Below are 72,089 nucleotides of genomic sequence, written 5' to 3' on the forward strand. Positions count from 1 at the left end.
CTCCGTTAACAGTAACAGAGGAATCAAACTATGTTCAAAGACCTGGCAAATCCAGAGCTACTAAGGCATGTATGCATGCGAAGACCCAGAATGTGAATGTTTCCTTCAATAATGTTGTATAGTGCATTTGCCTAATAGTGTTTTTTGGTCTCATAAGTCTAAAGATAGCAGTGTTCGATGCTGTAATAACATTTAACGTAGGGAACTATAACAGACTGATTGTCTTGGAGAAGTTAGGGATGAGATTAGGGCAGAACATAGCTAGAGGACTGTGAGAACAGGCTGTGCTTCGTGCGCACCGAGCAGAGCTTGCTGCTCAGCAAATGACAAAAAAAGTAAATAATAAAGGAGTGGCAAGTATTGGGTGATAGCGACACTGAAGATAGGCCAGTACAATTCTAGTGCGTGAAAGAGTCAGAACTGTATGTCCGTGCAAAACTTTGTAAACAAAACCATTGAACCTCAATATCTCGGAACTGCCTTTTGTGCTGTTAAAGACACATTATCTCAAAACGTACTGAAGACAGAAACATGAAATTTTCACAGCATGCCAAGAATAAGATTCAACACATACGGGAGTGGAATAATATAAATATTCAGTTTTGTTTAGCTATGTTTATTTATTTAAAAAATTCTGCCATCGAAGTTAATTGTTTGAGAAAAATATCATAACACGCCCGGTACTGCAAGTTTTGCAATAACTCTAGTTCAGAAAGGAAAGTCAGCAGTTATTGAAAATTGGAAGTTGTCTTAAAAACGTTCCAAGAGAATAGGTCAAGAAGTCTGATAACTGGTAGCATAGTACGTACAATCTCTCCTTACCATTTATAATATGCATCGCACAGGCGCGTTTCTGTATGCGAGTAGGTCAACAACCATGGTCGTTAAGTCTTGTACCACTAAGCGGTGAAATCACGGAAGTCCATGCAGAGTAGAGTCAGTGTGAAAGTGGAACATATTTCTGCACAGCTTTGCTGCACGGTGTTTCCAAGAGAAGAAGAACGTGATGCAACTGGGTGGATCTACAGCTGGATCATACATCATAAATAGACATCTTGCATGTAACGTCTCAGTATACCGCTTTAAAACACCCACAACCGGCTGTCGGGATACCGTAATATGGAAAAGCTGCATAAACGCAATTATATTGAGCTGCTATATTATTTCAGTGAATATGACGAAAAGGTGCAGCACCGTTTATAACATTTTACTATCTTAATAGGATTTGACTTGACTGCTTCTGTCTGAAATACGCTCCTGAACCAAATGGAAAAGGAATGTTTAATATCCCGAATGAGGCAACTAATACGCGAGTAAGTCAATTATTATCCGCGAAGTAGTTATAAAATTTTATTGTAATCAAATAGGAAACTTACAGGAACATCAATTTTCGACATAGTCTCGTTGCGTATCAACGCACTTGGTCCATCGTTGTGCAAGCGTCCTGATGCCCTCATGAGAGAAGATTCTCGCTTGAGCTACGAGCAAGGAAGATACCGCTTCTTTCACTGCTTTGTCCGAGGCAAATCGACGGCCCCTTAATATCTGTTTGAGTGGACCAAACAAGTGACAGTCATAAGGGGCAAGATCGGGACTATATGGAGGATGATCCAGTACTTCAAATTTGAGTTTCTGGAGCGTTTCGGCTGTGTGTGCAGCAGTGTGCGGATGGGCATTGTCGTGCAATAACACAAAACCTTTTGACAGCAATTCTCGGCTTTTTCTTGAAATTTCAGGCTTTAGCCTGGCAGTAAGCATCTCACTGTAACGTACACTGTTTATTATCGTGCCCCTTTCCCCATAATGTTCCAGTACTGGACCTTGTGCGTCCCAAAAAACCGTAAGCATCAGTTTTCCTGCGGACGGTTTGGTCTCGAACTTTTTCTTGCACGGCGAATTTGGATGTTTCCATTCCATATTCTGCCGTTTACTCTCCAGCTCGTAATAATGGTTCAATGGTTCAAATGGCTCTAAGCACTATGGGACTTAACATCTGAGGTCTTCAGTTCCCTAGAACTTAAAACTGCTTAAACCTAACTAACCTAAGGACATCACACACATCCATACCCGAGGCAGGATTCGAACCTGTGACCGTATCGGTCACGCGGTTCCAGACTGAAGCGCCTAGAACCGCTCGGCCACACCGGCCGGCCTCGTAATGATGTATCCATGTTTCATCACCAGTAATGATCCTGTCTAAGAAGTTGTCCCGTTCGTTACCACAGCGATCCAAATGTTTTTTGCAGATGTCCATACAATTGTGTGAGTTGTTTTGGGACCCATCTTGCACAAAGTTAATGAAACTCAAGTCTGTTATGGATGATTTCGTAGGCAGAGGTGTGACTATTTTGCAGCCCATGTGCCACTCCCTCAATAGTTAATCGTCTGTCTAAAAGAACCATTTCACGTGAACGCTCAATGGTTTCTTCATTTGTAGCGGTAAACGGTCGTCCAGCTCCTTCATCGTGCGTAACACTTGTGCGACCATTTTGGAATTTTTCAAACCATTCGTAGACACTCTGTTGTGGCAAAACACTGTTCCCGCACTGTGCCGAATGTCTTCGATGAATTTCTGCCCCTGATACGCCTTCCCACTACAAAAAAGGGATCACTGAACGTTTCTCTTCTTTGGTGCAAATAGACAACGGAGAAGCCATGATTAACAGCACGGCAGCCATAACGAAACTAACCTAGCAGCTTGAAAACTGCAAACATATAACAACAAATAAACGAAGCATGCATCATGAACGTAAAAGAAAAATATATCTAAATTGCGGATAATAATTGACTTACCCTCGTACATGTAATTTTTGACAGGTATTCTCAGTACTTTACTATATCACAGCTGTTGGTCAAGACGATTAGAGATTTTTTAAACTCCCGATCATACGATGTAATTACTTTTTGACATTTTAGTGTATTGCAGTCAAGAGTTATAAACATGTTTTATATTGCAGTGTTCGTTCACTGTTGCATTCGACCGAATTCATTGCTTTCGCGAGCTGTGCCAAAGATAAAAAAAGATGCAGAGTTTTCTTCTTCACCTTCTGTGGTCCTGCTACTCTTTTATCAAAGTCAACTTAAACAATTCAGGCTCCAGATGAGAAAATAAGGAAACGACTGCCTAAAGTGCCTGCCATGCATTAAAGTTATTAATCTCGTTTGGTGAATCCCTTATATCGCAGTCATCTGGTATCACTTTTCAAGAAGATAATAGATCCAGGTAAGCAGGAGAAAGAAGACTATACTGCTGCACGTGGATTTGATATCACGATGCAAAATGTCGTCTAATATACGGCAAACTAGAGCTTACGACATTGGCTAATGTGTAATGTTAATGAATTCCAAGAAGTGTTGAAAACCAAACATCACGGATTTGAAGGAATGTAGGAAAGAGTCAATATGCCGTCACGTGGATGAAACAGTATCTTACATAATGGGCATGATTCTGCACTCGTGTTAGATAGGACTATTACAAGACAGATTCGGTAACTTGGATTCCCACTTGTTTTTGGAACGGTTGGATGTACTTAATTTTAATCAGTATGAACAGCGCTACTCTGAACTTATAGTAGCATCAGTATGGTTCAAATGGCTCTGACCACCATGGGACTTAACATCTATGGTCATCAGTCCCCCAGAACTTAGAACTACTTAAACCTAACTAACCTAAGCACATCACACAACACCCAGTCATCACGAGGCAGAGAAAATCCCTGACCCCGCCGGGAATTGAACCCGGGAGCCCGGGCGTGGGTAGCATCTGTAAAACAACACTATATCATTTTTGCTTTTTCCTGATGAACATCAAAGCTAATGGTTTCCTGAATTTCCGGAGAAATACGCCATTAGTGTTGGTGTTTTGCTGAAGTGGACTAGAGACTACGTACTATAAAACTGTAAAATTCTAGTAACGCATTCTGACTATTCCTCCATGCAGTGCTGCAGCCTGCAGACGTTTTTCAGTCATAAACAGGATGAAAAACTTTGTATGTAGTTTATAAATTCTAGAAAAGCTTACAAGTTCAGCTCAATTACAGTCGAAAAGGATCTCCCGTGGTAGCTGTCAGAGTATTACAATCCGGTGATGTACGAATTCGCTAAAGAAGTAACTTCATGTTTCAAAATGACACTTTACGTTTTTGTAACTGCTTACCTTAACGATAAGTTCAGTATGTGCCATTCGACGTTTATGATAAAACATTCATGATAAACATTGCAATCGATCCGCCATCGATCAGGCTCTGTAAAAAAATTTTCTGCTACATTTTGGCACCGACGTAGTTAAGAGGTCGATCAAAACGTGTTTACCGTTGTCAAGTACGACAAAACACGTATCAGCGATGCCCTAAAACCTAAAACCAATATTTAAATGGTTTATATGTGTTAGAGATTGAATATAACCTTGTTTTGGGCAACAAGCCCCGAGAAAAATCGTCTTTGGCGATAAGGAATCTTCTGATATTTATCAGTCAGTTTCACAATAGAAACTGATTCACAATAGAAACAAAAACCTGCGTTGGGGTTATCACAAGTTGGTAACAGAACGTGCTTCAATGTCTTCTCATTTTAAGCACCTCAGTCTGACTGCACCTCTTCGGAAGCACTTCCATTCACTCACACATAAGTATTGAACGTGATTAGTAACCTGGGAATATTTCTTTCCTAGACACGCCGCGGAACTCTTACTTGTTTCTCAAGTGAATTTTTTTTTAGTCGTTAGTCTTCTGACTGATTTGATGTGACCCGTCACGAAGTCCTCTTTTGTTGATTTATATAAACCACAAAAAAATTAATTCAGGATGTCTGGACGAAAATATCCTTACTACTAAGCTGCATCTACATACAGACTCAGCAACACAACACATGGTGCACAGCGGAGGGTACAATAAACCACAACTAGCCATTCTCATTCTTTTTCCTCATGCAAATACAGCAAGGGGAGAATGACTCTTTGCATGCTTACGAAAGAGCCAAATTATCTTGTTGTCACTGTTCTTACGTGAGAGGTACGTTAGTGGCAGTAGAACCGTTTTCAGTATTCACAAATGCCAATTTTCTAAACTTTCTCAATCTTGATTTGCGAAATGAGTGCGTTCCTCTTTCCGGGGACTCCAACATTAGTTCATGGAGCATAACCGTAATAACCGCGCGTTGGTGGAAGCTACCAATAATAAATCTGGCATGTCGCCTCTGAATTGCTTCGATGTCTTCCTTTAATCCGACTTGATGGGGATTTCAAAACCTGGATCAGTACTTAATAATATGTCACACTAGTATTCTACACTCAGTTTCCGTTGTAGATCCGTTACAATATACTAAAAATTTCCCAGTAAACCGTAGGTCATTATTTGCCTTCCATACTACCTTCCCTATGTGAACGTTTGACTTCATATCGCTTTACAAAGTTACGCCTACGTATTAAATCTACGTGACTGAGTCAGCAGCACACCATTAATACTGGATTCTAGCATTTCAGGGTTGTTTTTTTACTCATTTGCGTTAGCATACATTTTTCTACATTGAGAGAAAGCTGACATTCATCACACCAAGTAGAAATTTTCTCTAATTCATCTTGTTTAATTAGTTCTAAGTTCTAGGTGATTGATGACCTCAGAAGTTAAGTCGCATAGTGCTCAGAGCCGTTTGACTTTTCGTTGGGCGAGAGATTCGTGGTAAACAGAAGTGATGGGAAACTTCCATAGTAAAGTCTGTAAAGCCAAATTTCTCTTAGTTAACATATCTAACATCTATGCTGCTAAGTCATCTTACGGTGTGTGACGAAGGGTACTTCTACTGTCACTCCCCTCTTTCCCGTTCCTGTCGTGAACAGTTCGCGGGAAGAACTATTGTTGGTAAGCCTCCGTGTTGGCTCGAATATTTCTCATGTTCTCTTTATGCTCTTTTCGCGAGATATGCATAGGAGGACGACAATATACGATGCTCCACGAAGGAATTATTTGAATGGGTGAATGGTACGGAAATCAGTAGACATAATGTGCATATACAGACCAACAAAAGATTACAGTTTCAGAAAAATTGGATGGTTTATTCAAGATCTTCACAAATAATGCAAGTCAGTAAACAGCTGGCCCACCTCCAGCCCTTTTAAAAGCAGTTCTTCAGCTTGACAGTGACTGATAGAGTTGAATTTTCTCAAACGCTCTCAAGTGGGGAGGGGTCCGGCGACCTTTCTGGCCAAGGTAGGGATTGGCATGCGTGAATACAAGCAGTAGAAACTCTCACCGTGTACGGGATGTGTGGGTGGGGTACATCAACTTGCTGAAATGAAAGCCCAGGATGGCTTGCAATGAAGGGCAACAAAACGGGGCGCAGAATATCATCGACGCACCACTGTTCTGTACGGACGCCGCAGATGACAACCACAGGGAAAGAAATGGCACTCTAGGCTGTCACTCCTGGTTTTCTGGCCATATGGCGGGTGACGGTCAGTTTGGCGTCCCACCGCTATCCATGCACATCTCATTGACTACAGTAGTATTGTCTACAGTGATGAGTTCCGCTTCGAAATGAGCCCCTATCACCGGTGAACTATTCTGAAACTCTAATCATTTGTTTGTTTGTACATGTACCTCACGTCCAGAGATTTCCGTCCCGTTCGGATAATTCCTTCGTGGTGCGTCTTTTTTTTTATCTTGGAGTGTGTATGTTGACTCTTCTAGGAACGTACGCTCTCGAAACTTTGAGTAAACCACTCCGTGAAGCAGAATGCCTCTCTTCAACAGTTTGCCACTAGAGTTGGTTGAACTCCCTGTGACGCTTTCGCGGTTTTTAAATAAACCTGCAATGAAACGCGCTATGAACCTTCTACATTTCCTCTATCAGTCCTCTCTGGTACGGATCCCATGCTGACGAGCAATGTTAGAACTTTGGTCGAACGAATGTTTTGTAAGATAATTTCTTCGTTGATGTACAACATTTACCTACAATACTTCAAATGAATATGTGTGGCATCTGCGTTACTCGCGATTAATTTTATGTGGTGCTTCCACTTCATATCACTCCTCACACATATTCCTATATATTTTACGGTAGTAAGTGCGCCAAGTTGTGTAATCAGACAGCAAACGATATTCCTGTTTATGTATTCGCACTACATTACATTTATTTATGTTAAAGGCACTTGCCACTTCCTGCTCCAAGAGCCGAGCCTCTGCAGGTCTTCCTACATTCTGCTACAACATTCTAGCTGCGTGAGTTCTCTCTATACAACGTCATCTGCGAAAAGCCTCGTGGAACATCCGACGCTATTTGCTTGGTCATTTATGTATACTGCAAAAAGTAATGGTCTTATGACACTTCCCTAGGGCACACCCAAAGTTACTTTGGTGCCTGAAGACATCTTTCCGTTGAGAATGACATACTTGTTCTGTTTGATAGAAACTCTCTAGGCCATGCACACAGTTGATCTGACATTCCGTATAATCGTATTTTGTTCATTAAGTGGCAGTGGGCAAATATATGGAACGACTTCCGGAAGTGAAGGAACTCGACTCATCGCCCGGCTGCCGGTATCTACTGGGTTTCACGCGATCATTGTTACAAACTTATTATCCATCCTACGTCAAACATGTGACATTTTTAAAAAAAGTTTTAAGGCAAATCCCTACAGCAGACGGCAACTGTTTTATTTTCAATGTAGTTTAACTGGTGATTAAGTGGATGACGTGTACTAGACAGACTCAACGACTCCCCCATTGACTATAGAGAGTGTGACACGATTTTACGTGAGTACGCTTAAAAAAATCATTTCCTGTAATTTTGCTTATTGTAATGTTACTATCTTCGTTCCACACAGCATGTCGTGATCTTGTTGATAGGGCCTACGTCTTCTGAAGAAGTTGGTTTTAAAACCGTCCAAACCATGGTGAAGGTTTAGCAAACCCGTGTTTTGCAACTATTGCTTCTAATTCATTGAATCTAATGTACAGGAGTTTTTCGGTCTCCTGAAATACCGTAATACGCGAACATTTAACATGTTCCAAAATTATTCAGTCGATCAACGTCAAAGATAAATATCCTAAAGTTTTGTGCCTCTGTTCCATGACTCTTCTTCAAAACGGAAATGAATTGTGCTTTCGCTCCTGCAGACACCTACGGTTCCTTGCTCCTAGAAGGGGGGGGGGGCAAGTTCTTTCGCATACTCCGTGTAGAATCGTATAGATATCCTGCCAACCTGTTGATCTGTTGAGCAATTTCTGTTGCTTTCCTATCCCGTCGCCACTTACTTCGATATTGGCCATCTTGTTCGTACGACGATGTAAAGGAGCGATTATAATGCAATATTTCTATTTGAAACAGTTTCAGAAGAAGCAATTGGGTATTTTGGCCTTTCGTTGTCAGTTTAGTCTTCTGCTTCAATTCTGTTATGGTCACAGAGTGTATGGAGAGGTGGTTCCGTTTACTGATTTAACATCAGAACAAAACTTCTTAGGACTATCTATCATATCGATAGACAGTAGATTTCGCATATGTCTTTTCATTAGGCTAGAAATGACCATTACTTGGTGGGAGAAGAGTTCAAATCCCATCCGGTTTTCGCTGGTTTTCGCCCCGTCGGTTAAAGTGAATCTCAGTCACGTTGCTCTTAACAGGAGATGTTTAATTTCATTCTGCAACCTTCAACTATACAACATTACGCTCCATCTCTAATGGCCGTGTCGCTGACTAGACGTGAGACCTTGAGCTTCATTTATTATAGTACGCAAGGCAGAAGCAATCACCAGAGCAAACTTGAAATATTTCAAAGAGAAAATACAGCTTGGCGTCAGGAGTTTTGGATGTTTTTAATGAAATTCTTCCTACAGCACAGACGAAGAAATACTAGTTGAGAAACGTGCTAGGAAATTAGTTTCTCTCTTCATATGCGGAAAATTACACTGACAGCTAGTACCGACTATCAGAGAAGGGACGAATTCAAATTTTTTGTCTAGTTGGCAGACTAGCTGCTGGATTAGTACGGGAAAAGATTAATTGATGTTTTCCGTTTTGTGGTGTGTTAATAAATAGCAGGAGCAGCAATTAAAACCTGCGGATTTACTCGCATTTCGTGATTTATTTACAGGTTATCATGATTAATTAACCGGAATAATTGTATGTTCGGAAATCCGGGGATGAAGCCAGCATTAGTATTCAATGAAATTAAGGCGACGTAATGTGTGCATGTTTGTCATACAGATGAAGTTGTCTGGCACTGAGGGCTTGACATATTACGCATACTGCACCCGGCATATTTACGATGAGCAGAACGACTGCGTTTCGCTTTGAGAGAGTAGCTGCAGATATTATTGATATGTCGTTGCTGAGACATAAAACAGGATACACGTTTTCCCTTACGAGGCCACAGATTTCTCTTTGGTAAAAGCTATTTTACATTTGTCTTTTCATTAAGAGAGAACTATCGATCAAAATTACCACGTCGTTTTCGTTTGATACATGCCGTTTTGATGATATCGAATTGGACTGAAATTAGAACCTATATGACTGGTAGTAATGTAGCTGCCAAGATGCAACGAAACCACTTATAAAATAAAAAAGTGTAATAAATAGTAAATATAAAACGTAAAAGGCTTCTTTACGGTAAAACAATTACATTTAATTGCTTTCTTTTTCAAGTACACGTAAATACGCGTTATGGTTTTATTACCTAGCAAATTTTTGTGGAAGATAAAAAAATTGGAATTGTTCTGGTTCAGAAAATTTGAGCAAATACCCATTTGTTTAATAGTCACGTATTGGCCTCTATTTTGTGAATGAATTTTTCCTGTGTATGATTGTTAATTTTTGTTGTACAGAATAAGTGGAAAATCTATGGCTTGGTGTGATTGCTTGGTTCTTTCCTTTTCTTTTTTTTACATTTGTGTAACTTAGTGGCATAGACGTGGAGGAACGTAGATTCCCTAGGAATGGCATAGATTCAAGAACATTTTTCTCAGAGCAGGATTAGGAAACAAGTTGTGCAGAAGCTAAATATCATAAGAGATCCTCCACAATAGCATCTGTGCAGCTGTAGGAAGTTCTAACCATTTCATAAATCACATTTAAGATTATAATGACCAAACTAAAGGACAAAAAACAGTTTTTGGTGGTGATTTTAATGTAGATAATCATAATAACGCATCCAATAAGAATTTATTGTGGTCGGTAACATAATGTTTTAGTTTAACTGCGATTCTAAATTTTCAAATTAGACTAGATGACTGTTCGAAAATTATTTATAGTCCGATACAAGGAACAAAATCATATTACAGATCAGTGTATAGTGAGATAGGGATTAGTGCTTAGCAGTAAAGCGACCTTTATTATTGCTTCTTTCTATGCTAGTTCCTAACATGTCGTGTAATCTTCTTTCAAGTCTCACTTATGTTCGTTAGTCATCTACTTCGAAATGGTAGATATCGAAATAGATGACAGAGGGGCAGAAAACCGATTAAAATCGCTCAAAAGAGGAAAGGCTGCTGGACCTGATGGGATACCAGTTCGATTTTACACAAACTACTCGAATGAACTTGCTCCCCTTCTTGCAGCGGTGTACCGTAGATCTCTAGAATAGCGTAGCGTTCCAAAGGATTGGAAAGTGCACAGGTCATCCCAGGTTTCGAGAAGGGACGTCGAACAGATATGCAGAACTATAGACCTATATCTCTAACGTCGATCAGTTGTAGAATTTTGGAACACGTATTATGTTCGAATATAATGACTTCTCTGGAGACTAGAAATCTACTCTGTAGGAATCAGCATGGGTTTCGAAAAAAACTATTATGTGAAACCCAGCTCGCGCTATTCGTCAACGAGACTCAGAGGGCTATAGACATGGGTTCCCAGGTAGAAGCCGTGTTTCTTGACATCCGCAAGGCGTTCGATACAGTTCCTCACAGTCGTTTAATGAACAAAGAGCATATGGACTGTCAGACCAATTGTGTGATTGGATTGAAGAGTTCCTAGATAACAGAACGCAGCATGTTATTCTCAATGGAGAGAGGTCTTCCGAAGTATGAGTGATTTCAGGTCTGCCGCAGGGGAGTGTCGTAGAACCGTTGCTATTCACAATATACATAAATGACCTTGTGGATAACATCGGAAGTTCACTGAGGCTTTTTGCGGATGATGATGTAGTAGATAGAGGTTGTAACAATGGAAAATTGTACTGAAATGCAGGAGAATGTGCAACAAATTGACGCATGGTGCAGGGAATGGCAATTGAATCTCAATGTAGACAAGTGTAATGTGCTGCGAATACATAGAAAGAAAGATCCTTTATCGTTTAGCTACTATATAGCAAGTCAGCAACTGGAAGCAGTTCATTCCATAAATTATCTGGGAGTAGGCATTAGGAGTGATTTAAAATGGGATAATCGTATGAAGTTGATCGTCGGTAAAGCAGGTGCCAGACTCAGCTCCTTTGGAAGAATCTTAAGGAAATGCAATCCGAAAACAAAGGAAGTAGGTTACAGTACACTTCTTCGCCCACTGCTTGAGTATTGCTCACCAGTGTGGGATCCGTACCAGATAGGGTTGATGGAAGAGATAGAGAAGATCCAACGGAGAGCAGCGCGCTTCGTTAGAGGATCATTCAGTAATTGCGAAAACGTTACGGAGATGATAGATAAACTCCAGTGGAAGACTTTGCAGGAGAGACGCTCAGTAGCTCGATACGGGCTTTTGTTGAAGTTTCGAGAACATTACTAGGTATTACTAAAGGAGGCGCTTGTACGACACAATACATTGTCGCACTGGCGAGTTGCATCTCCTAAACAACTGTGATATTAACACCGTTTGTAGTAGTCGTATCAAATCTATTCCGACCATCTTCCTGGCAACCGGTCTGCCGTTTAGGCCTTTGCTAATAGCACCGTCGCAAATTGCGCTGCTGTGAAGATAGCTTCACGATCAGGCCTGCGACCTGATCTTCTAATGATTCCACTATTTCCTCCTGCGCTGGCACATCTGCACATGTTCGGTGCTTTGGAGGTGGTTACTTCTTCAAAGCTCGGTCCGTGACCGTGTCAACCACATCACAATTTTAGCACCTACTGGCACTTCAGATAAATTTTAACGATGAGCAGGTAGGCAATCGATCCTCATCTCAAATGGTGCGAGAGTTATGTGCTTTTGCTGTCCCTGATCTGCTATGTGAACAGTCACCGTACACGCCGTGGCTTCGTGAATTACCTGTTGATATTAGTGCAACCGTGGCAACACATTAGGATTTGTTGGTCCAGGCAGTTGGAGAGAAGACTGATGCACTAGCGAACGACCTCTCTGAAGTGCCAGTAGGTGCTAAAATTGTGATGTGGTTGACACGGTCACGGACCGAGCTTTGAAGAAGTAACCACTTCCAAAGCACCGAACACGTGCAGATGTGCCAGCGCAGGAGGAAATAGTGGAACCATTAGAAGATCAGGTCGCAGGCCTGATCGTGAAGCTATCTTCACAGCAGCGCAATTTGCGACGGTGCTATTAGCAAAGGCCTGAACGGCAGACCGGGTGCCAGGAAGATACGACTACTACAAACGGTGTTAATATCACAGTTGTTTAGGAGATGCAACTCGCCAGTGCGCCAGTCCCTTCTGTTACTCAAATGCTGCAGACGTACGTTAGAGGACGCCGACATTCGTCTTCAACAATGCGTGCATCCACAACTGGACGATGAAAGGCAGCACGAAAATGCAACACTAGCGGCATTACAGCAATCACATAGGTTATTCACGTTGTTCGCACTCCAGTAAAAATTTGCTTGTAGATTCGGGGTTTGCACTAAGTGTTTATCCCAAGCTGTATGCGCCACAGTCAGAGTAGCGAATAATTGGTGTATTGAAACTTATGGTGAACAGTTTGAGCCTATTTGGACAGTTATTATCGCCAATGTCACCGATCCTACACTCGGTGCGGATTTTTTTCTCGTTTTCGTCTGTTGGTTGATTTAGCCATCTGTCGTTTATTTACAGTGAGCCGCAGTCCCAATCTGTCAACCATGTTGTATTTGCTGGTAAGTGAGGAATCAACTGTGTCTACACAATAATGTGGAAACCACCTGTGAGTGTGACTCACATGATCCTGACAATATCAGATTGTCCCTGGCAGTCCGCACTTCACATGATACTCTAAAAAGACAACTCCTGGCTATTGTACTGGGATAACATGGCACTCAGTGCTTACACAACTCCATATCGTTACTCTGTGCCTCACGTGGCTGACTTTAATAGTGACATGGCTCATGATCAGGTGTTTAGTGCGATCAGCACATTTTTGTATATTCTGGTACTACTGAAGGATGTCCAAAAATACCGCTATAATAACGCGTTTTGGGCTTTTCCAGTATAAATTAATGCGTTTTAGATTGAGAAACGCAGTAGAGACTAATACACTCCTGGAAATGGAAAAAAGAACACATTGACACCGGTGTGTCAGACCCACCATACTTGCTCCGGACACTGCGAGAGGGCTGTACAAGCAATGATCACACGCACGGCACAGCGGACACACCAGGAACCGCGGTGTTGGCCGTCGAATGGCGCTAGCTGCGCAGCATTTGTGCACCGCCGCCGTCAGTGTCAGCCAGTTTTCCGTGGCATACGGAGCTCCATCGCAGTCTTTAACACTGGTAGCATGCCGCGACAGCGTGGACGTGAACCGTATGTGCAGTTGACGGACTTTGAGCGAGGGCGTATAGTGGGCATACGGGAGGCCGGGTGGACGTACCGCCGAATTGCTCAACACGTGGGGCGTGAGGTCTCCACAGTACATCGATGTTGTCGCCAGTGGTCGGCCGAAGGTGCACGTGCCCGTCGACCTGGGACCGGACCGCAGCGACGCACGGATGCACGCCAAGACCGTAGGATCCTACGCAGTGCCGTAGGGGACCGCACCGCCACTTCCCAGCAAATTAGGGACACTGTTGCTCCTGGGGTATCGGCGAGGACCATTCGCAACCGTCTCCATGAAACTGGGCTACGGTCCCGCACGCCGTTAGGCCGTCTTCCGCTCACGCCCCAACATCGTGCAGCCCGCCTCCAGTGGTGTCGCGACAGGCGTGAATGGAGGGACGAATGGAGACGTATCGTCTTCAGCGACGAGAGTCGCTTCTGCCTTGGTGCCAATGATGGTCGTATGCGTGTTTGGCGCCGTGCAGGTGAGCGCCACAATCAGGACTGCATACGACCGAGGCACACAGGGCCAACACCCGGCATCATGGTGTGGGGAGCGATCCCCTACACTGGCCGTACACCACTGGTGATTGTCGAGGGGACACTGAATAGTGCACGGTACATCCAAACCGTCATCGAACCCATCGTTCTACCATTCCTAGACCGGCAAGGGAACTTGCTGTTCCAACAGGACAATGCACGTCCGCATGTATCCCGTGCCACCCAACGTGGTCTAGAAGGTGTAAGTCAACTACCCTGGCCAGCAAGATCTCCGGATCTGTCCCCCATTGAGCATGTTTGGGACTGGATGAAGCGTCGTCTCACGAGGTCTGCACGTCCAGCACGAACGCTGGTCCAACTGAGGCGCCAGGTGGAAATGGCATGGCAAGCCGTTCCACAGGACTACATCCAGCATCTCTACGATCGTCTCCATGGGAGAATAGCAGCCTGCATTGCTGCGAAAGGTGGATATACACTGTACTAGTGCCGACATTATGCATGCTCTGTTGCCTGTGTCTATGTGCCTGTGGTTCTGTCAGTGTGAGCATGTGATGTATCTGACCCCAGGAATGTGTCAATAAAGTTTCCCCTTCCTGGGACAATGAATTCACGGTGTTCTTATTTCAATTTCCAGGAGTGTATATTTTATCTACAGATGAACAGCGTGTGATTCCCCCGTTGTAGTTATTTCAGCGCCTACAGAAGTGTGGCATAGTCACTGATACCGCAAAGAGTGTTTTTGGCAAACGAGAGGTGCCTTTTGTGACATATGTAATCTCATCAGCCAGTCCGTCACCGCCTCCTGGACGTCTGACAGCTGTGTTAAGATTTGCCTCTGTCGAGAACCGACAGAGGACTGCACAGATTTCTGGGAGTCTTAAATTGCTACCGCTGATACCTTCCAGGGCTGGCAAGTAGTCGGAACCACTTACCGCACTTTCGCACTGCTCTCAGGCATGCATACAACCGACTGCTTAGACCTGGGTGAATGAAGCGGCATTTCCTAAAGTTAAGCAATGTTTGGCTGAAGTGGTATGACTGGCTCACCCTCGCGTTAGGTTCCGATTGGCTCTAATGACGGACATAAGCCAAAACGAAATCATTGCAGCAGTGGTACAAAGAGTGGTTGGTTTATGGCAACCGCTCGCTTTTTACTCACAAAACACGCCACGGCTGAAGAAATGGTTTTGCCGGCTGTAGACTATCCTTGCAGCCATTACACTTTCTCGATCCTCAGTCTAAGGAAGATATTTTAGTTTTCACTGACCACAAATCGCTATTTTCTTCCAATGCGTAACGGGTTATGGCTCACTGCGGCAGTGAACACAGGCGGAATATATTGCCCAATTTACAACCGATGCGCGTAACATTTCAGACACAAACAAATTTGTCGCAGATTGCCGCTCACTACACCAACCTACAGGCGACCAAGCAACAAGAGGACGCGGTGCTGCACAACTTACTCCAAAGTGAACACACTCCCCTGCGTATATTGTTCAAAGAGTATCTGCTGGGACACACCCCAGAACAAACAACGCCTGTACGTACTCACATAATTTCGACACATTGTTTTCCCTTGCTAATCCGGACATCCGAGCAACAGCAAGATTCGTGGCAAGCCATGTAGTGGGGCCGACGAATCCAGAGGCTGAGCTTAAGCCTGTCTCAGTTGTCAGCGAAGCAAAACTGGCCAACATGCCTTCACGCCGGTTGAGCAATTTCCAACGCCGAAAGCAAGAGTTTCACAGACACACACGTATCTGGACACTGGAGGACCGTCAGCCGATAATGATGTCACCGCTTTACAGTTACAGTGCTATAATCCATTCATCATAAGAATAAACCTGATGTAAACAAACACAAAAGCGATGAGTGGTCAGAAGCGGTAGCACACGTACTGTGGTGTCACCGCCAGACACCACACTTGCTAGGTGGTAGCTTTAAATCGGCCGCGGTCCATTAGTACATGTCGGGCCCGCGTGTCGCCACTGTCAGTGATCGCACACCGAGCGCCACCACAAGGCAGATCTAGAGAGACTGACTAGCACTCGACCTAGTTGTACAGCCGACTTTGCTAGCGACTACACTGACGATGCCTTTCTCTCATTTGCCGAGAGATAGTTAGAATAGCCTTCAGCTAAGTCCATGGCTACGACCTTGCAAGGCCCCATTAACCATTTCTAGAGAGAGCCTCACTTGTATCAACAAGAATGCTGTGTACAAATGATGGATTAAAGTTAAGTATTCCAGCAGCTACGTACTTTTCTTTATAGCATTCATTACGTATCCTGTTTCAGACCTAGCGCCACTGGCGTGAATTAAACGCGTGCATTTCGGCCTCCTATTGCAACGTACAATGGTGTAGTTAGGCTCTTGGAAGTAGATACTACTCATGAATTACATATCTTATTACTACGTTACGTCAAATGAAACTTTAAGATATTCAAATGTATTAACAGCCATCAACGTTTTTCTTAATCACGCTTTAGCTACTTCAAAAATCGTGTACAGCCACAGCCCATGCAGCGTTGTGCCCCGATTGTCGCACTGTTAATACGCACTATATAAACGGCTGAGGCTGCTTTCTGTTCGTAGTGAAACACGCGCGTGGAAAACGGTTAAAAAGTGTGGGGAAATAGGCTGTTCTTAATTGTTTTCATAAATTGACGGAGATAATCGGCTTTGAAGTTCTGTATATACCGCAGTGGACCAATGAAACTGCAGTAAAAATGTAGCGCAGTCGGCAACATAAAGAAGTGTCAGCATATGCAGTTATTTGTGCGCTGGTTCAAATCTCAACAGTGTTTTTTTTTTCTCGATCAATTTGAAATATCTACATCTCGTAATTGTAAAACACATGATTTTTTAAGAGTAATGCACATCTTCTTATTTCTTATCACATATTGCACGCGAAATCCTGTTTCCGTTTCAAATGCGAATACTTAATTATCTATGTTTATTAAAGACTTCATAAAAGTTGTTTAAATTAAGAAAACATAATTTAATTTTTTAAGGTAAAAAGGGAAAACCAAATCCTCTTTATCTGGCCTATGTCCATCGTTTTATACCACAGAGGTACATAAGTATCGTAGAAACATGAAAAACAATCGTTTTCACAGCATCGAGCACATCATGCTAATGCTGCATTTTTACATTTGCTGCTGTACCATAACAATATGATCCCAACAGAACTGATCTGGAGCCAAGCTGCTGGATTTGGCCCGAGAAGTAACAAGACCGTTAAGCTGTCAGACGTACTGGAACTAACGGACGCAGCTTTTTCGCACGTCACTGCCTAACACTGGCGGGATATAGAACAGCTTGTCATAAAACAAGAAGAGAAAATGCTGCGCCTGGTTGACTTTGTGGATTCTGTTGTTGATAGGCCCGTTATCAACGTAGCAGATGACACTTCCAGAACTGAAATATATTTCTCGGATTCGGATAAGGAAGGAGCTAAGAGATTACCAGGCTATTGGCTGTAAGTAATACCTTTAGTGGCTCAATATTTAACTATATAGTGAAATCCTTCCATACTCTCTTACATTAAACACAGCTTATACAGAAAAATTACGCTGTGGTTAAGTCAGCAATTTTCATCATTCTTGTTTTTAATTACAATAGTACGTTAGCTAAAAATGATAACGTACTGCGGTTTTCGTCTAGTCGTCTAAGGAACGTATTGTGGGAGATTACTAGTGTATTATTTCATTCTGCTTAAAAATTAAATGACATTCGAAGCTGTATTGCTCCTCTCCTCGTCTCTTTGGCGACACGTCACTACAGGCGAGCTGTACCAGCTGACCGGCCAGTGCTGTCTAAGTTAAATGCGCCGGTAAAGCTGTTGTCCCGTATTATCGCTAAGTCGATGTGCGCGTAACACACAGCACACAACTTACCCTTATAATCGTACTTGTCAGTACTCGAGACAGCTTGGCTGCAGTCCCACATGAGACGGAAATCCAATGATGTTCTAGCAAATGCGGAAGAATACACAGTGAAATGATTACATCAGGTTTATTCTTGTGATGAACGTATTATAACGAGGTAGCCTGAAGCTACTCCCACACCACACACCATCGCACAGGTGGCTGAGAAGACAGTGTTGCTCACATGATTTCCGAGATTCGGGGTTCCTCAAACCATAATGATTGACCGCAGCCGCCAGTGCTAGTCATAACTGTTTGATAAGCTTCTCAAACTATGCACCTGAACAACCTTCACATCAGCCAGTAATGGAATGGTGGAGAGGCCGCACTGAGGCACTGACGCGTTGCTCATCAACGTGGAGAGACTCCTCGCCGCCGGTACTATTAGTACTGTGCACAACAGTAAAGGAGACTCTTCAGTGTTAACCAGCAGCAAACAGTTGTGTGTGCCAGGTGAACTCACTGTACCAGCACCGCCTCAGCCGACAGCCCCGGGAACAGTGACAGATTTAGCACTGCAGTTCAGGTACCAGATGAGACGTTTGCATGCAAGCGCACCAGTCAAGCATGTAGAGAGAAAGGTTTTCATCCCCAGAGATCCGCTTACAGCGTCATATGTCTGGCCAGGAGGTGATACCGTGCGCCCCCATTACACCCCTACAGTCTAAAGAGAACATCTTCAAGACTGACCAGAACGGCAGGAACGAAACAGTCTCCACAGAGCGACTAAAGCCTGTCTACCTCTTCAAGGAGCAGCCTCCGCAGCACCGTTGCCAGTTATCAGTTTTGCACCGACCTGCGAACAGCCTACAACACTGAAGCCTCCAGAGCCCCACACTATTCCGCCCATTGCTGCCACGACGCGCATCACCCAGCCCATCGTCATTAACAGTGACTGATAGGTTATGCACCCCGATATTTCGGAAGCGCCCGGCTTCATAAAGGGGAAAGGGCTGGTTTGGCGACATCAGTTATTGTGCAAGTAGCTGGCGCAAGAGGCGAAAGATGGATCGCTGATTTAGCACAGAGTGTTTACGAAAAGTAATCAAACACTTTTTTTTTCTCGGCCAATTTCAGTTGATAAATGCGCAACATCCCGTGGGAAATGTTGTAACATTCCCGCTTTACCCCTTACAGATTCATGAAGTACAAATAGGTGGCGCCGTAACACGAACGTTCAAAATAGCATCTGTAACGGAGATGCGTTACAAGCAGAGAGCTGTCAGTGAGTTTCTTTTGACGGAAAACCCGTGCGTTACAGATATTCACAGGAGCTTGCAGAATGCTTAAGGGGACCTGACAGTGAACAAAAACGTGGTGAGTCACTTGGGCGAGGAGGCTGTCATCATCGCAACAAGTTCGCGCAGACCTGTGCGATGTCCCGCGTGCCGGCCAGCAGCGCACAGCCGTGACAACTGCAGGGTTGGAACGTGCGGACACTCTCATTCGAGGTGATCGACGGATCTCAGTCAAACACCTCGCTGCACATCTAGGCGTCTCTGTTGGTAGTGACGACACACTCGTCCACCTGTTGGATTACTCAGAGGTGTGTGCCCACAGATTTTTCTTGCTGCCTAACGGAAGACCATAAAGAGCCACGAAGGACCAACTGTTTGGATCAATGAAGATTTTCGGCGCAATGAAGGTTGCACTCTGCGAGAAGCAGTACATGGATGATGGGGAGTTAATTGATGCAGCAAGATGTTGGCTCCAACGTTGACCAATAGTGAAGTACCATGCGGGCATAAAGCCTAAAGCCCCCCCCCCCCCATCCCCTCCCCAGTAAGCCGGTGTAGAGCAGTCACACTGAATGGTGATTATGTTGAAATACACAGGGTTTTGTAGCCAAAAGAGTGGAGAATGATATGATGTACTAGAATCCCGAATAAAACCAACCTGCTTTCAGAAAAAAAATATGAGTTGCACTACTTATTAAACGCCCCTCGTTGTATTATCGGCGTAATTTTTGATTGGTTTTCTTTGTATTCGCGTTGGTTACGACTTGGTTGTAATAAAGTTATGTACTGATAAGTCGTCGTGTCCGCAATTTGTACTGGAATTAGTTCTTGTCGTCCTTTTAGCTGTAGGCTCATTACTTATTCATGTAATTTTTCGCCTGTGTGGCCCTATTTTTCGTAATTACTGTATAATAATTGAAAGTATTTTAAACCCGCCTTTGTAACTACTCTTTACTCTTGTAGCTGCAAACACAGTTTTAATATACCGCCAATAATTACTTTCTCACGTGGGTGTTAACATTTCATCAATATCATTACGACATGCGAAGTTCGCTTTGTTTGTAGATGATATGAACATCTCAATACGTAACGTATAAAGTATTGAGATTACTTAGCGACTATCAGTCCTCTTTCACGTAAAACATGGGATCACTTCATTAAGGGCGAGGTTTAGTGTTCAGTAGAAACACGACCATTTTCGTAGCTGAATATTCGAGTTCTCAGGTGTCCAACCGCGTAATCACTTGCTCTATATTTTTAATCACTTGACGCGGCTGGAGACCCGAAAATGTTATTTTCAGTATTCTCACAGCGACACTCTGTATCCCTATATTTTCAAAGTTTTCTTTATGCTGCTCCCTAATGTGATCTTGCTTCAAGAGTAGAGCTACAAAGCTGTGAGCAATTTCTGACGGAAAACTCCTTTTTAATGTAAGAATCCATAATACGCAGTCATATGATATTATGCAACGTGTCTTGCGAACGTTTGCCGTTTGTCAATATCCGATGTTTCATCGAAAGAGGTTTTCAATTTATCATCGAATATCATATTTTATGTTCCTATTTTTAGGACTCTTTAACTTATGCAAAACCATATAAGATTTTTACTAGCTAGAAAGGACGAGCTTCGCTTGGTCATTTTTTTCAGTTTCTTTTCTGAATGTGACAAAAATGTAGAAGTAATCATCTCGTTTCTATGAAATAAAATGCTTTTGTAAATTTGCATCTTTTTTTCCATTTTTATTAGTGCAATAGAATATAACTTCTTATGAACTACATTGTCGAATACAAGACGAATAAACTTTGTGGTAGTCAAAAATAAAAAATAATAAAAGTAATGAGTAGGACTTAAAATAATTATGTGTCCATTAATGTTAACGCTAATCATGTACACATATCCTGTAAACTGACTTCGTTTCGATAAAACGGTCGTTCAACTGATGTGTGGGCCATGTAACTAACTAACACGTTAACATGCTACGTGTACTTGTCTGTGCGAGAAACACGATTCATGTAAATTGACTCCACATCAATGAGAAGTCTGCCCTTATTCTTTGCTGATAAACATTCTATACGCTAATGTCACATGAAATGGAGCATTTTTAAAACTAAATAGCAAGTTCGTTGAAATGACAGCTATTTGTGGTGTGAATACGGATTAACCTTCATTTCCCATTAATGTTTTCCTTCTGTTTTCTCGCTAATAAGCGGATGGGCTATTTCGATGAGTTGATCCTCTGTCTTTAATACGTTGCCCAAGTAATTGGTTAAGATGGTTTTGCCGGGGTGTGGATCATTGCGACATTTGTTTATAAGTTGTACTCTAGCACATTCAAGAATATTCTAGAAATTTTGAAACATTCATTTCAATTCAAGAATATTCGTAAAACCTCGAGAACGTTCTCGGTCCCGAATGTTTCATCCAAAGATTCGGGAAGAGGCAGAAAATCTCAGAACACCATTGCGATGTCGTAGTAACCACTTCAAACACTCGTATTTCCACAGGCACAACAATTACCATCTGACAACCAGAACAGTGCACAGCGGGAGATCTAAGTGTAGTTCCAGACACAAAGTTATTGATTTGCAACAGTTGCTTTGGAATGTATTGTAAACTTCACCTCTCTATATGGAATATAGGGTTATAGAAAATTGTCTGCTAAATTGGAAAATATAGGGACTATGACCTGTTGGCAGGTGTCACTAGAAAATTTGCAGGAGAAAATTCGTGCGTACAACTGTAGACAGTAATGCATATTCTAGAGAAGGATTTCATCAGCCACTGAACTTTCAGTGGGAGTTAAGATTACAAATCTCGTACTTCTGTCTGTATTTTGCTTATAGCAACTTAAAACAGTTTCAGTTCAATTATTCTACAAGCTATGTTCGGAAGAAACGCTGAAACCTCTGGAAAGACATGGTGAATAACGGTATAAATGATCAACAAATCCAGACTGTATTTAAAAAGAAGTTCATTCCTGCTTGACCATCACAACTGAGGAACGATGGAGATAAAGAAAACAACTTTATGAAAACAAGTACATACTAATATCAGCTCACTTGCTTAAAATATGTTCGTATTTGATAGGTTTCTCCACAGGGAACGAATGTCTCATTTATGTAACTGAGTAAGTTGTTGTGATGAAGACGGTGTGTTACTCAGATATAGTTTTGCCGTCGTCTTTTAAAATTATTTCAATCAAATGTTGAAATGTTGCTTCATAAACGTAGCACGTTTCTTTTCCCACCCTAGTCACACTAATTTTTTTTTCAACCACAACCACACTACCGAGCGAGGTGGCGCAGTGGTTAGACACTGGACTCGCATTCGGGAGGACGACGGTTCAATCCCGCGTCCGGCCATCCTGATTTAGGTTTTCCGTGATTTCCCTAAATCGCTCCAGGCAGATGCCGGGATTGTTCCTTTCAAAGGGCACAGTCGACTTCCTTCCCCGTCCTTCCCTAATCCGATGAGACCGATGACCTCGCTGTCTGGTCTCCTTCCCCAAAACAACCAACCAACCAACCAACCAACCACAACCACTTTTCTCAAGAGACTTTAACTCAAAACATTCCTTATTTTGATTTTACACACAGCTGCGTACGTAAATCAAATCGAGTGAAACACGGAAGACAATCGTTTCTTAAGGGTATGTCCATAAATGTTGGTTTTCTTGGAGTACTGCACCGTTTAATTCACTTTTTGAACATCTTACAGAATATATTATGGTATAATGGGAAGGTCTTACTCACTCCGTGGTCGGTCACCCTTTGCATATCATTAGCTATGACAAACTTCGCGACCATTTGCTGTAACATTACTTTTGTCAAGAGAAGGCGCCTGGTTGGAGACACATAACTCGAATAAAAAGGATGACGCAAAGTTGTTATCTGTTTTGCGCGAAAGGAGTCGACGATTTATTGCTACCAAATAAACCGGCACTTTGTCTTGCAGGAGGAAAAACGTTACGAGTGCTGGTCCAGAGCTGAAAAATGCGGGAAAGTAAGCGCTCCGGCACGGATGCCCGTCCACAGTGCTGCCGTTAGCTAAAATCCGTGTAGAAAAATATTTCAGATGCGATAGGGTCCACAGTCACCATAGTCTGAATAAGATTCGACCTCACTGGCAGCCACTGAAAGGATGACATTGTCCCTTTACAACGCATTCATTACTGCACTGTTCCGGTTCTGTTAGGCACAAGTCAAGGATGCGCATTATATGAACTATACCGTACAATCATTTAAAAATGTCTACATAGTTGATACTGCACACTAATGAAAGTAAGATAACGGATATTTTAATCCATCTATATATGCCGCTGGGTGTAGCTACACAAATATATCATTTTACAACACATAGTTTAAGAGATACGACGTCATAAACACAGAGATATGCGAGAAAAAGGAATTATCCTGCATAAAGTTTTAATATGTTTATTCTTCACTAGTAAGACACTGAAGCACAAACGGCTGTAGGCAAAAACAGTAGGCGTCTACAGAGCTATGAAAAGGCGTTGGGATGTAATTTACCCTATAGATAGGCGAAGCAGCTGCCCCCCCCCCCTCCCCCCACTGTAGAGAAACCATACGTTTCTAATAGAAAATTGACAAAATGAACACTTCCGCAACGCCGGGTTTGTCAGTTGGTAAGAAAACAAATATGACTGCGTAGCTCTCGGTGGTGATTGTCTCTACCTACGTCCATTCACATTAATTACCCCGAACCAGGACTGCATCTACATTTGTACTCAACGGTTTGTGGTATCCTATTCTTTCCTTCTCCTCCATGTTACATTCCTTCACTTCCATACTACAGTCACGAATACGGCATGGGAAGAATAACAGTCGGTATATCTGTATATGAGCTATAATTAATCTGATTTTGTCGGCGTGGTCATTTTGCGAAACATGCGGGGTGTTTCACGAAGATATGCAAGTATTTTAATACGTTATTCTAGAAGTTAAACTAAAGAAAAAAGTTCATATAAACATATGTTCGCAGATATTTAGTTACGGAGTTTCGGTTGATAAAGGATTTTGCCTGAAAATTAACAACTTCGCTAATACGACGCCATCGCAAAACTGTACGAGGTTAACGTAAAGCACTATTTCCATTTATTTTGTTGTTCTTGGTCTGGTGAATCTAATAATACATGTCCCAGGCGCGTATCTGCAGTAGTTTTCCCGTGCATCCAGAGAAGCAAAGGTTATTATACAAGTAAATTTGTTTACTTCCCATTAAGAATGTAGAAACATTTGTCATTGTTGGCAACCGTTAGTGAGTCTTTTGTCGTTTCCTAAGCTTGAAACGAGTTAGTTTTGTGTACCGTTCAGTGAAAGAACATAACAGTGTATTTAAGTGAAACCACATAGTAAGTGTTGTAGTTTGTAGATTATCTGACACGATCATACAGTTTCAGTTGACGTTATTACCATCATTTTTCCAAAATTAAATTCTCTGAACTTCTCTTGAAAACTTTGTACAATTTTCTGGAATTTAAAAAACAAATTGGGCCACGTAATTAATAAATTAAAAATTATACGAAATTACTTTTTTGGTTGTCTGGATATTCTAGAAAACTACAGCAGATACATGTGTGGGACGCGCACAATGCTACTCTTCTAGTTTCTGCCACTTGAATTGTCTGAGCATACCCGTAACGTTGTTGTGCCGAGCGAACAATCCCGTCACGAGACGTGGATCTTTCTCTCTCTCTCTCTCTCTTGTATTAACCGCTCTAGGTGTTGCTTCAGAAAATGATAACCCGGCGGGTATGCAAACATAAGTTTTCACTGGCTGGCATGAACGTCAGAACTGATGCCACAGCAGGCTGGTACGCAATATCTAAAACGGAATGCCAACAAGAAAGAACAGCCAAGATATTGCACGTAACATGGACACACCACAGAGCTAACTGCCGCTCACCAACACGAGCTGGATGGGCAAGTTGCTGATACAGGAGAGTGACCTCACGCAAAAATGAGCACAACATCATTCCACTGAGCGCGCACAGATTAGTAACAATATGATTTCGTAGGCAAGAGTGATTTTTCATCATACCGACGTTGGACAAATAACCGAACTGAAAGCCTGAAGAGAGAAACCGGGACTCTGCGGCGCGCTGCGGAGTGCTGACGGATCCAGAAAACTAGACCACATACGGTCATTCTTACCACAGGATACCGATAGGTACAAATATAATGACTTTCAAAGCTCAGTTCTCAGTTTAGAGCTAACCTGTTCTGAAGTGAGTCCTGTGCCCCCCCCCATCCACGGTCTGCCTAAAAAAGACTTGCATGTACGGGGGAACAGCCAGCCCAGTCTGTAGGACTTGGCTGTTGACCGTTGCTATCACCACGTCTTTGCCTTCACTGACGAAAGGACTTGGATGCCTCCTACCACCAGGCCCCCTACTGAAATGATCGTATGGCATTCACTGGCCGGGATATCCCCTTTGGGGTCCACCGCCGTCTTCTTTTACTTGACGCCATTTCGGCGACTTGCGTGTCTATGATAATGAAAATGATGATGAAGGACACGCAACACCCAATCCCCTGCCTGGAATCGAACTCGGGCCGCATTGCGTGGGAGGCGGTGACGCTACCGCTGCGCTACGGAGGCGGAGGCGGAGGCCCCCTAGCCGATTGTACCTCTTGTACATCGTGAGCTGCAGAATTACCTCACCCAGGAACGGACGAAGGTGGAGGGGTCTGAGGGTGGCCCATTGGAGGGGTCTGAGGGTGGTCCACAGTAGCTGCCGTCCCTGAGTTACATCTACGAGGAGACTCCAGCAACGCAAGCTATAAAGTAACTCCACGGACCCTCGCACAGAGCTGTTCGATTCTGTTCTGGGGCGCCGTCTACGACGTCAACGGGAGCGCCGTGGTAACCTGCTGTCCTTACTGCTGCTCAGCAGGTTACCCAGGCCACATCTAGAGCTCCTCCGATCAGCAACCTCCTGTGACGTAGCAGTCTGCTGAGTGTGCGGCATCTTCACTGTGGCGGCCCAAGCCCAGACTGCGAGGCGTACGGGTATCATACCAGCGTGATTTTCGCCGTTCCTCTCGCCCGGCTACTGGCCGCCGTGAAAGAAGACAACAGTGTACCCGTGAATAATAAATGTGTATTCTGTTAACACGATCTTACTAGCACTTCCACGTGTTTGACAAACCCTCACTGCTTCACCCCAAGCCATCCTGGCATTGTAGACACTATAGCTCCAGCCCTCATATTGATAAGAGTCCTAGACTGACGACGAGTACCGATTGGCTGAAGAAATGTTTTGTAAACCAGTTCCTTGGTGGGTGTATTACATTTGTGTATTGCGTGTACTGAAACCGGGGACCTAGAAACGACGGAGAGGCTTTGTCCCGCTGTAACCCTCAGTGGTTCACAACCCCAAAACAGTCTCTACACCGAACCCAGGGTTATTGTGTGGAGCCCCACAGGGTTAAATTCTGCGTCCATTTCTGTTACTTACAAGTGTCGCACTAATGTTCTCCATATAGAATCTGTAAGTTATTGTATTAAGCTCCATTAGAGACAAAGCAACAGAAGCGGTTAGTAACGACGTTTTCCAAAAATTATAGACTGGTTCTCTGAAAATTGCCTTTCCCTAAATTTTGAGAAAATAGGTTTTATTCAGTTCTGTACAACAAATACGTGCTTCGTAGTGGGAATGAGAGAAGATAAAGACTAATTGAGTTCGGCAATAAATTTTAGTAAGAAGTAGCAAATACACTTTTCAAAACTGACAAGAGGAGGATACATACTTGGAAAAGGGCTGGAGACGCGAGAAGATTCCAGATGGATCACAGCATGATCAGAAAGAGATTCCGAAATCAGTCACTAGACTGTAAGATGCACCCTGGAGCAGATATAGACGCAGATCGCAATTTAGCAATGATTACGAGTACAAAGAGGTTAAAGAGCATTCTCAGGAAAAATTAATGAGGAAAGAAGTGGGATTTTGTAGTACTGTGCCGGCCGGTGTGGCCGTGCGGTTCTAGGCGCTTCGGTCTGGACCCGCGTCACCGCTACGGTCGCAGGTTCGAATCCTGCCTTGGGCATGGACGTGTGTGATGTCCTTAGGTTAGTTAGGTTTAAATAGTTCTAAGTTCTAGGGGACTGATGACCACACATGTTGTCCCATAGTGCTCAGAGCCATTTGAACCATTTTTTGTAGTACTGTGGAGTTATGAGAAGCGTTGGAAGTTTCCTAGGGCTGCAGATATTGCAATAATTAGTACTACAGTAGATCCTTGAGTTAAAGAGGAACTGATATCCCTAAAAAGGGAAATTACATTAGGTGGACAGACTAAAATAAGTGAAAGACAAATAACTACGAATAAACTTCGGCTAACAGAAGAAATGCCTCGAAGAAGGAAAGGAGAGCATAAACGTCGAAGAAATGATAGACATACAGCAAATTAAGCCATTTGGGAACTAAATAAATGGGAAGTCCAAAGAAGCTGAAACAAAATGGTTGTAGAAAGAACGCTAAGAAACTGCTCACGGATAGGGAAAATTCGTCATATCAGAAATCAAAACAATCTTCCGTTAAATTAAAATTAAACGCAGCGACGTTAAGAGTATAAAGGAGACTCTACGATGAAACGCAGAGAAGAGAGCGGATAGGTGCAAAGAGTACATTAAAGGTCTTTACGAGGGGAAGAACTTGTCTGTTGGCGTGATAGAAGAATAAATGGGAGTCGATGTGAAAGACATAGGGGATCCAGTGTTACAGTCAGAGTGTAACACGGTATTAGAAGACTTCCTTCGCAATTTCTGAAATCACCGTGTAAAATGGTAACAAAGCGACCATTTACGTTGGTGTGTTGAATCTATGAGACTGGAGAGATTTCGTCACATTTTGTGAAGAATATCGTCCATATAATCCCGAAGGTAGCACGGGCTCATAAGTGGGAGAACTATCACAAAATTAGCTTAACGTCTCATGAATCGAAGTTGCTAACCAGAATAATATATATATAAAAACGGAAAAGAAACTCGAGGAGCGGTTAAATGACCATCAGTTAGGCTTTAGAAAGGCAAAGCTCCCAAGGGGCATATCAACCGGCGCAATTGCTACAAAAAAAAAAAAAAAAAAAAAAAAAAAAAAAAAAAAAAAAAGAAAGGGAAGAAAATTTTATGAGATTTCTCGACCTAGAAAAATCGTTGTTTGATGATGTGAAATGGAGCAAGATTTTAAATTCTCAGGAAAATAATTGTAACACACGGGAAAATTTGGAAATTTGTGGTAAGTTCCTATGGGACCAAACTGCTGACGTCATCGGTCCTTAGGCTTACACACTACTTAATCTAACTTAATATATTTGTACAGAAACCAGATGGCAGTTATAAGAGTCGAGGGGCATGAAAGGGAAGCAGTGGTTGGGAAAGGAGTGAGACAGGGTTGTAGCCTCTCCCCTATGTTATTCAATCTGTATATTGAGCAAGCAGTAAAGGAAACAAAAGAAAAATTCGGAGTAGGTATTAAAATTCATGGAGAAGAAGTAAAAACTTTGAGGTTCGCCGATGACATTGTAATTCTGTCAGAGACAGCAAAGGACTTGGAAGAGCAGTTGAACGGAATGGACAGTGTCTTGAAAGGAGGATATAAGATGAACATCAACAAAAGCAAAACGAGGATAATGGAATGTAGTCAAATTAAGTCAGGTGATGCTGAGGGAATTAGATTAGGAAATGAGACACTTAAAGTAGTAAAGGAGTTTTGCTATTTAGGGAGTAAAATAACCGATGATGGTCGAAGTAGAGAGGATATAAAATGTAGACTGGCAATGGCAAGGAAAGCGTTTCTCAAGAAGAGAAATTTGTTAACATCGAATATAGATTTAGGTGTCAGGAAGTCGTTTCTGAAAGTATTTGTATGGAGTGTAGCCATGTATGGAAGTGAGACATGGACGATAACTAGTTTGGACAAGAAGAGAATAGAAGCTTTCGAAATGTGGTGCTACAGAAGAATGCTGAAGATAAGGTGGGTAGATCACGTAACTAATGAGGAGGTATTGAATAGGATTGGGGAGAAGAGAAGTTTGTGGCACAACTTGACTAAAAGAAGGGATCGGTTGGTAGGACATGTTCTGAGGCATCGAGGGATCACAAATTTAGCATTGGAGGGCAGCGTGGAGGGTAAAAATCGTAGAGGGAGACCAAGAGATCAATACACTAAGCAGATTCAGAAGGATGTAGGTTGCAGTAGGTAATTGGGAGCTGAAGAAGCTTGCACAGGATAGAGTAGCATGGAGAGCTGCATCAAACCAGTCTCAGGACTGAAGACCACAACAACAACAACAACAAACTAACTTACGACCAAAGACAACACTCACACCCATGCCAGAGGGTGGAATATAACCTCCGACAGGGGAGCCGCTCGAACCGTGGCAAGGCGCCTCGGTCCGCACTACAGGAAAAGCTGAGTAATAAACAGTATGTGTATAAATGAAAATAAAACAGTAAGAATGGAATAAGAAGAAGGAAGCGCTCGGATGAAAAGAGAGTAATGCAAGGATCAGTCTTCTGCCTCTATCGTCCAAACTAAACAATGAAGAATTAATGACGGAAGTAAAAGAAAGCTTCAGGAATGGGATTGAAATTTAAGATTTAGTGATGAAATTGATATCCTCAGTGAAAGTGAAGGAGAATTACAGGACGTGGTTAATAGAATGAAAGTTTGATGAGAACAGAATTTAGATTGAGCCGATAAAAGACGAAGTTAATGTGGAGAAGCAGAGATGAAATTAGTGATAAACTTAACATCAAACTTGGGGACCACGGAGGTAGGGAATTCTGTTACCTTGGAAACAAACCAACACGTGACAGAAGAAGCAGGGATAACATAATAGCAGCCTAGCACTGGAAAATAAATATGCTGTATCAAACAAAGGCTTCAGTTTGAACATTAAATTTCTGGAAAGCTACGTTAGGAGCACAGAAACTTATTGTTGTGTCTAGACAAGAGTCTAGACACAGGGTGAGGTTACCGATAGGCACGCGTACACACACGCCGGCTGGCGTGAGTTCTGGAACAGGATACTTGATGAATGCTATAGAGAAAAATATGCAGCTCCTTGAATACTTAACTTTATTCTCCTGTGTGGTACATCTCCATGGTGAATACAAGTAAGACTCTCTCCAGATATGGTTAACTGCGCCTTGCTAGGTCGTAGCTATGGACTTAGCTGAAGGCTATTCTAACTGTCTCTCGGCAAATGAGAGGAAGGCCTCGTACGTCTAGTCGCTAGCAATGTCGTCCGTACAACTGGGCGAGTGCTAGTCCGTCTTTCTAGACCTGCCATGTGGTGGCGCTAGGTCTGCAAGTACTGATGGCGGCGACACGCGGGTCCGACATGTACTAATGGACCGCGGCCGATTTAAGCTACCACCTAGCAAGTGTGGTGTCTGGCGGTGACACCACACTTATGGTAGTGTATCATGGACTATGGAAAAGCCGGTAAGTAGATGGAGTGTTTGAGATGAGATGTTATAGAAGGATGCTGAAAATCAGGTTGCCTGATAAGATAAGAAAGGAAGACTTTCTCTTTAAATTCGGCGAAAAAATGGAACATATGTCAAACACTGACAAGAATAAGGAACAGGATGATAGGACATCTGTTAGTTAGTCAGTGAGTTACGTGTTCCGTAGATCAACCTGACGGTAACCGTTGTGATGTGGAAGTGTCAAGTGCATAAGAAATGCAAACATGAACCAAGGTTTTTTTCCATTCTATTACAGGGTGTATAGGGTAAAACTTTAGGCGAAGTCCAGCAAGTAATCGAGGACGTAAGGTGCCAGGATGGAAATGAATTCTTGGTGGTGGGCTGCACCAAAAACGTCCGAGGACTCATATATTGACACTTTTATTATACATATAACTGCTACTCTTGGAAACAAACGAATAAACCTCCCTATATAGGCCTACTTTTCCGCAACTTGCCTATGACGTATGCATGCCCAGAATCAACCATCCATCGAATTTCGTGGTGGCAGCAACTCCAGATTGAGTTTTTCAGAAATTTTGGGAAAATATTCTGATGGAAGAACTTTTGTGGAAACGGAAACCATTGGAAAACTTTTAGGGAAGAGCATCTCGGTACTTTGGAAACTGAGGAGGTATTTTACCTGCTTAGCACTACTGCTAATGCCATCTCTGATATTTTAATTCATATAACACATACTAATTTTTTTAAATATACACTCTCTCTTCAAATCAATCGATACATCTTTCTTTTTGTGGGAGACGTTTGGTTCAGTCGTGTGTTGATGCCTTACTATGATGTTCCTATGATGTAGAGATGCTCGGTTTCGACAGTCTGGGATGTATATCAAATGTCATGGTCGTATCGGGCTCTGAGGAGATTTTGGATTCCGTCATTTTAGATCTACATCTACATATACGTGATTAGCCGACTGTTCACAATAATGTGCCTGGCAGAGGGTTCACCCACAAGCTGTCTCTCTACCGTTCCACTTTCGAACGGTACACGGTAAAAACGAGCACTAAATTTTTCTGTGCAAGCCCTGATTTCTCTTATTTTATCGTGATGATCATTTCTCCCTATGTTGGTGGGTGCCAACAGATTTTTTTCACGAGAAGATCCAGTCACAACGAAAGACGCCTTACAACGAAAGACGCCTTTGTTTTAATGATGGCCACTCCAATTCACGTAACATGTCTGTACCACTATCTCCCCTACTTCGCGATAATACAAAACGAGCTGCCCTTCTTTCTACTTTTTCGATGTCATCTGTCAGTCCCATCTGATGCGGATCCCACACCACACAGCAATACTCCCGAATAGGGCGGACAAGCGTGGTGTAACAAGTCTCTTTAGTAGACATGTTGTACCTTATAAGTGTTCTGCCAAAAAATCCCAGTCACTTGTGTTAACGTGCCTCAGCAATGCCTCTGCAACATCTAAGTTACCGTCGTCGCTGGCGGCGCAGTGAACCTGTGTATTGGAGCTTAAAAGCAATTGACTTGGTTGGACAGTTTAATAAACAGCAATTAATTGGAGGTGCCAATGTGTTTCATGGACTGCATCTGAACTTCACTTGTGATGTGCAAGCAGTGTTTGGAGGCAGTACATGGCTGACACTGGCTGTTGTATGGGGCAACCACACAGATTATGGTGGCCTTGAAGCATTTCCAGATGCCAATATTATTACTTGGAAGACTTGGAGTATTGCTGAGACTACAGGACTGCTGGCTAAAGAGCCCTATGGTACCCTTGTTCGTAGTATGCCTTTTGTTTTGTCTACCAGAAGAAAGAAGAAGTTGAATGCTGATGAGTACCTGTTTATGTGGGTCAAAGTCGGAAATGGCAATTCTAAAATAAAGATCATTGGTGACTGTATGTTACATTATAGACAATAAAGTTCCTTATCTCCTTTCCTTATCTCCTTCTTAAAAAAATATTAACAATTAACATATAAGTAGTGTGGACTTGGTTTCGTGATAGGCAGTGCGTGACCTTGAACTGCACGTAATACACTCCTGGAAATGGAAATAAGAACACCGTGAATTCATTGTCCCAGGAAGGGGAAACTTTATTGACACATTCCTGGGGTCAGATACATCACATGATCACACTGACAGAACCACAGGCACATAGACACAGGCAACAGAGCATGCACAATGTCGGCACTAGTACAGTGTATATCCACCTTTCGCAGCAATGCAGGCTGCTATTCTCCCATGGAGACGATCGTAGAGATGCTGGATGTAGTCCTGTGGAACGGCTTGCCATGCCATTTCCACCTGGCGCCTCAGTTGGACCAGCGTTCGTGCTGGACGTGCAGACCGCGTGAGACGACGCTTCATCCAGTCCCAAACATGCTCAATGGGGGACAGATCCGGAGATCTTGCTGGCCAGGGTAGTTGACTTACACCTTCTAGAGCACGTTGGGTGGCACGGGATACATGCGGACGTGCATTGTCCAGTTGGAACAGCAAGTTCCCTTGCCGGTCTAGGAATGGTAGAACGATGGGTTCGATGACGGTTTGGATGTACCGTGCACTATTCAGTGTCCCCTCGACGATCACCAGTGGTGTACGGCCAGTGTAGGAGATCGCTCCCCACACCATGATGCCGGGTGTTGGCCCTGTGTGCCTCGGTCGTATGCAGTCCTGATTGTGGCGCTCACCTGCACGGCGCCAAACACGCATACGACCATCATTGGCACCAAGGCAGAAGCGACTCTCATCGCTGAAGACGACACGTCTCCATTCGTCCCTCCATTCACGCCTGTCGCGACACCACTGGAGGCGGGCTGCACGATGTTGGGGCGTGAGCGGAAGACGGCCTAACGGTGTGCGGGACCGTAGCCCAGCTTCATGGAGACGGTTGCGAATGGTCCTCGCCGATACCCCAGGAGTAACAGTGTCCCTAATTTGCTGGGAAGTGGCGGTGCGGTCCCCTACGGCACTGCGTAGGATCCTACGGTCTTGGCGTGCATCCGTGCGTCGCTGCGGTCCGGTCCCAGGTCGACGGGCACGTTCACCTTCCGCCGACCACTGGCAACAACATCGATGTACTGTGGAGACCTCACGCCCCACGTGTTGGGCAATTCGGCGGTACGTCCACCCGGCCTCCCGCATGCTCACTATACGCCCTCGCTCAAAGTCCGTCAACTGCACATACGGTTCACGTCCACGCTGTCGCGGCATGCTACCAGTGTTAAAGACTGCGATGGAGCTCCGTATGCCACGGCAAACTGGCTGACACTGTCGGCGGCGGTGCACAAATGCTGCGCAGCTAGCGCCATTCGCGGGCCAACACCGCGGTTCCTGGTGTGTCCGCTGTGCCGTGCGTTGATCATTGCTTGTACAGCCCTCTCGCAGTGTCCGGAGCAAGTATGGTGGGTCTGACACACCGGTGTCAATGTGTTCTTTTTTCCATTTCCAGGAGTGTATCTGTGGCGCCAAGCTCTTTGGCCAACGTGGCGGCACCCACGGGCGCACGGGCCTTAGTTTTACTAGGCCCATGACGCTGAAAAATTACTTCCGGTGGCCTTGTGCTCAAGGCCACTCTGTGGTTGCAGCTGCGCGCTGAGCGCGCTGAGAGTGGCCTGCACCGGTTTGTTCCACCCACAACATTGTCTATGTGATCGTTCCAATTTAGGTTATTTGTAATTGTAATCCCTAAGTATTTAGTTAAACTTACAGCCTTCAGGTTTGTGTGATTCATTGAGTAATGGAAATTTAGACGATTTCTTTTAGTACTCATGTGAATAACTTCACACTTGTCTTTATTCAGGGTCAATTGCCACTTTTAGCATCATTCAGATATCTTATCTAAATCGTTTTGCAATTCATTTTCGTCATATAATGACTTTACAAGACGGTAAATGACAGCATCATTTGCAAACAATCTAAGACGGCTACTGAGATTGTCTCCCATGTCGTTAATATAGGTCAGGATCAACAGAGGCCCCATAACACTTCCTTGGGGAATGCCGGATATTATTTCTGTTTTACTTGGTGACTTTTCGTCAGTTACTACGAACTGTGACCTTTCTGACAGGAAATCACGAATCCAGTCGCACAACTGAGGGGATATTCCATAGGCATGCAGTTTGGTTAGAGAGGATTTTGAGGAACGGTGTCGAAAGCCTCCTGGAACTCTAAAATATGGAATCAATTTGACATCCCCTGTCGATTGCACTCATTAATTCGTTAGTATAAAGAGCTTGTTGTGTGTTGGAAGGACGATATTTTCTGAATCCGTGCTGACTACGTACCAATAATTCCTTTTCTTTGAGGTACTTCATAATGTTCGAATATAGTACTGCAAATCGACATTAGTGATATGGGTCTGTAATTCAACGGATTACTCCTACTTCCGTTTTGGGTATTGGTGTGACCTGAACAATTTTCCAGCCTTTAGGAACGGATCTTTCTGCGACCGAGCGGTTGTATGTACATGTGTGTGTGTTCAAACATGTGCGAATTCCTAAGGGACCAAACTGCTCAGGTCATCGGTCCCTAGACTTAAACGCTGCTTAAACTAACTTAACACTAAGGACAACACTCACATCCATGCCTGAGGGAGGATCCGAACCTCTGGTGGGCGGGTCCGCACGATAGCGGTTGTATATAATCGTTAAATATAGAGCTATTGTATCAGCATACTCTGATAGGAACCTGACTCGTATACAATCTGGACCGGAAGCCTTGCTTTTATTAAGTGATTTAAGCTGCTTTGCGACACCTAGGATATCTATTTCTATGTTTCTCATCTTGGCAGTCGTTCTTGATTGGAATTCAGGAATATTTACTTCGTCTCCTTTGGTGAAGAAGTTTCGGAAAATGGTGTTTAATAACTCTAATTTAGTGGTACTGTCATCAGTGACTTCAACGTTGTTGTCGTGCAGTGAAGGTATTGATTGCGTCTTGCCACTGGTGTGCTTTATGTGTGACCAGAATCTCTTTGGGTTTTCTGCCAGATTTCGAGACAGAATTTTTCGTTGAGGAAATTATTGAAAGCTTCTTGCATGGAAGTACGAGCTATATTTCGAACTTCTGCAAAGCTTTGCCAGTCTTGGGGATTTTGCGTTCTTTTAAATTTGGCATGCTTCTTTCACAGCTTCTGCAAAAGCGATCTGCCCCGTTTTGTGTACCGTGGGGGATCAGTACCATCACTTATTAATTTATGTGGTATATATCTCTCAACTTCTGTCGATACTATCTCTTTGAAATCATTGCACAAAAATAGCTCTGAGTACTATGGGACTTAACATCGGAGGTCATCAGTCCCCTAGAACTTAGAACTACTTAAACCTAACTATCCTAAGGACATCACACACATACATGCCCGAGGCAGGATTCGAACCTGCGACCATAGCGGTCGCGCGGTTTCAGACTGAAGCGCCTAGAACCGCTCGGCCAAATCATTCCACAACTTTTCTGCGCTTACACGATCAGATCGGAAGGAGTGCAGACTGTCTCTTCAAAAGGCGTTAAGAGAATTTTTATCAGCTTTTTTAAATAGGTATACTTTGCGTTTCTTCTTGATGGTTGTAGGAGTTACGATATTCAGCCTAGCAGCTACTGCCTTGTGGTCGCTAATCCCTGTATTCGTGGCGGTACTCACTATTTGTCCAGGACTATTTGTTGCTAAGAGGTCAGGTATGCTTTTGCAACCATTTCGAGTGGGCTCATGAACTAATTGTTCAAAATAATTTTCTGAGAAAGCATTCAGTACAATTTCGAATGACGTTTTATGCCTGCCGCCGGCTTTAAACGTATAATTTTTCCAGCCTATCGAGGGTAGATTTAAGTCACCACCGACTATAATTGTATGAGTGGGGTACCTATTTGAAACGAGACTGAAGTTTTCTTTGAACTGTTCAGTAACTATATTTTCTGAGTCGCGGGGTCGGTAAAATGACCCAATTAATAGTTTAGTCCGATTGTCAAGTATCACCTCTACCCATACTATTTAGCAGGAACTATCTACTTCAATTTCACTACAATGCAAACTACTTCTGGCAGCAATAAATACTCCACCACCAATTGTTCTTAATCTGTCCTTTCTGAATACTGTTAGATCGTTAGAAAAAATTTCTGCTGAACTTCTTTCCCGCTTTAGCCAGCTTTCTGTACCTATAACTATTTGAGCTTCAGTGCTTCCTATTAGGGCTTGGAGCTCTGGTTCTTTCCCAATACAGCTACGACAATTTACAACTACAATACCGATCGTTCCTACAAATAATTTGTTGTATTTTACCTGCCCCCTTTTAGAGGTGCACACAGCGACGGATTTTACGCTCATAGGAGCGTAGTGGATGGAGATGCTGAGTATGTGGGCACCAATGGTAAATCAACAGAGCAATGAAAAAAGCACGAAGAAAGCAAATGTGGCATCCCTAGGCTGTTGTTTTTGTTTACAAATAAAAGTTTTACTTTATGTAGTCCTATTTTTGGATATTTTCCATAATTTTACGGCCTGAACACATAATTCCATCTCCTCAAGCTGTCGACAGTGCTAACAAATAACAATTAAAGGATTAGGCGGGGCTAAAGTATTTGGGGAAATGTTGTCGAAATTGTATGATTTTGGAGATTTTTTTTGTCTGCTATGTATAGTCATGTCGACTCTGAGCGCTGTGAACCTCCTGTAATTCCATGGTACGAAGCTCTTGTCTAATATGCTTACTGCAGCGCCTTAATTGTTATTAAAATAATGTGGCAGGTTGCTGTTTTCAGTAACAAATTATTTCTTAGCATTTACAGTAATGTGGGACTAACTATGTTGTCTTCAAAAATTCTGTATGCAAATGAACATTCATTAGGTGTGCCTCATTAGTGTTGATAAATGGGAATGTATATATAGGTTGCGCAACAGTGGATAAGTAGCAACTTGCCTTATCTTATTCGATTTGACCCGTTTATTCTCTTCGTTTTAGTTGCTCTGTTTATTCTTCTAAGGACCGTATATGTAACGTAAAGTCGTCTAGTTATACATACAAATTTATACGTGCTTTGTACATCAGAGTGACAATCTTCTGAAACCGTAAGAACTTTTTACGTATGGAGTTTGGTTGTGAGTGTGGTAGCAATTCCTGCTCACGAATGAAAAAAAGCAACACTTATTTTCAATAGGTACATTCACAGCAGTTTTGGAAACTATTGCTGCCTTATCTTTCTTTGAAAATGAGAACCTGCCTACTCCATACTCGTTGTAAGAGAAGTACTTAACAATAAGCTCTCCCAACTGTAAAAGTGTGCTGGCTGTGCAAAGTATTCTCTAATTTTTGCAAAAAATTACAGTTCGTTGCGAGAAAAATGAGCTTCTTCCTTTGACTTGAAATTAACTGGAAACGACGAAAGAAACAGGACAATTAGTCGGAGTAAGTGCTTTAACTGAAGATGTTCTAGATTGGAAAAGAAATCTCATAAGATTATAAATGTTCTTTTACACTTTAGAGACGACTAAGACTAAGGTACTTTATCAGTCTTTTCTCTGATTTTTTTTCTGAATGATACCTAGTTTATTTTACCAGATGATCAACGTGGTTTCAATATTTACTGGCACTTGCTGTTTCATGCTTAGTTTGCAAATTATTGAAAATGACAGCACATTCCTGAGGGGATCGCTGTTACATTTACATAACATATGATACTACAGAACAAGTTTTTATTAAATTAATGAGAAATTCGCAGAAAAGGGACGGTAACCAGCGCTTATCGCTTTATAATCCGGCTTCCCCACCCATTACGCTATCGAGAACGCATACTACTGATGCCCCTTCATTCTCTTGCGACAGATCCTCAGTGTCTGAAGCAGCATATATTCATAGGACATAGGCTGTAATTTAAAACCCATCAGATACTAACTAGACGTCATGGGGAAGTATTACTATGCTGAATCTAACGAGGTAGCTCATGACAGCACGTACAGTCGTGTGTTCGCGTAGTGGTGAGTATGGTCCTCTCCAGCCCTTGGATTCAATAATCGCATGACGATTGTAGTGTCCCAAACAACGCGATCAACAATTTTAACGGAAAATTAAAACGTCGTCTTCATAGTACCCCAGACTTGGTAACCTGTTACAAATAGTGAAGGAGAACATATTATTGATGACCAAAGTCTCTGTTATGTGCATCTGTTGTGTTTATTAAACTTACGGAAAAACACTACGAACTTTTGCACCAATTCAATAATTTCTGAATATGAATCCCGCTGCATAATCGTACCTACACTACTGGCCATTAAAATTGCTACACCAAGAAGACATGCAAATGATAAACGGGTATTCATTGGACAAATATATTATACTAGAACTGACATACGATTACATTTTCACGCAATTTGGGTGCATAAATCCTGAGAAATCAGTACCCAGAACAACCACCTCTGGCCGTAATAACGGCCTTGATACACCTGTGCATTGGGCCGAACAGAGCTTGGATGGCGTGTACAGGTACAGCTGCCCATGAAGCTTCGACATGACACAACAATTCATCAAGAGTAGTGACTGGCGCATTGTGACGAGCCAGTTACTCAGCCACCATCGATCAGACGTTTTCAATTGGTGAGAGATCTGGAGAATGTGCTGGCCAGGGCAGCAGTCGAACATTTTCTGTATCCAGAAAGGCCAGTACAGGACCTGCAACATGCGGTCGTGGATTATCCAGCTGAAATGTAGGGTTTCGCAGGGATCGAATGAAGGGTAGAGCCACGGGTCGTAACACATCTGAAATGTAACGTCCACTGTTCAAAGTGCCGTCAATGCGAACAAGATGTGACCGAGACGTGTAACCAATGGCACCCCATACCACCACACCGAGTGATACGTCACTATGGCGATTACGAATACGCGCTGCCTATGTGCGTTCACCGCGATGTCGCCAAACACGGATGCGACCGTCATTATGCTGTAAACAGAACTTGGATCCATCCGAAAAAATGACGTGTTGCCATTCGTGCACACAGGTTCGTCGTTGAGTACACCATCGCAGGCGCTCCTGTCTGTGATGTAGCGCCAAGGATAACGGCAACCATGGTCTCCGAGCTGATAGGCCATGCTGCTGCAAACGTCGTCGAACTGTTCGTGCAGATGGTTGTTGTCTTGCAAACGTCCCCATCTGTTGACTCAGGGATAGACGCGTGGCTGCGCGATCCGTTACAGCCATGCAGATAACATACCTATCATCTCGACTGGTAGTGATACGAGGCCGTTGGGATCCAGCAAGGCGTTCCGTATTACCCTCCTGAACCCACCGATTCCATATTCTGCTAACAGTAATTGAATTTCGATCAACGCGAGCAGGAATGTCGCGATACGATAAATCTCAATCGCGATAGGCTACAATCCAACCTTTATCAAAGTCGGAATCGTGAAGGTTTGCATTTCTCCTCCTTATACGAGGCATCACAACAACGTTTCACCAGGCAACGCCGGTCAACTGCTGTTTGTGTATGAGAAATCGGTTGGAAACTTTCCTGATGTCAGCACGTTGTAGGTGTCGCCACCGGCGCCAACCTTGTGTGAATGCTCTGAAAAGCTAATCATTTTCATATCACAACATCATCTTCCTGTCGGTCAAATTTCACGTCTGTAGCACGTCATCGTCGTTGTGTAGCACTTTTAATGGCCAGTAGTGTACATAAAAATTGTAGATGGCATTACTCCCTTTGCACAGTTTCGCATATACAGATTGTAAATGGCGTGGACTTGCGTTGAAATGCTAATTATTTTCATATGCCAGAGAGTAGAGAATTTCACATTAATTGATGATATTGTTTACCAGTTTCACAGTGTTTCAGTTTCAATGGTCAACAAAATAGTTGCAGAGAGGGAGGAAACAATGGGAATAGAAGTGGGCTACAAACAAAGATGAGAGTTGTACAGCCAGACACATGATTAGCTGAGATGTCCAGATATCTCTCCCCTCCTTCTCTCAGAGCGGATTTTCCTCCTTCCCTCCCTGAATCTCTGCACCCTCTCCTCGGCTGTTTTCCTCTCCCGTCCTGTCCCTTCCCTCTCCACCCACCTTCGGCGCGCCCCCCACCCCATCCCCCTTTTTCTTCCCTCTTCCTCTTCTATTTTTCCCTTCTCCCTTGTCCCCTTCCCCCCCCCCCTCCCACCCGGCAGATCCTCACAGGTTTTTATTCTTTATCTGTGTGCTGCATTAGTGTTGTGTTTTGGTGCTGTTATACAGTGTCATCTAGTGATGTGGTTTTAATTGTGAATTCGACCTGTTTATCATCCATGATTTCTCAGTGCTACACCGTCAAATGGCTGTTTTAATCGTCCTGCGACTTTTTGTGCTCCAGCCGTACTTAGGCTGGTGCACTTTAATCCAGTGTAAGTTCTTTGTTTAAAATATTTTTTTAGATTTTTACCTCCATTTTACAGTCACCGCTTTGTATGCTTTCTTTCTTATGTTCCCGCAATTTTTGTTTCTATATTCCGCTCTGTTTTCTTCTTTATATTGTTTTAAATGTCTTCCTCTCTGCTTATGTCTCTCGACTGAAGAGCAGCACTTATACTGCTGCCAGCTGGCCCCTGCTGGGAAATGAAAATTACAATAAAGGAACAAAAAAAAAGTCCAGATTACATCTTGATGGATGGATCCCCTCACTTGTAAATCGGAGGATTATGTTGCCTGGGCTGCCTTCACTGTCCATTGCTCATTGCTGCTTGCCATCCATCTGCCTCTGCCCTCTGTCTGTCCACCCATCGGTCCATCCGTTCTCCATGCCACGGGCAATCTGTCATCGCAGTCCATACATCTGTCTGACCTCCACTGCCATCTATCCATCTCTGCCCATCACCGTCCATAATGAGCCTTCCAACTTCCACTGCCATCTACACCTCCCCCTCCCCTACTTCCACTATCACTTCCTGGAGTGCCGCCTCTGGCCTCCTGCCTTACAGCTCACCTCCCCTCTCCCCCACTCACCCATTCCCCCATCTCGTCCCATGCTGTTTACCACCACATCTACACCCTGCCTCCAGGTTCCATATCCAGAACAGCTCCCACTCCTGCCCCTGCCCATAGTTAAACCTCTGCTGCCAGGTCTGCTGCAACCCCTCACATGGTCAGCTTCCCACTTCCATCATGCCTACAGGATGTGTCACCAGCCACCTCTCTCTTCTCCCCATTCTCTCCCCTTCTATCACCTTACCACAGAAGTGCACCAGTGTCGACTCTGTTCCCACCATTTCCAACAAAAAGTCACCACCCTCTCCTACTGTCATCTCCAGGGATACCACCCCTACTCCTGTCACCCATACCTCAGCCCCCAACCTTCACACCTTTGTCCTGTCAGCCCAAGACCTCAAGTATCATAACACATATACCCTCACCACAGGCATACGAAAGTATTTCCCAGGTGCTCCCATCTCCCAACTGATTCCCAACTGGGACTCAGTCTTCATCAAGTCCCCCTCCCGCTCCTTTTATATGGACCTCCTCTGCCAATTCCTACACATCATAATTGGCCCCAGAGAGTCCCTGACGCCCTTCCTCTCCTCTTCCTCTCCTCACCAGCCCTATCCTCCGCATCACCCCCAACCTACACAGCTGTGATCACCAAGCTCAGCCTGGTGATCATGGAGGATGAGGTGCTGGCTCAACTAAACTCTCATCCCGACTTTTAAATCCGCTCTGCCCACTGTATCCCCAATGCTTCTGATCCCACCTATCTCATGTGGGTCTTCTTGGAGTGCGCCCCATCCATCGACCACCTCCTCACCCAAGGCGCCCTGATCTTTCACTGCCCTCACCCAGTGAATCCTTCAAATCCCCTCCCCAATTCTACTGCAGCTTGTGCTGCCTCATCTATAGAGATCACCTGACTGCCAACTACAAAAGGTCCTGCAAAAGGCCTCCCATTTTCTCAAAACTGTCTCAACATCGCCACCCCTCCTTCCCGTAACACCTGGAATGGCACCCACCTACTCCCACAAGTGTAAAGCTAAACCCCCTCCTGCCACCCCTGAGCTTACTGCCCCATCTGTCCCATCGATATTTCCATCCACCCCAACAATTCCCTCTGTCTGCCCCCACAGCTGAAGACATCATCTGTTTCTTAATCATAGTCCTCCAAAACATTCACCCTTTCCAATGCCCCACACCTTCCAACATATCTCCCTCACTGCCTGCTCCACCATTCACCTCAACACTTTAGCCACCTACCCCATAACCAAGCCCACTTCATCGTAACCCACCTTCACACGCTATTCTAAACCCCTCCTCTCCCCTCACTTTATCCCCCTCTCATCCCATCATATTTCAGCACAAGAGTCACATCCTCTTCCAGAACTACTTCTTCCACACCAACAAATACCTCCTCATGAACACCCTCTTCCACCAAAGGGTCGAATCCTTCCTCCTAAATGAAACTTTCCTCTGGTCCCACCATACTATCCACAACTCTCCCTATATCCTCCACCGAACTGATGCTCCTGGTCCCTGAGCACAGTGTGGAGTCGAAATCAGCCACCTTAAGCACATCGCCATCCGGCCACAGCCCCTCCTCAATGACCTCACCAAACATGTTATCCTCAATGTCTTCTTCCCCTCCATCGCGATCAGCTGTGCCACCATCTATGTCAGCTCCACTGCTTCATCTCCCACGATGAGCACACCTTCTCCATCTATGTGATTGCCACCAACATCAACATCAATAGCTGCTCCCCTGCTGCATCAGTTTCTCCCCACAATCCAAGGAGACCTCTTCTCCAGTACACCCATACCGAAATAAACACCACCTGCAATGTTGTCATTGCCTCTGTGAACCTCCTTGGGCATATCACCATCAACATCCATGACCCCTCACGTAGTGACCAGCTCCCCATCCTCCTAACCATAATATCTGCTCACCACCTGCCTCTGGCTTCCTGCCCTGTATCCCCTCCCGAGGTGGTCAATGACTACCATTGCACCAACTGGGATGCCTACCAGGAATACAAAGCCATCCAGGTCGAAAGCCACCCTCCTACATATCACCATCCTGACATCATCCACGCCTCATCCTTCTTACAGAAGGCCATTATTGACGCTGTGGAGGCCCATGTTTGTACTGAACCCATCCACCTCCACCATCCTGCTCTTTCTCCATGGTATGTCCTCACAGAAATGCCGGGACTGGCGCAAGACTTGTACATGACTCAATGCTGTCCTCCCTATAAACTCCTCCAAGTACTGGTCTATCTGCCATCGCCTTAGTGGTTCCCATTCAGCACCCCATTATCCCCATCTACATAATGACCACCACTTTCCCGACAACCTCAGTAAGGCCAACTACCTCGCTTCCCACCTTTCCGAGGTCTTCTCTGTCCCTGTTGATCCCCACTTTGATTATTCCTTTTTCCCTACCGATACCTCCGTCTCTTCACTTGCTCCCAGAATCCAGTACTTGGGGCAGTTACCCCCCTAGGACATAAACACTGCAATCACAGCACAAGACATTAACTTATCCTCCAGTCAAAATATAACTCGGCCCCTGGTCATGACTGTCACCTACCGTCACCTCAGAGAATGCCCCTTCTCCTTCCTGACTGTCCTTGCCGATTTTCACAACTGAGCCGTGGCGGCTCGGGTTTGATCTATCGAACGTACCACGTATAATATTATCGCTGTATCGCGGAGGAAAGAGAGAGGTGGCGAGGTCGGCGAGGCACCTGTGACAGTCGAGTAGTTGGATTTTGGAGGGCGAGCAGAAACAGTGAGATCGGCAGTAGTGCGCGGAACGTGAAGCCGTGTCTGCCGACGCCGAGTGTGGTGGCAAGAGGAAAGTTTGCCACGTTACCTGATTGTGTTGGGGCGTTGGCGGCGGATTTGGTGGGTAGAGGCGCTGATGCTGTCAGGAACATGCTGCTTCCTTGTTTATGATGGATTTACTGTTTGCTTCTAGTGACTACAATCTCGTCTCTATGGCTCTGTGACTGATGTGATGCCATTGCGAGCATAGTTGGTTTGGATATAGGCAGCATTTTGTTCTCAGTATCCATCGTTCTGGCGATTACTGAGTGTGCTTACCATTGTGGTGTATTTAATGGCCGGCCGGAGTGGCCGTGCGGTTCTAGGCGCTACAGTCTGGAGCCGAGCGACCGCTACGGTCGCAAGTTCGAATCCTGCCTCGGGCATGGATGTGTGTGCTGTCCTTAGGTTAGTTAGGTTTAATTAGTTCTAAGTTTTAGGCGGCTGATGACCTCAGAAGTTAAGTCGCATAGTGCTCAGAGCCATTTTTTGTATTTATTGAGCAGTGTGCTTTGGACGCTTGACCTTACTATTAGGAGTCCATTGCGTAAGGCCGCGTGTATCCTGTGAGGCCTTGTGTTCTGCATTTAAAAACTTAGTTGTTGTCAGTCACTGAATTGCTCAAATGCATTCATACTTCTCTGCTTAAGTGTTATTGTTTTACGCCCCTCTAAATGGGAAAATGATAAAGGGCCTTACTATTATTGACCTTCTTATGTGCCACTGACTTGGTTGTGTTTTTCAGCCACGTAATTTGTGCGTTTATTGTAACGAACCTATGTCGGTTTCTGATTAATGTTTCCCTGTGACATTGAGTGTTATTCTTGTAACGAACACTGTTTTAGATATTTTAATCATTGTGTTGCAGGACATATCCTATTTGTGCCTTGCAAGTGGAGAGTGGACGCGGTTTATTGGCCATGATGAAATGTTGGTACATCCATTTCACGAGTCCAGGCCAGTCACCCGGAGATTTAGAAGTTGTATGTTGTGTTAAGTTAATACTCCTTATTTTATGCGTAGTGCACTCTTGCAGGAAGTTTATGTGGTTTTGCGCAGATTGCGCAGTATGTTTAGATGACTCTGAATTCAGTGTGTTAAGTTAGTACTCTACATCTACATCTACATGATTACTCTGCAATTCACATTTAAGTGCTTGGCACAGGGTTCATCGAACCACAATCATACTATCTCTACCATTCCACTCCCGAACAGCGCGCGGGAAAAACGAACACCTAAACCTTTCTGTTCGAGCTCTGATTTCTCTTATTTTATTTTGATGATCATTCCTACCTATGTAGGTTGGGCTCAAAAAAATATTTTCGCATTCGGATGAGAAAGTTGGTAACTGAAATTTCGTAAATAGATCTCACCGCGACGAAAAACGTCTTTACTTTAATGACTTCCATCCCAACTCGCGCATCATATCTGCCACTCTCTCTCCCCTATTACGTGATAATACAAAACGAACTGCCTTTTTTTGCATCCTTTCAATGTCCTCCGTCAATCCCACCTGGTAAGGTTCCCGCACCGCGCAGCAATATTCTAACAGAGGACGAACGAGTGTAGTGTAAGCTGTCTCTTTAGTGGACTTGTTGCATCTCCTAAGTGTCCTGCCAATGAAACGCAACATTTGGCTCACCTTCCCCTCAATATTATCTATGTGGTCTTTCCAACTAAAGCTGTTCGTAATGTTAACACCCAGGTACTTAGTTGAATTGACAGCCTTGAGAATTGTACTATTTATCGAGTAATCGAATTCCAACGGATTTCTTTTGGAACTCATGTGGATCACCTCACAATTTTCGTTATTTAGCGTCAACTGCCACCTGCCACACCATACAGCAACCTTTTCTAAATCGCTTTGCAACTGATACCGGTCTTTGGATGACCTTACTAGACGGTAAATTACAGCATCATCTGCGAACAACCTAAGTCCTAAGAGAACTGCTCAGATTGTCACCCAGGTCATTTATATAGATCAGGAACAGCAGAGGTCCCAGGACGCTTCCCTGGGGAACACCTGATATCACTTCAGTTTTACTCGATGATTTGCCGTCTATTACTACGAACTGCGACCTTCCTGACAGGAAATCACGAATCCAGTCGCACAACTGACACGATACCCCATAGGCCCGCAGCTTGATTAGAAGTCGCTTGTGAGGAACGGTGTCAAAAGCTTTCCGAGAATCTAGAAATACGGAATCAACTTGAGATCCCCTGTCGATAGCGGCCATTACTTCGTGCGAATAAAGAGCTGCGTTGCACAAGAACGATGTTTTCTGAAACCATGCTGATTACGTATCAATAGATCGTTCCCTTCGACGTGATTCATAATGTTTGAATAGAGTATATGCTACAGAACCCTACTGCAAATCGACGTCAATGATATAGGTCTGTAGTTCGATGGATTCCTCATACTACCCTTCTTAAACACTGGTGCGACCTGCGCAATTTTCCAATCTGTAGGTACAGATCAATCGGTGAGCGAGCGGTTGTATATGATTGCTAAGTATGGAGCTATTGTATCAGCATAATCTGAAATGAGCTTAATCGGTATACAATCTGGACCTGAAGACTTGCCCATATCAAGCGATTTGAGTTGCTTCGCAACTCCTAAGGTATCTACTTCTAAGAAACTCATGCTAGCAGCTGTTCGTGTTTCAAATTCTGGAATATTCCATTCGTCTTCCCTAGTGAAGGAATTTCGGAAAACTGTATTCAATAACTCTGCTTTAGCGGCACAGTCGTCCGTAACAGTACCATCGGCACTGCACAGCGAAGGTATTGACTGCGTCTTGCCGCTTGTGTACTTTACATACGACCAGAATTTCTTCGTATTTTGTACCAAATTTCGAGACAATGTTTCGTTGTGGAACCTATTAAAGGCGTCTCGCATTGAAGTCCGTGCCAAATTTCGCGCGTCTGTAAATTTTAGCCAATCTTCGGGATTATCTTAAGCGTAGTGTGCTCATGCACAGGAAGTTTATGTGGTTTTGCGCAGATTGCGCGGTATGTTTAGATAACTCTGAATTCACTGTGTTAAGTGGTGTCCTCTGAGGTGCTGTAAATAGTGGATAGACAGCTGTTTTGGACACGTTGTATACGCAAATAATTTATGTCCTTATTACGTTGTGAGTTGTCACAGGTGGTGCTAATTTCATTAATTTCGCAACCGGTCTTCGCAGGGGCTGCGGGAGGAACCGATTCACTGTAGCAAGCAATTACGTAGTCGCGCCCGCCCACCGTAGCGGGCGTTGTTTACTAGCCCGACGCCTTCCTGTCCTTGGTGGCGGGAGCGTGTTGACTGGTTTCTTACGGCTTGCAGTCTGGGAAACCATGCCTTTGGTGTACACGTGGAAGACTTGTGTTTTGCTTCCAGTACCTTGGAGTGGCTCTATGTGGGTAATGAGAACGACTTATGTTGTTGTTGGCTCAGGCCGAAAGTGGTTCATTTGCTTAACACAGGGCGTATATATATTTCTTTCCCATAATTCTGTAAACATGTTTAGGTGGTTGCGTTTTTTTAAGTCAACTGAATTGTTGTTAGGCGGTTACTACGTATGGCGATTAACTTATGCAGACATTTAATAGCAAGGAAGTGTATTGAAATCTGGTTTCAAGTTGTGTTGATTATGTGGGGAAATTGCCTTTAACAGACATTTAATTAATTAGTAAACAACTGAATGCTCGTACATTGTAAGCTTTCACGGCCGGTATTGTCTTCACTTAAAACTTCCGGGCTGATAGCCCGTGGTCGAAGTATAAAACTGTCTCCTGACGTTTCGTCTCCGACTGCAGGAGACATCCACGGAGGTAAAACGGCAATTCGCAGCCGGAGACGAAACGTCAGGAGACAGTTTTATACCTCGACCACGGGCTATCAGCCCGGAAGTTTTAAGTGAAGACAACTGAATGCTGTTTGTGAGTTGAAGTTTATTGTGTTCCTAAACATATTAACGATTATTTTTAGTAGTTCACTTATGCAGTTAGGCGATTTACAAGGCCTTCTCTGCCGAAGACCAACTCCTTAACCTTGTCCACCTTCTCTCTCTCTCCAACTTAACTCACATCGCTCCACCATTTTAATTTTCTTCGACCTCCAAAATGCTTGAAATTGTGTATGGCATCCCAGACTTCTCTTTAAACTCCAACCCTATGCCCCCCTATCAGTTCTGTCTGTTTGATCACATCCTTCCTCTCACGCTGTCCTTCCTATGTCACCCATATCTTTTATCCCACTGCTGGTGTCCCCCAAGGCACCATCCTCTTCCCTCTCCCCTCTTCTCTATGTTCTGTACATTGTCAATATGCCCATGCCACCTCCACCTGTACACTTCCTTCAGTATGCTGATGACACCGCCTTCAAATGGCTCTGAGCACTATGGAACTTAACTTCTGAGGTCATCAGTCCCCTAGAACTTAGAACTACTCGAACCTAACTAACCTAAGGACATCACACACATCCATGCCAAAGGCAGGATTCGAACCTGCAACGTAGTGGTCGCGCGGTTCCAGACTGTAGCGCCTAGAACCGCTTGGCAACTCCGGCCAGCGACACCGCCTTCCTACCTGTCTATCCTACCCTTTAATAGTCCCAAAGCATCCTCCAAAACTACCTTGACCAGTTCACCACTTGGTGCAACCAGTGGTTCCTTTGTATCAACCCCTCCACGACCCATCATCACCGACCACACCACCCACTCCTTCCATCTCCATGAATTCTACCTAACCATTTATGGTCATCCCATCCAGCTCACCCCCACCCCGAGATACCTTCGCCTCTCCCTCAACCATCACCTCACCTGGACCCCTCACCTCCAGACCATCTAGCTGAAAACCCATTCCCACCTCTGCCTCCTGAAACTCCTGTACTGCTGGACATGGGGATTGCATCCTTACACCATCCTCCACACCTACAAATCCCTCATTGGTCCTGTTATGCCAGCATTGTCTGGATGTCCACCAACCCCCCCCCCCTCCCTTCTTCCCACCTTGATAAGGTCCTCCCAATCCTGGAACACCTCACACTGCACTTCGCCTTCCATCACCCACACGACTCCTGTATGACCTCATTCCCTTCCATTACCTCCTTCTTTTCCTCTAACATATCCGCATCCTTTCACTGTTAGCAGGCTTTATCCCCCCAGCCCATGGTATCCTCCTTCCTCTCGAACCCCCCCCCCCTGCCATGGCCACACCTCTATTGCTGTATCCCTCCTTCTCTCCACCTCCGCACCCTACATCTCATCCGTGCAATTTCCAGCACCTCCTCCTCCTGGGTGATGAACTTCACCATGACGCATACCCTTCCTACCAACATGTAGCCTGGCCTTGTTCACCCCCCCCCTCCCAAGGACCCCTTCTTTTTCTCTCCCCTCCTTTCCCCATAGTGGTTTTTCCTCCTTCCCCAGTGAGTCTCTGCATCCCCTCCATGGCTGTTTCCCCTTCCCATCCTTCTGTACCCAGCCCCCTTTGGCGCACTCCCCACCTGTCTCCCCTCCTCCCCCATCCTTCCAGCACAGCCCATCCCCCATTTCTTCCCATCTCCCTCATATCCATACCCCTGGCAGATCCTCTCAGTTCGTTGTTCGTCGTCAGTGTTGTGTCCATTGTCGTTCTACAGTGATGTCAAGTGCTGTGATGTTTAATCATGTGCTGGATTTGTACATAGTGTTGCTGTCCATGATTGTTATGTGCTATGCCACATGTCGCAACTTGTATGCTCTGGCTATACTTTGCCTTGTGTTCTGTAAGTCATCAGAATGCGTGGTTTTTTGTGTACACTTTTTAGATTTTTATCTTCATTTTTACAGTTTCCCCTTTTGTATGCTATCTTCAATTATGTTTCCCATTTTTATATGTCTGTTTAGCCATATTTTCTCCTTTACGTTGTTTTAAATGTCTCTCGCCTGAAGAGCGGCGCATATGCTGCTGCCAGCTCATCCTGAATGGGGCACTGAAATTCAGTTATGAAAAAGAAGTTCAGATTGACAAATTTCATGAGTTTCTGTGAACACACATAACCGAAAAATCAATAACAACATTTGCAACGCCAGTTCCTAGTATTTGTAGGCTTCTGTCACTCTGGTATAGACGCGTATGATGCCTTAACGAATCGTCAACGAAAGACGTTCCGAACTCCACGAAGGCTGTGATCCTACCTTCGTTGGTAACCCTGGGGGGAATGGCGAGATTTTCCCATTGACCGGGGTTAGCGTGGGACTCGGAAGGGATTCTAATGCACGAATTATTCAAAGGGCTTTCTCTGAGGTGACGGGAATTTTTCTGGTCGGTAGTCTGCCCACTTTATTGCGAGTGTACTGGTGATTAATACAGAAATACAAGTCGCTGAGGAATGAAATAAATAGGAAATGCAGGGAAGCTAAAACGAAATGTCTGCAGGAAAAATGTCAAGACATCGAAAAAGGTATGATTGTCGGAAGGACAGACTCAGCATACAGGAAAGTCAAAACAACCTTTGGTGACATTAAAAGCAACGGTGGTAACATTAAGAGTGCAACGGGAATTCCACTGTTAAATGCAGAGGAGAGAGCAGATAGGTGGAAAGAATACATTGAAAGCCGCTATGAGGGGAAGATTTGTCTGATGTGATAGAAGAAGAAACAGGAGTCGATTTCGAAGAGATAGGGGATCCAGTATTAGAATCGGAATTTAAAAGAGCTTTGGAGGACTTACGGTCAAATAAGGCAGAAGGGATACATAACATTCCATCAGAATTTCTAAAATCATTGGGGGAAGTGGCAACAAAACAACTATTCACGTTGGTGTGTAGAATATATGAGTCTGGCGATATACCATCTGACTTTCGGAAAAGCATCATCCACACAATTCCGAAGATGGCAAGAGCTGACAAGTGCGAGAATTATCGCACAATCAGCTTAACAGCTCATGCATCGAAGCTGCTTACAAGAATAGTATACAGAAGAATGGAAAAGAAAATTGAGAATGCGCTAGGTGACGATCAGTTTGGCTTTAGGAAAAAAAATGGTTCAAATGGCTCTGAGCACTATGGGACTTAACTTCTAAGGTCATCAGTCCCCTAGAACTTAGAACTACTTAAACCTAACTAACCTAAGGACATCACACACATCCATGCCCGAGGCAGGATTCGCACCTGCGACCGTAGCGGCCGCGCGGTGCCAGACTGTAGCGCCTTTAACCGCTTGGCCACCACGGCCGGCTTATAAAAATGCCCGAGGCAGGATTCGAACCTGCGACCGTAGCAGTCGCGCGGTTCCAGACTGTAGCGCCAGAACCGCTCGGCCACTCCGGCCGGCCTTTAGGAAAAGTAAAGGGACGAGTGAGGCAATTCTGACGTTACGGCTAATAATGGAAGCAAGGCTAAAGAAAAATCAAGACACTTTCATAGGATTTGTCGACCTGGAAAAAGCGTTCGACATTATAAAATGGTGCAAGCTGTTCGAGATTCTGAAAAAAGTAGGGGTAAGCTATAGGGAGAGACGGGTCATATACAATATGTACAACAACCAAGAGGGAATAGTAAGAGTGGACGATGAAGAACGAAGTGATCGTATTAAGAAGGGTGTAAGACAAGGCTGTAGCCTTTCGCCCCTACTCTTCAATCTGTACATCGAGGAAGCAATGATGGAAATAAAAGAAAGGTTCAGGAGTGGAATTAAAATACAAGGTGAAAGGATATCAATGATACGATTCGCTGATGACATTGCTATCCTGAGTGAAAGTGAAGAAGAATTAAATGATCTGCTGAACGGAATGAACAGTCTAATGAGTACACAGTATGGTTTGAGAGTAAATCGGAGAAAGAAGAAGGTAATGAGAAGTAGTAGAAATGAGAACAGCGAGAAACTTAACATCAGGATTGATGATCACGAAGTCAATGAAGATAAGGAATTCTGCTACCTACGCAGTAAAATAACCAATGACGGACGGAGCAAGGAGGACATCAAAAGGACTCGCTATGGGAAAAAAGTTATTTCTGGCCAAGAGAAGTCTACTAATATCAAATACCGGCCTTAATTTTGAGGAAGAAATTTCTGAGGATGTACGTCTGGAGTACAGCATTGTATGGTAGTGAAACATGGACTGTGGGAAAACCGGAACAGCAGAGAATCGAAGCATTTGAGACGTGGTGCTATAGACGAATGTTGAAAATTAGGTGGACTGATAAGGTAAGGAATGAGGAGGTTCTACGCAGAATCGGAGAGGAAAGGAATATGTGGAAAACACTGATAAGGAGAAGGGACAGGATGATAGGACATCTGCTAAGACATGAGGGAATGACTTCCATGGTACTAGAGGGAGCTGTAGAGGGCAAAAACTGTAGAGGAAGACAGAAGAGATTGGAATACGTCAAGCAAATAATTGAGGACGTAGGTTGCAAGTGCTACTCTGAGATGAAGAGGTTAGCACAGGAAAGGAATTCGTGGCAGGCCGCATCAAACCAGTCAGTAGACTGATGACCAAAAAAAAAAAAAAAAAAAACTCTATCGATAGAGAACTTCTCCATGAAAGGAAGATGTCTCATGTTCGAGTACCTGTCCGGCACACGGGTTTAATCTCACAGGAAGTACCGAATTTATACGTACTGCGTGCATACGCTGACGAGCCAAAGCGTTATGATCACCTATTTATAAGCCTATTGCTCTCTTTCTGGAACGCAATTCAGCAGTGATTTTGCGTATCATTGATTCGACAAGTACTTCATAGGTTCCCATAAGTTTTTGGCACCAGATACCTATTCACAGGTCGTACAATCGCCGTAATTTACTGACTGCTCGTTTGTGGGCGCGCAGCTGGGGCTGGATAGTCTCCTAAGCGGAGTTCATCGGATTCAGATAAGCCGAATGTGATGGCTGAGACAACGTAAGTTTACTATCATGCTTGTCAAACCACTGCAGCGCGATTTTGGCCTTGCGAAATGGACAGTTATCCTGCTCGAATATGCTGTCGCTGTTGTGCCCATTGATGATGTAGTTGAGTCAACGTGGGAACACTTGAGGGGTCCTCTGCTGTGGAACACTGTGTTCAGCACTTCTGCCATCAGATCTGCCACAGGACGCCGCCAATCGTGCTTTTGAGAGCGGGAAAGTCTCTGACCTTTGTGTTCTGCGTTCTGTAGATGCTTAAGAAAGCAGCACACGATCAGCTGACAAGCTTCTCGTTCCCAAGATTGACGCTTCCAGGCACTGTGCCACAACAATCTGGCTTGTGTCAAAGCCGATAAAGTCGGCAGATTTCAGAGTTTGCGCTACTTTTTTTGTCATCAGTCTTCTGCCTGGTTTCATGCGGCCCGCCACGAATTTCTCTCCAGTGGCAACCTCTTCAGCTCAGAATAGCACTTGCAACCTGCGTCCTCAATTATTTGCCGGATGTATTCAAATCTTCGTCTTCCTCTACAGCTTTTGCCCTCTATAGTTCCCTCTAGTACCATGGAAGTCATTCCCTCATGTCTTAACAGATATCCTGTAATCCTGTCCTTTCTCCTTATCAGTGTCTTCTACATATTCTATTCCTCTCCGAATCCGGCCAGAACTTCCTCATTCCTTACCTTATCAGTCCACCAAATTTTCAACATTCCTCTGTAGCACCACATCTCAAATGCTTCTGTTCCGGTTTTCCCACACTCCATGTTTCACTAGCATGTATTGCTGTACTCCAAACGTACGTTCTCAGAAATTTCTTCCTCAAATTAAGGCCGGTATTTGATACTAGTAGACTTCTCTTGGCCAGAAATGCCCTTTGTGCCATTTCTAGTCTGCTTTTGATATCCTCCTTGCTCTCGCCGTCATTGGTTATTTTACTGCCAAGGTAGCACAATTCCTTAACTTCATCTACTTCGTGACTATCAATTTCGCTGTTCTCATTTCTACTACTTCTCATTACTTTTGTCTACCTTCGATCTACTCTCAGTCGATACTCTGTACTCATTATACTGTTCATTCCGTTCAGCAGATCATGTAATTATTCTTCAATTTCACTCAAGGTAACAGTGTCATCAGAGAATCATTGATAACTTTTCACCTTGAATTTTTATGCAGCCCCTGAACCTTTGTCTTAATTCCGTCATTGCTTCTTTGATGTACAGATTGAATAGTAGGGACGAAAGGCTACATACTTATCTTATAGCCTTTTTAATATGGGCACTTCGTTCTTGGTGGCCTACTCTTATAATTCCCTCTTGGCGTCTCTCCCTATAGCTTACCACTAGTTTTTCAGAATTTAGAACATCTTCCACTAGTCTACATTGTCGAATGCTTTTTCCAGAGCGAAAAATCCTATGAAGGTATCTTGATTTTGCTCTAGTCTTGCTTCCATTATTAACCGCAACGCCAGAATTGCCTCTCTTGTGCCTTTACCTTTCCTAAAGCCAAACTGATCGTCAACTAGCGCATCCTCAATTTTCTTTTCCATTCTTCTGTATATGACTCTTGTAAGCAACTTAGATCCACGAGCTTTTACGCTGATTGTGCCATAATTATCGCACTTTTCAGCTCCTGTGGTCTTCGGAATTGTGTGAATGATGCTTTTCTGAAAGTCAGATGGTATGTCGCCAGACTCGTACATTCTACACACCAACGTGAATAGACGTTTTGTTGCCACTTCCCACAATAATTTTAGAAAATCTGATGGGATGTTATCTATCCCTTTTGCCTTATTTGATCTTAAGTCCTCAAAAGCTCTTTTAAATTCTGTTACTAATACTGGATCCCCTACCTCTTCTAAATCGACTCCTGTTTCTTCTTCTATCACATCAGACAAATCTTCCCCTCATAGCGGCTTTCAATGTATTCTTTCCATCCGTACGCTCTATCCTCTGCATTTTACAGTGGAATTCCAGTTGCTCTCTTAATGTTACCACCCTTACTTTTAATGACACCGAAAGTTGTTTTCACTTTCCTGTATACTGAGTCTGTCCTTCCGACAATCATTTCTTTTTCCATGTCTTCACATTTTTCCTGCAGCCATTTCCTCTTAGCTTCCCTGCACTTCCTATTTCTTTCATTCCTCAGCTACTTGTATTTATGTATTCCTGAGTTTCCAATAACATTTGTGTACTTCCACATTTCATCGATCAGTTGAAGTGTTTCCTCTGTTAGCCATGATTTCTTCTCAGCTACCTTCTTTGTACCTAAGTTTTCCTTCCCAACTTCTGTGAAGGCCCTTTTTATAGATGTGGAGTCCTCTTCAACTGTACTGCCTACTGAGCTGTTCCTTATTGCTGTATCAATAGCCTTAGAGAACTTCAACCGCATCTCGTCACTCCTTAGTTCTTCTGTATCCCACTTCTTTGCGTATTATTTCTTCCTGACTAATGTCTTAAACTTCAGCCTACTCTTCATCACTACTATATTATGATCTGAGTCTATGTCTGCTCCTGGGTACACCTTCCAATCCAGTATCTAATTTTGGAATCACTGTCTGACCATGATGTAATCTAACTGAAAACGTCCGGTCTCACTCGGCCTTTTCCAGGTAACCTCCTACTCTTGTGATCCTCTTTCGTTTCTTGTCCGAAGCCCATATTCTCCTGTTATTTTTTTTCTACCCCTTCCCCTACAACTGCATTCCAATCCCCCATGACTATTAGATTTATATCCCCCCTTACGTACTGTATTACCTCATACACTTTCTCTATTTCTTCATCTTCAGGCCGGCCGCAGTAGCCGAGCGGTTCTAGGCGATTCAGTCCGGAACCGCGCGACTGCTACGATCGCAGGTTCGAATCCTGCCTCGGGCATGGATGAGTGTGATGTCCTTAGGTTAGTTAGGATCAAGTAGTTCTATGTTCTAGGGGACTGGTGACCTCAGATGTTAAGTTCCATAGTGCGTAGAGCCATTTGAACCATTCATCTTCAGCTTGTGACGTCGGCATGTATACCTGAACTATCGTTGTCGGTGTTGGTTTGCTGTCGATTCTGATAAGAACAACCCTGTCACTGAACTGCACAGTAACACACTCTCTGTCCTACCTTCGTATTCATAACGAATCCTACTCTCGTTATACCATTTTCTGCTTATGTTGATATTACCCTATACTCATCTAAACAGAAATTTTTTTCTTCATTCCACTTCACTTCACTGTCCCCTACAATATCTAGATTGAGCCTTTGCATTTCCCTTTCCAGATTTTCTAGTTTCCCCAACACTTTCAAGCTTCTGACATTCCACGCCCCCGACTCATAGAACGTTATCCTTTCGTTGATTATTCAATCTTTCTCTCATGGTAGCCACCCCTTGGCAGTCCCCTCCCGGAGATCCGAACAGGGGACTATTCCGGAATCCTTTGCCAACGGAGAGATCATCATGACAATTCTTCAATTACAGGCCACATGTTCTGTGGATACACGTTACGTGTCTTTAATGCAGTGGTTTCCATCGCCTTTTGCATCCTCATGCCGTTGATCATTGCTGATTCTTCCGCCTTTAGGGGTGGTTTCCCACCCCTAGGACAAGAATGCCCTGAACCTCTGTCCGCTCCTCCGCCCTCTTTGACAAGGCCGTTGGCAAAATGAGGGTGACTTCATCTGCCAGAATTCTTAGGCCGCCAATGCTGATTATTAATCAAAAAGTAAGCAGCGGCGGGATTTGAACCCGGGACCGAAAACGTTTTAAGGTTAAAACAGAAAACCAGACAAGATAAATCCTGGTATGTTTTTTACATGGTAATATTAGAAACAGAATTCTTGTCTGTTTTCTTAGAGCTACTGTACTTCTTCCACTACGCAGAATACCACAAACATGCAAATCATCATTCGCATTACGACGGTACTGAGCACTACTCACTGTAGCTTGAATAATTAGCTCGAGCCCCCACGTGCTATGGCACGAAAATATATACATTTGTTACACTCAGCTTAAATGAGTGGTCCAGAAATGTGGCTGGTCTCAACGTTTGGCTTCGTTTTCCGTCACAGGGTGCTAGGTCACCCCTTTCGTAAACTCAGTTACTAAGCTGAAATAAAGTATAAAAAAACAATGCAAGCAGGTACTGCGGTTAAATTTAATATATTGAGTCACTCACGTTGAACAAGTAGTTTATTTCTACTTTTCCACGAATAGTCTTCAATGTACTGACTGAACACTTAAAATGAGGTCTGAGGGCATTTAACGTAAAGGCGGCCGTTAATAACTGATGCTACAACACTACACTATAATATTCCTATGTAGCGATCACGACAATCGACAGTCTGTTCACACTCGCTTCCCACGCCCGGGTTCCCGGGTTCGATTCCCGGCGGGGTCAGGGATTTTCTCTGCCTTGTGATGACTGGGTGTTGTGTGATGTCCTTAGGTTAGTTAGGTTTAAGTAGATCTAAGTTCTAGGGGACTGATGACCATAGATATTAAGTCCCATAGTGCTCAGAGCCAAGTCTGTTCACAGTTGACAAAATACACAATTGTCTGCTGTCCTAAACGACTATATTGCGCTCGACATGACCTTTTTTGAACGTCGCTGCATACGTACTTGTCTCCGATCATGGCTATCAATCCAATACGCCCGGCTCTTATCGTCGCTCAAAACCAACTCCCCTGTCATCAAAGATGTCCGCTCTATGCCCCCTCGAAACGGCTGCCTAACTCAAAACAATGTTTGCCAAACTATTACGAATATTCTAAAACTAGACACAAAACACATATGATACATTGAGAAATATGTAAATTTTCCTGGCAATAACAATTTAAAATCCAGTTTTTCGTATCTGCTACCATTTTTTCACAAATAAAGTTGTTGTGGCGTGATTTTGGTTTTCCCACATTTTTTGATACTAAACATAAATAAAAATATGAAAATACATACGTAATTACTCATCTACTTCTTTAAACTTTAGAATGCTGCCACTAGTTTCGTCTCTTTAAATTTGTTACCAAAACCACAGTTTCTCTCAGTCGAATCCCATATTCCGACCTCTCATTCAAAAATGGTACTTATTCAGCTAAATCGACCATGATAGCTTGTCGCAGCTCTACTAGCCGTATCCGTAAACACTTTGTTCATATTAATCGGCCAAAGCATTGCCGAGATATTAGATTTTGAACTTTCATAAATTTACAGTTTTTAAGATGACAATAACTCTTAAACTATTATATATTTTTGTAACGCGTCTAGATAATTTAGTTATACATATTTTTCTGTCCATGGGTGCCAACTCACACCTCCGTGTCACTATTAGTTCTGTTTTTATCAATCTCTCTCTGGCATACAAATTTCTCCAAGCGCGTAAAACAGCCAAATGCGCCCCTGCTAAGCGTCCGCTCGGGTTTTCCCACGGCCGCGTAAACGCTAGCCGCTCGCCACCGCCACGTATCAACCGCCAGCCACGTGCTCTGCGGCGAGAAACTGCCGCTCTAAACTCCCCCACAGCTTGTACGCTCACAACACTGACACTTCCTGGCAGATTAAAACTGTGTACCGGACCAAGACTCGAACTCGGGACCTTTGCCTTTGCTAAGCACCTTGAATTGTGCTCAGCTGGTGTAGCACGTGCCTTCGAAAGGCAAAGGTCCCGAGTTCGAGTCTCGGTTTGGCACAGTTTTAACCTGCCAGGAAGTCTCATATCAGTGCACACTCCATTGCAGAGTGGAAATTTAATGCTGAGCGCGCACACTGTTATGTTATGAAGATATTACGACACTATGGTCTTACAAAAAGTTTGTATACGTAGGTGCCAATTTTCCTATTGGTTACATTATTTGCATAAAGTTATCGCTTACAAATTTATTGTACCTATACTATTACTGACTTCCGGATTATCGATTACATTTTGTATGCTGTTTTGTTGCAAATGTTGAGTATCTGAAAAAATGAACATATTTACCGAATTTACTAAGTTTAGCAGCTGACCCCATTGGTAGTAGTAGTAATAGTAGTAGTAGTAGTAGTAGTAGTAATGGTTCTTTTATAAGTGGATCACTTTTACAACGGTATGGGTCGTCGTGATGTCCGACTGTGTATTAGTTTCAGATATTAAAATGGCTTAATTCCACTTAAACCAGTTACTTCAATTAAGAAACGTGAGCTAGATCGATTAGTATTCTGCCGGCCAGAGTGGCCGAGCGGTTCTAGGCGCTTCAGTCTGGAACCGCGCGACCGCTTCGATCGCAGGTTCGAATCCTGCCTCGGACATGGATGTGTGTGATGTCCTTAGGTTAGTTAGGTTTAAGTAGTTCTAAGTACTAGGGGACTGATGACCTCAGCTGTTAAGTCCCATAGTACTCAGAGTCATTTGAACCATTTTCTTGATTAGTACTCTGTCGTACAAACAAGAGAGGTCTAGGAGGAGATCTAATTGAAGGTTTGGCTGAGACAGAGCGTGGCAGATGCCCTGATATCGAAGTGGAGGACGTTCTCTAGCTAAGTCGTCATATATTCTCAGACGTGCTACGTGATCGCTATGTGCCAACAATGCACAGGAGAGAAAACAACAAACATTCACTTCCCATCGATACCTAAGTGATATTAAGTGGTGTTAAATCTTGTATATGACTAGAATACAGACGGATATCTGCCGCCGGCCGGGGTGGGCGAGCGGTTCTAGGCGCTACAGCCTGGAACCGCGCGACCGCTACGGTCGCAGGCTCGAATCCTGCCTCGGACATGGGTGTGTGTGATGTCCTTAGTTAGTTCGGTTTAAGCAGTTCTAAGTTCTAGAGGACTGATGACCTCAGAAGTTAAGAGCCCCATAGTGCTCAGAGCCATTTGAACCATTTGATATCTGCCTTGTGTAACCGTCGTGGCATTTATCCTGAGGTGACGTTGTAAACCATGGTAGATCCAAATGAGGAGACAGCAGACTGCAGAGGAATGCAGCGTGCTAGATGTACGACTGTCCGATAAGTTCCCATATCCCTCTCGATGTGCTGTAAATGAGAAAATATATAATTGTTTGAGTGTATTTCTGCTTGGAAACTGCCGAAACGTATTGTTGGCAGTATCGTATGAAACGCTCGATGTTGGTGAAGGAATTACCTGATGACAAAGTGGGGAATATGTCTTCCGATTTTATTTTATATTCTTCTGATATGCATTTGGTATCGTTTTCATTGAACTTTCTTTTACGACTTTGTTACACTAACTTCTGGATAGTTGTGTACATGTTAAATACTCATTTCTTTATGTGGCACTAAACATCTCAGCTGCAGGTGTCACTTAGGTGGCAATATGTATACAATTACGCTGGAGAAGTTATTGTCAAAGTAAGGAGCAAACATAAGCTGCCTTGATTTGTAATTAATCATCTGTAATGTTTGCAGCGGAAAAAGGTGCGTCGCACTTTACAAAGGAAAACTTTTTTTTTAGTTAATAATTTTCTGGAATTTTCTGTCGGACGTGTGATAATCTGTCAACCACTATAACTTTTGCACTTCGGCTCCCTGTAATATTCTGCAAGTTATTCCCCGATCTCTTAACGCACTGTCCATGATTGTATCCAGAGAACTACTTAATGCCCTGTAAGTTCTCTTACAACAACTGATAGTTGAGCATGTCTGTTGGCAGAAAGCTTGATCCGATGTGGGTTGGATCATGTGTCGTAAGTGCAGCAAATGTTCATTAGCAATTAGCCGCTGGCACAGAGCTGTCAGTTCGGTCGGGTGTCGGTTAAGAACACGCCCGCCGACAGACCACCATTAGCTGCGAGCTCGTGTGGAGGGCGCGGTTGATTTATTTGACCGCGGCCAGGTGATAACAAGGGCTGAGCTGGCAGTTAATGAGCAGCGGGCATCCGGCTCGTGTAGCACACAGGGAGGCAGGAATGCCGCAAAAGCCGTCAGCTACACGCGCGTGGCTTGTCCCTCGGGTCACGGGGAGTCGCAGAGTAACGACACCATTATGCACTACGGGGGCCCAAGTTTCGCCTCAACACAGCTGATAACGCACGAGCGAGGTGTCCACGATACTAGTAATGTCACGTCGACCGCAAAAAGGGGCGTTGTCCTATTGACACAGTAACAAAATAATAAAAGCTTCAGCATATCCTTTCCAGCTCGTTTCCATTAGCAGAGAAATTGCTTACGGTGACATTTCTCTTTTGTCAGATCTGTCGTTCGGAAAAAAGAACTTATGTTCGACAGAGTGGTCCTTACAATTTAATAGAAAGCAGATGTGGGCTGAGGTTTTAAATCTTGTAGAAAGCAGAAGTAATTCAGGAATGTCGAATTATACACATTAGTATCGCTTGTGGTTGAAATTAGACAAATTGAGCAACTGGGCCTGATCTGTGATAAAAATTGTCATATACCTTAAATGATAAACTACATGTAAAACTGTATCTGAAATTTTAGCCTCAGAAAAATGCTACTTTGTAGCTACGAGTATCCTTGAAATAATTCTTTGATTTCTCTTAGATTCTTCCATCAATATAAGTGGGTCCTTGATAGTGTGCGTTGGAAAATAAATCTAGTGCTAATGGCAGCAAATAAATTTTTCCAGTGTGACAACACAACATGTGTACCGTTGTGTAGCTAAAATGATTTGCATTATACACTATTGGCCATTAAAATTGCTACACCAAGAAGAAATGTAGATGATAAAGGGGTATTCATTGGACAAATATGTTATACTAGAACTGACATGTGATTACATTTTCACACAATTTGGTTGCATAGATCATGAGAAATCACTACCCAGAACAACCACATCTGGCCGTAATAACAGCCTTGATACGCCTGGGCATTTAGTCAAACAGAGCTTGGATGGCGTGTACAGGTACAGCTGCCCATGCAGCTTCAACACGATACCACAGTTCATCAAGAGTAGTGACTGGCGTATTGTGACAAGCCAGTTGCTCGGCCACCATTGACTAGACGTTTTCAATTGGGGAGAGATCTCGAGAATGTGCTGGCCAGGGCAGCAGTCGAATATTTTCTGTATCCAGGAAGGCCAGTACAGGACCTGCAACATGCGGTCGTGCATTATCCTGCTGAAATGTATGGTTTCGCAAAGGGATCGAATGAAGGGTAGAGCCACACATCTAAAACGTGACGTCCACTGTTCAAAGTGCCGTCAGTGCGAACAAGAGGTGACCGAGACGAGTAACCAATGGCACCACATACCATCACTCCGGGAGATACGCCAGTATGACGATGGCGAATACACTCTTCCAATGTGCCTTCATTGCGATGTCGCCAAACACGGATGCGATCATCATGATGCTGTAAACAGAACCTGGATTCATCCGAAAAAATGACGTTTTGCCATTGGATCACCTAGGTTCGTCGTTGAGTACACCATCGCAGGCGCTCCTGTCTGTCAAGTGTAACAGCAGCCATGGTCTCCGAGATGATAGTCCATGCTGCTGCAAACGTCGTCGAACTGTTCGTGCAGATGGTTGTTGTCTTGCAAACGTCCTCATTTGTTGACTCAGGGATTGAGACATGGCTGCATGATCCGTTACAGCCACGCGGATAAGATGCCTGTCATCTCGACTGCTAGTGATACGAGGTCGTTGGGATCCAGCACAGCGTTCCGTATTACCCTCCAAACCCACCGATTCCATATTCTGTTATTAGTCCTTGGATCTCGACCTTCGCGAGCAGCAATGTCGCGATACGATAAACCGCAATCGCGATAGGCTACAATCCGACCTTTATCAAAGTCGGAAACGTGATGGTACGCATTTATCCTCCTTACACGAGGCATCACAACAACGTTTCACCAGGCAACGCCGGTTAACTGCTGTTTGTTTATGAGAAATCGATTGGAAACTTTCCTCATGTCAGCACGTTGTAGGTGTCGCCACGGGCGCCAACCTTGTGTGAGTGCTCTGAAAAACTAATGATTTGCATATGACAGCATCTTCTTCCTGTCGGTTAAATATCGCTTCTGCGTCATCTTGGTGGCGTAGCAATTTTAATGGCCAGTAGTGTACATTCTGCATTGTAACTTTTTGATTTGTGGTAAGATCCTATGAGACCAAACTGCTGAGGTCATCGGTCCCTATGCTTACACGCTTCTTAATGTAACTTACGCTAAGGACAACATACACAGCCATGCCCGAGAGAGGACTCGAACCTCCGACAGAGGGAGGCGCGCGAACGGTGGCAAGGCGCCATCGACCGCGCGGCTGAACTATAAATCCGTCAAACCACAATTATAACAGCCATAATTATTTGGAATTACGTTCAGTCCACGTTTAAATTTGTCTTTCAAAACAGCAATAGGATTATCACTATCACCGTCCACACTATTCCTATTACTTTGCCTACACGAAAAATTGTGTGTCTCTAGCTCTTTGTCTTTCAGTCCGACCCGTTTAGTGTTCTTCTTCGAGGCATACCCTAAAACAAATATAGTTTTCGTACGCTAAAGGAAGCCGAAGTTGTTCAAAGTGAAGAAACTGAAATTTAGGAACACTTCAAATTTTGTGCTGACGGCGACAAACGAATACAAAGCTAGGTCCGTTTATCCGTAGACGAAAGTAAGTGAAAAAACGGTACTAATAAGCAGAGTTTGTTGCCCTCGACAGCTTAGTTACTAGATTTCGCTTTCCAGTGCTGACAACATCAACGACGTCGCGGTTGTGGCTTTGTAACTGGGCGGTATGAGTGAGTTCCTGCAAATCGACTATCTGCAGCATTTAAAAATGAACGTCCTTAGAATGCGATTTAACGAAATTTTACTTTCGTGTGCCATTTCTGCCATAGTACCTGATAGTTACACAGGGCGGAAGTTGGTAGCACTATACTTCTCTATGTTCAAGTAGTGGAGATTGTAAGGGGGCACGCCCCTGAACGGGCTGCAACATCTATAAATGAGAGATAGCTCAAAATTCTTACGCACAATTAGGGTCATTACCAGCTGGAATGGCCGAGCGGTTCTAGGCGCTACAGTCTGGAACCGAGCGACCGCTTCGGTCGCAGGTTTGAATCCTGCCTCGGGCGTGGATGTGAGTGATGTCCTTAGGTTAGTCAGGTTTAAGCAGTTCTACGATCTAGGGGACTAACCACCTCAGCAGTTAAGTCCCATAGTGCTCAGAGCCAATTAGGGTCATTAGTCAAAGCATTTCCCAAAAAATCGTTGAGATATTTATTACATTTTGGTACTGACAACAATATAATAGTATAAAAAACGGAACACTATTTCACTGCGGTACCACTGACTGCACAGCTTGGAAAAAGAGCGAGAGTACAGTCAACATTCACATAAGTCTTTTATGCGTCCAATTTCCTTCCCTGATGCTGATCTGTGAAAAAGACAAGTAATTTATGTTACTACAACATAAACATCTAAAAATGTAGCTCAAATATCACTGACATCATCATCTTGTTATAAATTTTTCAGGAAATAGTAGGCAACGGAGGAAGAGGAAGTCATTCTAAATATATGTGCCAATTTTTGTGACTTTAACTTCAGTCATTTAGGAGAAAAGTGTATCTGAGTGATGAAAATTCAAGTTTTCGGTAAATCTCTAAAGAAGATTTACAGATTTATTAACTTCCACTATACTCGTCTAAACCATTCCAGCTACATATTCCAGTTGTTATCCTGTTTCCTTATCTTCCGTACTATTTCTCTTCATTCTTTCCTCTATCCTTGACTCCTTGGTAGCAGCTTCTGCACCTGTCTCTGCTTCGGTTACCTGCCGCTTATCGATAGGAGTTAGAACTGAAGTCATATTCCTTACGGTCTGGATGTTCAATTTCTTCATAATACTGATCATTGAAATTGCACCATCATTGAATGTTATTATTGCATCCATTACACCAATCTTCCGTACTGTCAGGCCAACAAATGAAGTTTTGTGTATCCTCTCCCATATACAGTGTTGAAGATTTCATTTACATTCTGAGGAGACCATGCATACATTTCCTAAGTCGATTTTTATTTGCCAGATCCCTATATATAGGCCTAACTGCTTCCATTAGAGCAAATGGGTATATTGTATGCCTCTAGCATTGCTCAACCAGTACTTGCACCACGAATCTTCCGCTTTTGGACACAAACCGTGCTCTGGGGTTTCATCTATTGAGACTCTGAGAAACCATGTTGCCCAAACATCTCGTCTCATGTTCTCCAAATCTCCTACATTTCTTCGTATTCTGGTCCATAATATTGAGTCAAAGAACTTTTTGTAAGACAACCTGAATTACCTATCCTGACAGTTTTTTTCTACTGACGTCTTTACATAATTTTCTCAGCTGAGCTCCCATTCTTTTTTGTACATGCTCAACACGTTCTAGCTTTTCTATCAGTGTGTTCCCATATGCTCTGTCATTAACAACAGTAGTGCGTCCTTTACAGTCTCCATCCCCAAGGTAGCCTACATACCACACATCACGACTGTCCTCTGATCTTCTAAAAATATTTAGAACTCCTTTCGTTTCCATGTTTCTACTTGGGCCATCAAAGTTCTTTACACAAACATGGGTGCTAATAAATCTACTTGATCAACCCGGGCAGTGCTTTGTTAGACATTCATAACCTATTATCTTACCAGTTTCAATAAATGTGGCAATTACAACCCCGTTCAGAGAAGTATGATCTGTCTTCTGCCAAGATCCATCAAATGCTGCTACCATGTCTGTATTCTCAGACAAGGCTACTGCTTCTTGTGCTGCTCTTTTCATTGAATGTTCACTTACGCCACATAAAGCATTATATATTAGTGTATGTCCGCGTCTCGTGGTCTTGCGGTAACGTTCTCGCTTCCCGGGCACGGGGTCCCGGGTTCGATTCCCGGCGGGGTCAGGGATTTTCTCTGCCTCGAGATGACTGGGTGTTGTGTGTCTTTGACCATAATTTCATCCTCATTCACTCTCAAGTTGCCGTAGTGGCGTTAAAGAACTTGTCGAGCGGGGGCCGAACCGCCCTACGAGGGGTCTCCCGGCCACAAATGCCATACGCTCATTATTATTATTAGTGTATGTAACTGTAAAACCTCAGTGCCGGTGGAGGCAAATCCATCACTTCACAAGAAGTCTGTGCAGCTCTCCTTCCCCTTCCAATACATCGCAATACATAAGCAAGCTGAATATTTACACTGTAATGTCGACTATCAGTTACTGGCGATGTTATATTATCACTGTGCATCTTACACGAGTTACAGGCAATCACTAACCGACTTCAAAGACCTTTCCTTGTGAAATATCCTCACAAACATCAATATTATCTTCACAACTGCAGTACTTATATCTCACAGCACTCTTCTAAAGTCTTGACAGCATATTTAGGTTCACAATAACATTTCCGTCGTTATTGCTGCACACAATACTACTAGGCCTGTTCTCATTACATTCAGAAAGCGAAAGTTTACTTCTAGAAGCACTGCCTGTAGACACAGTTTCCGCAGGCGACTTTTGAAACAACTGATGTGTATTGTTCAGTTGTGTTTGGAATTGGTTGCCGCGAAACTTTACTTTGGGGCTAAATTTCTTTACTCTCGGCATTTGTAGCACCGGAAATACACACAGAGAGACAAAACAACATACAATAACCAAAAAACCACACGTGTATGAAATTCCGAAATCATATGTTGTCTGATCTTTGTTTACATTCAAACCATAGCCTTCTAGACATGCATATACTTTGGTTCCGCGAGTCAATGCCTTCTAGAATACATCTGTATTAACTATCCGTACCTAACGACGGAAAAGCGGAAGAACCAAATAATGTATTATGTATTCTGACGCACTTCAAACTGACAGATGGGCGTGGCCCCTGTGCAACATTATGTTCAAACTCAATTTCAGAACGAACGGAAAGTGATAATGCCCATTAACTACACATTTTTCAAATCAGCATGAAATGCTCTTTTCTATAGACAAAGAAAATGTTTTTCAAATTTTTGGCCATTTTCACGAGCATGTCCCCTTAGTGCGTGATAGAAATATTATCGTTAGAATAAAGAATACGAAGCGTCTACTTCCTTTTATCATTCTTAACGGCTATGTACACACATGATTTTTTTCTTTGTGCACATCCATGACAAAGTACTTTCCGAATTAAATAAGTTTCATTGGTCTCCATGTCTCCATGTATAATTAATTGAAAAAATTAGTACTTCATGTTTCCTGTTCACATATTAATATTATAACATTGTCACCTGACCAATGCAAAAATAGATCACGCCTAATATATCGTACATGTAGACAACATTATTTATTTTGTACAACGTCCGATTATAATTCTAAATTCGGGAATCTGCATTAGATATAAGATATACCTTTTCATCAGATTTAAGTGGATGTGAGTGCTCTGGAAGCATTTACGAATTCCTTGTAGAAGCAAAAATGCGTAATTTCACTTATTACCGTTGTCTTCGCATTTCTCTGCACCTCTGCGTCATATGATGGTGCATTGTTGCCTTACGCTTCCACAGTACCACCCACTCGGGATGCCTTGCTCACCTCCAAAAGCAGAAAACAAATTAGTGTATGCTTCATCATTTAATCAGTTTGCTGCACCATTTATGTTTGGCTCTTTCAGCAGCGTGTTAGAGTACTGTGACGTAGGGATATCAGTGCCTACTATAACTACAGACATGTAACTGTAGACAAATAAGGTTATGCAGGTGACAAAACGCTATGGCTACCCGTCGGAAATTACTGCGTTGTTAGAATGAACACATTTAAAAATACTTTTTGAATTGCGTATCTTTTTTTTCCTTTCTGTATCCCGTATACGGCCAGTTATGAAATTTCTTGCCTGAATGTTTACATCCAGCCGCCCGGTGTGACCGAGCGGTTCTAAGCGCTTCAGTCTGGAACCGCACGACCGCTACGGTCGCAAGTTCGAATCCTGCCTCGGGCATGGATGTGTGTGATGTCCTTAGGTTAGTTAGGTTCAAGGAGTTTTAAATTCTAGGGGACTGATGACCTCAGATGTTAAGTCCCATAGTGCTCAGAGCCATTTGAACGATTTTGTGTTTATATCAATGGCAGTGTCATACATAACATACCACATTTTTCATTCTCACGGCTCTTTAGCTATTTTTAATTCGGCATAAGTTGTCTTCACTGGAGGCAATGCTGCAGATCTCCGCAAGTCTCTGAGGACAGAGACCGCTACTTTATCCTTCTGCATATTTCCTTTCCACCAAAGGCAAACGCTCAGAGAGGCGGCTCAGAATATTTCGGATTAGGCTCTGAATCTCTCCTGACGATAACAGTACCCACTCTGCCTGAAGGGGACTGTTCCCTCCGGCACTATTCAGCGGGGTGTTACCGAGTTTACTGCCGCTGTCGCGCTTCGTTGTCCGTGTAACCTTGTGTTCCGCGCCTTGCGGTGACGCAGGCCTGCAGCTCCTGACACAGTTTGCTAGCAACACACCGCAACACGCACACCCACCCAGTCACCCATCCACCCACCACACACACACAGACCCAGACACCCACCCACCCGCACACACACACATACGGAAAGAGAGAGAGAGAGAGATAGAGAGAGAGAGAGAGATATTCTGCTCTGAATTTTATGTAGACATGGCCAGAGATGAAGAGCAAAAACAAATATTCTCTTGTACAAACGTGGCGTTATCACACTGGTATCATACGTATAAGATCTATCCATCTTTCCTGTTCCGACAAATGCGATTTCAGATTTTTCAAGTTATATGTCGAATTGATCACACTTATACTACTTGTAATTAGTAGTAAAATCATGTCCTTCATTCATCTGCAGAATTTAAAGACCGTGTAGAAAAAGTAACATAACTTATTATCTATTCGGTGGAAATGAAAGTACAGGAGCTTACTGCCAGTGGGCTCCGAGCCGCGCACTGCAAGTTGGACGACACCTGACGTGAGGTCAGCGTGACAGTGAACCAAATGAGGCTGGTCCCACAACGCGAGGCAGCTAAAGGAATGAGAGAAGACGGTTTGTGTCAATCAGCGAGCAGCTACGGTGTTCTGTGGTGGTGTTCTTCATTACAACATGGCCCGGAGACAATTTTTGGATGACTTCACACGGGGAAGTATCACCGGCATACTGAAAGAAGGACGAAGTGAGTCGACTGCAGCTAAGTAGTTTGCTTTGCTCACAGCATTGTTTCGCGTGCATGGTTGAGCGCTCCGAACCACAACCACTGCAACCCGAAGAAGAGAAGGTGGTCTACCAATGTCAACTACCGCAGCAGATGACCGCTACATTGTGCAACAGACAAGAAGGAACCCAAGTCAAAGAGCGGTGCAACTGCAAACACAGTTAACACGGCCATGAGGCAGGCCGTCTCGTGCTGCTCAGTGGCACGGTGACTGAATGGGTGTCCTTTCTTTGCCCAGCGACTCGTACAACTGCGGAGACGTTTGCGATGTTGCCAAGAGTATAGCGGCTGCACCAACGAGGAGTGGATGCATGAAATGTATTTGCAGTTGCGCATACAGACAGTCATCAGCTGTATAATAGAATGACTACAATCAAAATGGCTAGGTCTCGAACTTGGGATTTCCCGCTTATTGCGAGCGGTCGCCTTACCATTAGGCTATCCGACCACGCTTCACGGTCAGACTCAAACTTCTATGTGTCGTCAACCATGTATGTGTCTACAACCTTCCCTCATACGTTCATTATATGTATTCCCATACAGGAGGGACATAACTGAAAGTCGCTTGTCAGGTGTCGTCGAATAAATAAGAGATTGCAGTCCATGTATTTTGCAGAATTACGATAATGTTCCTTTGGACACGTTGTCCAATGTGATTATTAAGACGGGCCTTGCGCTATGGTGTGGGGATGTGTGATGTCACAAGGGCTACCAATCTCGAACATTGTACACTCATCGGTCAATGTCATTATGACTCTGTACTCGTTCCCCATGTGCGTCTTTTCAGGAGCGCATTTGGCCCTAACAATATTTTTATGGATGACAACACGCGACTGTATCGGACAGTGCAGGTGGAGGAGGACTTAGAACGGGAGGATGTCCGACGAATAGACTGCCCGTCCGTCCACCCACTCCCCCCCCCCTCCCCGACTTAAATCCCTTCGTGCGCATGTGTAAGGCGTTGGGGAGAGTATTGCAGCACACCCACTCGCACCAACTACCATCCCGCATTTGTCAACCTCGCTAGCGGAGGAATGGAACGCCATAACAGATGAACTCCTTACCAACCTTGTGGCCAGCTTGCAGAGCACGTATTTCTGTCCGTGGTGAACACACCCCCTATTAAGTACCATGTCCCGGACACCATTCATCGCGTTAAATTAATGTCGTGTGACTAGGGCCTCCCGTCGGGTAAACCGTTCGCCGGGTGCAAGTCTTTCGATTTGACGCCACTTCGGAGACTTGCGCGTCGATTGGGGGATGAAATGATCATGATTAGGACAACACTACACCCAATCCCTGAGCAGCGGAAATCTCCGACCCAACCGAGAATCGAACCCGGGCCCTTAGGATTGACATTATGTCGCGCTGACCACTCTGCTACGGGGGGCTGACATGAATCGCGCTGACTTAAGTGTAATTATTGTCTTTGAACAAAAGTATCATTTGTATTCGTATCATTGCGCATTTCTTTCAGTCATCTTCTGTACTATACTGTAGCAATTCTTTCTATGTGTGGTCCAAGTTTCAACGACCTATGTTACTTGGCAGTGAGATCATGCGAAAATTACTTTCGCCCTGAAGTTTTGTACCACAGTCTATTGTAAGATATGGAGACTGCATCTGCAGCTCCGAGACCTACTGGTTTTAAACAGAACTTATACAAATTCACTTCGTGGACAAAAATTACAGATCTAGCTATCTGCTTGGTATAGCTGAAAAAATTTCGCTAATGGCGGGAATTAAGTTTTCAATGTTTCGATACAAAAATTTGAAAGGTAAATCTGTTTATCTGCATTAACAATCAATTATTATTTTTATTATATTGTTAATACGTATTTAACGCATGAAACAACATATATTTCGTCTGTGAATCTGGTGCCAGTTATCGAGGAATTCATCCTTTTGAAAATTATTGGAATAAAAGATAATCTCTGAACTAATGAATAAGGATGTAGGCTTGTTTTCTACCGTGACCAACATTAGCATTTAACTATCGTCCCAAGCAACTACTCTCCCAGAAAAGTCGTAACACGTATCAAATTATAATTAGTTGTTCTGTTATTATCTTTTTTTTCTCTTTTTTTACTGATTAATGTCACAGAAATGGTAGGAATGCTATAACAACGCCAAACGCGAAAATAATCTGTAGCACAATTACTGTTTTATTACTCCACATATTGAAAGTACGTTTTCGTTGCGTGAACTGTGAGCTATCAGGAACCCAGACACAATGGGGATGTTACAACCGCTGTAACGAAATCCACAAGTGTCACGAAAATGAATGCATGTTTGTGTGTCTGTTGCACATATCCTCCTAAACCACTGGACTGATTTCAGTCCGACTTGGTGCACATACCCCTTATTGTGAGGCACAATTCCTGTGGGGGTAAGAACCACCTACCTATCATAATTCAGGAGATATGACGTCATAAACAATGAGATGCGTGAAAAACTTCCGCATTTGCAATACGTTTAAATTTATTAGTTCTATGCTACTATCGCAATATATTTCGCAGACAGTATCCACAT

Source organism: Schistocerca cancellata, chromosome 2 (assembly GCF_023864275.1).
Source record: "Schistocerca cancellata isolate TAMUIC-IGC-003103 chromosome 2, iqSchCanc2.1, whole genome shotgun sequence".
NCBI lineage: Eukaryota > Metazoa > Arthropoda > Insecta > Orthoptera > Acrididae > Schistocerca > Schistocerca cancellata.